The sequence below is a fragment of the Zingiber officinale genome, chromosome 2A (assembly GCF_018446385.1).
Source record: "Zingiber officinale cultivar Zhangliang chromosome 2A, Zo_v1.1, whole genome shotgun sequence".
In the NCBI taxonomy this organism is placed as follows: Eukaryota; Viridiplantae; Streptophyta; class Magnoliopsida; order Zingiberales; family Zingiberaceae; genus Zingiber; species Zingiber officinale.
In genome coordinates this window covers 158,475,394-158,547,482 of record NC_055988.1, presented here as the reverse complement: position 1 = coordinate 158,547,482, position 72,089 = coordinate 158,475,394, and the positions used below count along the sequence as shown (strand labels likewise).

Below are 72,089 nucleotides of genomic sequence, written 5' to 3'. Positions count from 1 at the left end.
GGAGTGAAAGACCAAGACCAAGGCGAACAGAAATAAAGCGGAAGACCGGGACTGAAAAATCAACAAAGGATGATTTTTCGGTCCAAGGTGCCCCGAGTTGTCCAGGGCACCCGGAACCCTTCCGGGCGCCCGGAGCAGGAATTTATTCGGAACGTGATGTGGCACATTCTGGTGTGATGGGGATAAAAGTTTATCCCTTTCCAGGCACCTAGAACCCTTCCAGCCACCCCGACCAGGACTATAAATACAACCCTGGTCCCAATAGTTTAGGAAAATACTTGTAATCAATTCCATTTGAGTTTAGCTTTCTAGTTGTGAGATTTAATTACTGTAAAAGGCTTCTCCACCCAAAGGAGATTTTTACTGAGTTTTTTATCTTTCTTGATTAACAACCTCCTCAGTTATAACCAAGTAACTCTTTCTGAGCCTCTTTTTTTTTTTATCTTTTAATACTTTTTATGCAAGTGTTTATTTTGATAAAGGTATAAGTTGACAAAGGTCATTTCATTTTATTGTGCAGGCTATTCACCCTCCCTCTAGCTAGTCACCAAAGGACCAACAAGTGGTATCGGAGTCCAACAGCTCTAGGAGGACTAACTGCCGAATGAAGCACTCGAGATGGCCGGACCGAGTATCTTCCCACCAAAGTTCGAGGGGGAACTCATAAGCTGAAAGAAAAGGATGGAGGTATTCTTTAAGACAGATTTTGATTTACTCTTAATAATGAAATTTGATTTTGTAGCACCGGAAGGCAAAGAAAAATACTAATGGACTAAGAAGGAGTAAGCCGACTTTGTGACAAACAGCAAAGTAGAGTTCCATTTGCTAAGTGTCTTACCACCACAAGAAGTCAATTGGATCAGAGCCTACGAGTCTACCAAGGAGCTCTGGGAGAAATTCCTAGAAGTACACGAAGGAACCTCGGAGGCAAAACTCACGAGATGGGATCTACTTAGAAACCAGATCAGTAATATCAAACTAGAAGAAGGCGAAATCGTTACACACCTTCCCTAGATCTGAAGAAGCTCATCACTGAACTCACAAATCAGATCAGTAATACCAAGGATCAAGGAGCTCATCACTGAACTCACAAATCTCAGAGAAAAGGTAAGCAACTGAGATTCGCTAAGGTACGCGCTTAACGCATTCCCTAGAAATACTGAATGAGCATCATTAGTAGATGCTTATTATATATCTAAGGATATAGAATTAACTACTTTAGAAGAATTATTTTCAACATTTGAAGTCAATGAAACAAGATGTGCAGATCTGAAGAAGGAGCCAAAGCACAACATTGCCTTGAAAGCAAAGATGGATGAATGAGATTCTGAATCGTCTCTCGATGACAATGAAACAACGCTCATGGTAAGAAAATTTAAAAAAATATTTAAATCTAATAAATTTAATCAAGTGAAAGGTACAAAAAGAAAAAGGAAAGTAAGATATTACCACTACAATGAAGAAGGACATGTTAAAGATAACTACTCAAAATTGAAGAGAAAGGACAAGAACAAGGAAAAATACAAGAAACCAATCTGACCCAAGTATAATCTAAAGGCGACGTGGGATGACACGTCATCCGAATCGAAGATAGAAGCCCTCGCCGGACTTGCGCTAGTAGCAAGTCACTAAGAAGACGAAGAAGAAGACGAAGCAAGCTTATCCGAAATGAGCATCGAGAGCATTGATAAAGGGGGAGCGACATTGGGAAAAAGTAGTACTTCAAATTATGGAATCCACAAGGTAAGTCAGGTATAATCTTTACCTCTGGATAAAATGTTTGAATTTATAAAACTATTATCGAAAAATTATTGTAAATTAGAGAAAGAAAATAAGGATTTAAAATCAACCTTAGCTGGTTCTTGTCAATTAGAAGATTTTAGCAAAGTAAAATTAGAAAATAAAAAATTTAAAAAAAAATAGAAAATTTGAAAAGTCATACATGCTCAAAGTTTATTCCTTCTAATTTTAGAAATTATTTAGGACTTAACTGGTATCTTAAAAATTATAAGGGTCAAATTAGAAAATTATCTAGAAAGTATATTTCTCAAAAATTTTTAATTAACCCAGTAGGAAGGAACCTATATTGGGTGTCAAAAACATGCTTAAGTTGATTATTTTTTTTAGACTTAGGGCTTTCATAGAGCAAATTAAATATCCAATTTCTTTAAAAGACTTTATCTAGAAACTAGTTATTGTTCCAATATCCAAGAAAGCCAAGTGTCTCGCCACAGCCTGGAAGTCGATTATTGAAATAAATATTTAATTGACTAACTGTTAAGTATTTAGTAGTTATAAAAATGTTTTAAATTGTCTGTCAAAATTTCTGATCATTAAAAATTAATTAATAAAAAACATATTTGTTAAAGTTACTTTAGTAAATTTATTTTTCTGTGAAATCTTATCTAAATATTTTTTTTTGAAATTCTTCTGTTAGAAACCTTTTTCAAAATGCAAAATTCTTTAAATTTTACTTAAACTTCCAATTTTACTTAAGAGTTTTTTTTTTATTTCCCTTAGACTTTAAATTTAGATTTTCCAAAATCATTTTAAAGTACCTTATTTAATGTGATCAAAGGGGGAGAAGACAAGATTAAGTCTAGGGGGAGGGTAATTTAATTTTTTGCACATTATAGAGTTACAAATTTATTACCTTGTTATTTCATTTTTATGTTTGTTTATCCTAACTTAACTTGGGTTTGATCATATCAAAAAGGGAGAGATTGCTAGTACCCAAGGTAGTTTTGATGTGATCAACCAAATCAAGTTAGGTTATGTTGATTTTTAACCCTTGTATCTAAGTGTAGGAGCTTAGAAGCACAGGAAGTCGAACAAACGACACAGCTAGCGAGAAGGATGACACGGAAGAGAGTCGACGGGCTCAGTGCATCTGAGGGACGAGGTGCTACGGAAGAGTATGAGGGCGGACGAGAAGAAGGTGCACGACGTTTCCGAGGGACGAGAAGTCAGAGCAGAAGTTTACTCGAGAAGGCTGAAAGTTGCGTTCGGGTGAACCCTATTCCGAATGATTGAGATCACCCAAGAGAATGAAACTGGAGTGGAAGACTCGAACCAAGGCAAGCAGAAATGGAACGGAAGGTCGGGATCGAAAAATCAACAAAGGTTGATTTTTCAGTCCGGGGCGCCCGAGTTGTCTGGGGCACCTGGACCTGTCTGAGGAGTTGGGACCTAGTCTAGGCGCTCGGACTTCGAGCGCCTAGAGCAGAAATTTATTCGGAATGTGACGTGGCACATTCCGGTGCAACGGGAATAAAAGTTTATCCCCTCCTAGGTGCCTTGAACCCTTCCAGGCACCCCGACCAGAACTATAAATACAGCCTTGGTTCCAATAGTTCAGGAAAACACTTGTAATTGATTCCGTTTGAGTTTAACTTTCTAGTTATGTAATTTAATTACTGTAAGAGGCTTCTCCACCCAGAGGAGATTTTTACTGAGATTTTCAATTTCTTTGGATTAACAACCTCTCCGGTTGTAATCAAGTAACTCTTTCTGAGCCTCTTCTTTTTTTTTTGTCTTTTAATACTTGTTATGCAAGTGTTTATTTTGATAAAGCTATAAGTCAAGGAAGGTCTTTATGTTTTATTGTGCAGGCTATTCACCATCCCTCTAGCCGGTCGCCAAGGGACCAATAGGAGCCTCCAGTTTTCTGACGTCGCCGACCGGCTTGACTCCCTTTCAAACTAAGTTGCCGACCTGGACCGATCTCAACATCACTCGTATGTTGTAGCTTTATTTCATCCTTTGCTGGTAAGCCATCATCCAAATGATTGCCTTGTTTCTGACTTCAACAATTAAATCTAGCTCCATGTGACGCCGCTTGAAATTATCCTCGTTGTAGAGTTGCACCCAATCAGTTTCAACTCCCATCTCGACTGACACCACAGCTTCTTCTCTATATACAAAGTGGAATGAGGTTATTCTGGTCGCTTCTGAAGGCATGGTGAGGTAGGCCCACAACATGCTTGGCAACTTTTCCGCCCAGCTACCTCCGATATGATCGAGCCGAGTCTTGAGTCCTCACAAGATTTCTCTATTGGTAACTTCTATCTGGCCATTGCTTTGGGGATAAGCCACCGCAGTGAAGGCCTACATAATGCCATAACTATTGCACAACTCTTTGAGCCTTCATCCTTGAAACTGTCTCCCATTGTTGGAGATGAGTCTATGAGGCACACTAAACCGACAAATGATATTTTGCCACAGAAACTCTATAACCATTTGCTCAGTTATGTTGGTTAGCGGTTTGGCTTCTATCCACTTGGAGAAATAGTCTACCGCTACTAGGAGGAATTTCTTTTGTCAGATCACCATTAGAAATGATCCTATAATGTTCATGCCCCATTAGTCAAACAAACAAGACACCACGGATATCTTCAGCTCCTTCGTCTGCCTATGTGGTATGTTTTGATACTTTTAACAAGATAGGAAGGTTACCACTATTTGCAAAGTGTCCGCTTGTAGAGTGGGCTAGAAATACCCTGACAATAGGATTTTTCTTGCTAACGACCGGATGCCCTGGTGACTTCCGCAAGACCCTTGGTGAACTTCTTGTAAAATGTATTGAATATCCTCTAATCTAACACACTTGAGCAGGGGGCTTGAGTAGGCTCTCTTATACAGGTGGTCCTAATTAATGTAAACCGTCTGACCCTCTTTTTTAGTAACCAATCCTACTCCCGGTCGATCGGCATGTTACCCGATCAGAGAAACACGTTCAAAGGGGTTCTCCAGTCGCCGGCAGCTCCTCTGATCGACCATCCGATGTGAGCTACTAACATCACTTATTCGAGTGGTCCATCTATCACCACTGGAGTTAAGGAACTCGCTAACTTTGCTAGTTTGTCTGCATATTGATTCTCCACTCGGGAGATCTTTTGAACAATAACTTCGTGAAACCTAACCATCAGCTTTTCGAATGCCTCCGCATAAAGCCTTAGCCTTGCATTATTTATTTCAAAAGCCCCTGAGAGTTGTTGCGCCACCAATTGAGAGTTTGAGTGGATAAGGACTCACAAACCTCCCACATGCCTTGCTACCTATAGATCGACTATTGGCACCTTATACTCTGCCTCGTTGTTCGTAGTTCTGTAATCTAGCCGAATGGACAGCTGCATCCGATCCTCGTGTGGTGATATCAAGAGTATGCCCACGCCCCTCCCTTACCGAGCAGATGACCCATCATAATTTTGCTATATTATTTTGATTTATAATGCATGTTTTTATTGGTCTATTCATAGCTTAAACTCATGATTACTCTACATTTTACAAATTGCATTTGATTTTGGATTTAATTACAAATTAGCCAATTATCATGGTATTTGATGCTAATATTTGATTATTATTTTGTAGGCATCAAAAGGGTCACGGACCCGATCAGATCAGGCCACATTTGGGCTCAAATCTAGAGCTAAACGAAGCGATCAAGTTTTGGAGCGATTTGGACCGTTCGTTGAAGATTGGAGAGATATGAGCCATCCGTTGAGAATCTGGTCTATCCGACCTAAGGAGGACCAGATCTCGTCCGTTGATGAAGATCTGAAACTTTTGATCAAGATCTGAAGACATCACAGCTGTTGATCAAGCCTGAGTTAATCTGGACCGTCTGATTTAATTTGAGGAGGATTTAAATACCGTGAGGAACTATAGTACTCTTTAGACTGAGCGTTTTCGCGATTCTTCACAGTGTCTTCTTCTCTTCTTCTCCTCTGAGACGCCGAGATCCCATTCCACAATTCAGATATGAGAGTTGAAGTCCTTCACCGACGGCGATTGCGAGCTGCCGGCGTTCATCTTCCGAGGGAAGAGAGTGATCGAGGGAGGTTTCTCGATTGCGATTTGGGTTCTGCTCATTGCCGCGATCCTGTTTGAGGGAGGTTTCTCGGACAGCGATCTTCGCATCCACTAGAGCTTTGAGGGAGGTTTCTCGGAGTTTCTGATCCTTTTTCAATCTCCATTTCGCAGCGAAACTGGAACGATATGATCAATTGAACTGGTTTGCAATTCACAGAATCTAAGCTTTGTTTTTCTGCCGATGAGGTTTCCAGTTGGGTGTGAGCTTGAGGGGAGGTTTCCAAGAGCTATGAGCACCTTCTGGAAATAGTTGTAAGCTTGTACATTGCAGTAGGGTGTTTGAGGGGAGGTTTCCAAGAGCACCTCTATTTTCACAGCAGAGTGGAGAATTTTGATCCGGATTTGGATAGTGGAATGTTTTTAGGTTTAGTTTCCTTTATCTTTGAATTGTTGATGTTCATGCTTAGATCTAATGATCTGATTTACTTTCGTTGTCATTTTGTTCTGGTTTGAATTCCTTTTGCCATCCAATTTCTGATTTCTTACTTGCAACTCCGATTTCTTTAGATTTCTGTAATCAAAACTCATGTTTAACCACATAATTAGTTTGCAATTAGTTTCTGTTTTGCATTAGAGTTCTGATTAATATAAGTTGTTTAGTTTCAGTTATTTAGTTAGCAAGGCTTTTGTTTGGTTCATTGACAGGTTATGACTGTGACCATGTTTACATTTGGAATGCTTATTTTGATATATTGATTGTTACCTCTTATTCAATATTATTTGGTTTGAGCATTTGAATTTAGTTATTGAAATTGATAATCAATGTGATTGGAATGCTAATTTGGCTTCCACAAGTTTGATTGGTGATTGTATTTGTTGTTACTAAATTGTGAATGAAGGAATTCGAATTGCATTGAAACTAATTTGGTAAGAAAGAATTGGATCATGAATAGAAGTGACTAACTCTTCTTTGATTTTAATAGTGATTTTATTAGATGAAGTCAATTTGTTATGTGAATTAAGTGGAAATGCCTAGTTGACCTTGATGATGAAATAATTCAATTTGAAATAATTCTAGAGTTTGTACACACTCACTAGTTAACATTGGAAAAATACGACTTGAGACTCCTTACTACACGTGTTTCATTTAGTTTAATGAATTTCAATTTTAATTAATTTGGAGTGCCTCGTGACATGCAAAAAGGCCAACACCACCTAACCTTCAGCTTTTTGAATGCCTCCGCATAAAGCCTTAGCCTTGCATTATTTATTTCAAAAGTCCCTGAGAGTTGTTGCGCCACCAATTGAGAGTTTGAGTGGATAAGGACTCACAAACCTCCCACATGCCTTGCTACCTATAGATCTACTATTAGCATCTTATACTCTGCCTCGTTCTTCGTAGTTCTGCAATCTAGCCGAATGGACAACTGCATCCGATCCTCGCGTGGTGATATCAAGAGTATGCCCACGCCCCTCCCTTACCGAGCAGATGACCCATCCACATAAATCTTCCAAGTTTCCTCCGGCTCAGTATTTTGTACTTTTGTCACAAAATCAGCTAAGAATTGCGCCTTGATCACCAACCGGGGTTGATACTGGATATCAAATTCGCTTAACTCTGTGGTTCATTTGATTAGTCATCCAAATGCTTCAGGTCCAGGAGGACTCTCCCTAGAGTGCTATTAGTCAACATAATTATTGGATGCGACAAAAAATAAGGGTGTAACCTTTAAGTGACAAGGACCAGCCCATATGCTAGCTTCTCGAGACAGGTGTAGCGGCACTTAACATCTTTCAATATATGGTTTAAAATACACCGACTATTGTTTAGTGACGTTCTGCTGCACCAACTCTAAGCCAACCGCCCACTCCGTGGACGATAGGTATATCTAGAGCAGTTCACCAGCGATAGGCTTCACTAATACAGGTAAAGAAGTTAGATAAGTCTTAAGCTCCTCTAGGGCCTTATCGCACTCGGCGTCCCATTGGAACTTCATTGCTTGGCGTAGAACCTTGAACAAATGGTGACTCCGATTGCATGACTTGGATATAAATCTTGACAGAGTGGTAATTCATCCAGTAAACCGCTGAGCTTCCTTCAGGTTGTATGGAGGTGACATGTCCTAGAGTGCTTTAACTTTGCTTGGATTTACCTTGATCCCTCGCTCGATTATTATGTAATCAAGAAAACGTCCACTCCTTACTTCGAACAGACACTTGTTTGGATTAAGCTTAATTCCGTACCTTCTTAGCGTTCAACAAGTCTCCTCAATATATATATAGAGATCAACGACTCGAAGGGATTTTATCAGAATGTCATCGATGTATACTTCTATATTTCGATTGATCTGTCTTTGGAATACCTTGTTCATCAGCCTCTGGTAGGTGGCTCCGGTGTTATTTAGTCCGAACGACATCACCTTGTAGCAAAAGGTTCTGTCAGTCGTTATAAAGTTGACCTTCTCTTGATCCTCTTTGGCGAGCAGGCCCTGGTGGTAGCCCTGGTATGCATCTAGCATGCAGATTAGCTCGTAGTCGACCGTGGAGTCCACTATCTGATCAATACATAGCAGCGGATAGTAGTCCTTCGGGCAGGCCTTATTTAAATCTTGGAAGTCAATGCAGACTCACCATTTATTATCCAGCTTGGAGACTAGCATCACATTAGTTGTCAGTTCGGGAATTGGACTTCATGTAGGTGCCTGACCTCTAGCAGTTTTTCTACTTCCACTTGAATGATCTAATTTTGCTCGAAGCTGAAGTCACTTTTCTTCTACTTAACTGGCCTAGCATCCGGTCAGATGTGCAACTCACGTTGTACAATGGCCGGTAAGATGTCCGGAAGATCATGTGTCACCCATGCGAACATGTCATGATTTTACCTTAAACAGGCAACTAGCTCCTCCTTTTTTTTCTGCAGCCAGATCGGCGGCTATGAAAGTAGTAGCCTCCGGTCAAGTTGAATGAACCTAGACTTCTTCTTTCTTGTTATATACCAAAGCAGGTGCTTCCTCTAAGATTGCATTTACCTCTAGCAGCTGGACCTTCCAAGTGGTTTTTGACTCAGTCTTGACCATCTCGATGTAGCATCACCGAGTGGCCAACTGATCACCCTTCACTTCTCCCACCGAGTTCTCGATGAGGAACTTGATCTTCTTGCAAAAGGTAGAGATGATCCTCTGGAATTCATTCAGTGTTGGTCGGCCCAGTATGACGTTGTAGGCGGATGGAGCATCTACCACGATGAAGTTTGTCATCCTTGTCCTCTTGAGCGGCTCTTCTTCGAGAGATATGACCAACCGAGCTTAGTCGATCAATAATACTTCATTGCCAGTGAACCTATATAAGGGAGTTGTCATGGGTCGTAACTCACTTCAGTTGTTTTGCAACTAATTGAATGCCTTTTTGAGGATGATATTTATCGAGCTATGATAACCATGATTTTGCTATATTATTTTGATTCATAATGCATGTTTTTATTGGTCCATTCATAGCTTAAACTCATGATTACTCTACATTTTACAAATTACATTTGATTTTGGATTTAATTGTAAATTAGTCAATTATCATGGTATTTGATGCTAATATTTGATTATTATTTTGTAGGCATCAAAAGGGTCACGGACCCGATCAGATCAGGCCACATTTGGGCTCAAATCTAGAGCTAAACGAAGCGATCAAGTTTTGGAGCGATTTGGACCGTTCGTTGAAGATTGGAGAGATATGAGCCATCCGTTGAGAATCTGGTCTATCCGACCTAAGGAGGAGCAGATCTCGTCCGTTGATGAAGATCTGAAACTTTTGATCAAGATCTGAAGACATCACAGCCGTTGATCAAGCCTGAGTTAATCTGGACCGTCCGATTTAATTTGAGGAGGATTAAATGTTGGTGCAACCTTAGGTCAAGGTTGACCTGGGTGACCCAACTCGAGTTGACCTGACTCGAGTTGTATTTTGATGTTTGACAAGAATAGAGAAGTTGTATTTTGATGTTTGACAAGAATAGAAACTTGGGAAATTGTGGGTGCAACCTTTGGTCAAGGTTGATCTGGTTGACCCGACTTGAATTGACCTGATTCGGGAAAAAGTCCAAGTATGGAGACTTGGCACGGAAAAGTCCAAGCAGGGAGCTTGGCACGGGGAAAAGTCCAAGTATGGAGACTTGGCACGGAAAAGTTCAAGCAGGGAACTTGGCACGGGGAAAAGTCCAAGTATGGAGACTTGGCACGGAAAAGTCCAAGCAGGGAGCTTGGCATGGGGAAAAGTCCAAGTATGGAGACTTGGCACGGAAAAGTCCAAGCAGGGAGCTTGGCACGGGAAAAGTCCAAGTATGGAAGTTTGGCATGGGAGGTTGGAGAGGGCTCGGTAGCTCGTTCTCTAGACTGGATGGAGTCGGAGAGGGCTCGGTAGCTCGTTCTCCGGACTAGGTCAGAGAGGGCTCGGTAGCTCATTCTCTGGACTGGATGGAGTCGGAGAGGGCTCGGTAGCTCGTTCTCTGGACTAGGTCAGAGAGGACTCGGTAGCTCGTTCTCTGGACCGGACGTGGAAGTCGGAGAGGGATCGGTAGCTCGTTCTCCGGACTAGGTCAGAGAGGGCTCGGTAGCTCGTTCTCTGGACCGGACGTGGAAGTCGGAGAGGGCTCGGTAGCTCGTTCTCCGGACTAGGTCAGAGAGGGCTCGGTAGCTCGTTCTCTAGATCAGGAAGGTTTTAGGGTTTAAGGCTGGGAAATTTGATCGGTCTACTGACCGATCCAGTGATACTATGGGTATCTGGATCGGTCTGCTGACCGATCCAGTAACGATATCTCTCTGTGGGTCATCTGATCGGTCCGGTGACCGATCAGTAACAACAGATGGGAGAAGGAATAGGGAGATCGATCTGTGGACCGATCCATCTATGGCCTGATCGGTCCACAGACCGATCAGGGCTAGGACCGATCGGCCTGATCGGTCCCCAGACGGATCGATCAGCTTTGGAGTTGCCTTCGGGAGACAAGCAAGCTTCGGCGAGTGTTTACACGGCATAGAGAGCGAAGGAGAAGAGCACGTGTTTGGCACGTCTTTTTGTCGTTTTCTGAATGGACACCGTGATAGAGGCTTCTTCGCTGGGACTCCAACCGATCAGTTGCTGCTGTTGTTGCCATCCGTGAAGTGGTTGCTTCATCACCAGTCGACGAGAAGGCAAGCAAACTAGTGTTTTTACATTCATATTGTTCTTGGCTTCTTACTTTATCTTTGTACTCCGATCTTGCTGTTGCAAGAGAGATTGTGGCGAGGTTTCTCCACCCAGAAGGAGTTTTTATTAGCCGATTTTCCGGGTCTCATCCACCGACGGATTGATAGGATTCGTCCACCTTACGGACACGCCGAGGAGTAGGAGTATCATCTCCGAACCTCGTTATATCGTCGCGTTTGAGGTTTGATATTCTCCTGTTTCGTTTCTATCTTTTATTTCTGCTGCGCTAACTAAAATTGTAGGAAGAAACGTGAATTTGGGGTCGGCTATTCACACCCCCCCTCTCTAGCCGCGTCCGAAGGTTCTAACAAGTGGTATCAGAGCTAGGTCGCTCTTCGTCGGATTAACACCCGGGGGAGCACGAGCTAGAGAATGGATCAACTTGGAGAAGACGCCACGATTCCACCCTTCTACGATCGCGACGACTTCGCGTATTGGAAGGTAAGAATGAAGTATTTTCTTATGACTAACCTAGTAAATTGGAATTGTATACAAGTAGGTTTTATTCCTCCGGTGGATAAAAAAGGAGAACCTCTCGAGAAGAAGAAGTGGACGAAGGAACAAATCCACCAATCCATAATCAACGACGAGGTAACGAAAATCTTTGAATTTTCATTACCTAATGATATCTTGTGTAAGATAGGTGGATACAACAATGCTAAGGAGTTGTGGAACAACTTGGCTAAGTTCCATGAGGAGAGCTCCAATTCAAGTCATGAAGAGGAGTCAAGTGAGCCAAGTAGCTCACATCATGGAGGTATGGAATTAGAAGTTGAGAGCTACTCAACATCTAAGGAATAAGAGGAGGAGAGTTCTTCTTCAAGACTGGAGCAAGAAGAAGAAGCCTCTACCTCCGGAAGGGATGAAGGAGAGAGCTTATATCCATCCTCAACCCTAGGTAACTCAAGCAACTTAATTTCAAGTAAATTACATATAATGTGCTTTGAGTGTAGGGAATATGGACATTACAAAAGTAAATGTCCAAAGAGGATTAGGAAGACTCCACCGGCACCAAAAGTCAAGGAAGCTGGAGTCCCGATACGCAAGGGCAAGGAGCACGCGGTGTGCTTCCAATGCAAGCAAAGGGGACATTATAGGAGTCAATGTCCAAGGGGGAGGCAACCTCACAAGGACAAGAGACCAAGCACATCTATGGGGGGAGCTAAGGCAAACCCTAAGGTATCCTTTAAGGCACATTCTTGCAATTCTAATAAGACACATGCTAGTTGTTTTATTGCAATTGTCAATAATGATAAGCATGATAACCATAGAAACCGATACATGTGCTTAGGTGTCAAACATGTTAGCCTAGATAAAGACAATGCTAGAAATGCCAACCCTAGAGTTAACTCATCTAAGGTTAAAGAAAACCTAGATAGGAATCTCAAAACAACTAGACATGTGCCTAGGAATACCTCAAAGAAAAATGGAAAATTAAAGCTTGAGGTATTAAAGAAGGAAAATCAAGTCTTGAGGTCAAGACTTGACACTTTAGAAAAGGCTCTTAAGAATTTGGAGAAGTCAACTCTAGGGTCTAAGGGTCAAAAATCAAAGCCCAAGGACATGAGAGGTTTGGGTCACAAACCTAAGTCTCAAGTGGTCAAGCCCGCTTATCATAATGTTCCATTCGATTATGGAACAAGACCTAGGGCTAAGAAGACCATCACCAAGGTCACAAGGGGAGTCACACCTAGAGTTGATCTTGATGAGTCCCAAATGATCAAGGCTTTAAAGCCTAGGAGGGTCATTAGGAGGGTTGCTAGGGAAGTCATCCCTAGTGAATATTTAGTGAACCCAATGAGCTCAAATAGGTATTGGGTTCCTAGGAGTGTGATTCCTTCACGCTAGATGGTTTAGGGTGTGCCAACCTTAATTGGATAGGTAGTTAACCTACTAATGGCAAAAGGTGGCATTTTAGGAATTTTCAAGGTGTAATCAAGCCTTGAAAATGAAATTAAAAATTATTCCTAAGGTGATTAGGATGTGCCAACCACATTTGAGGAGTTTTCTAGGATCAATCTAATTGGCACATAGTGATCTAAAAATCTTTAGTATATGATTTTAGGTCTATTACACTTAGGAATATAGAATTTATGGTAAAATGATCAAAATTATCAAAAATGGCAACTAAGGCTAGAATTAGGTATTTTCTATACCTTTATATGTTATTTGCCATACATTGTTTGTCATATGCCATGTCATGACATCATATTTATTTTATTATCATTTGAAATGTCATGATAATGCTTAGGTTAGTTATATGTCATGCCTTATTTAAGTTTCATACTTGATGACATGACATCATGACATTGGCACATGTTTTCACTTATGATATTATTTTATGTCATGTCATCATCTCTTGCATTTATGATCAATTAATTTGATTAAGGATAGAAACACAATTTGATATGGAGATCAAATTGTTGTTTAGAAAATGCATGAGAACTTAGCTTAAGATGACCTAAACCCATATCTCACATCAAAATTGACTTGGATGTGTTTGATACACCTTAGATGTGTGTGAGATATTAGGATTATGAGTTAGGATCAAGGTGCATAGTTCTTGTACCTAGATGAGCCTAATTCGAATTTGAGGATCATAGGAAAAACTTGTGTACAAGTCATGTACATTTAACCCTAAGATTGTGATCCTAAATTGAATGGTTTAAGATCATTTCAAAATTGATTTGAAAAACCTTGATGAAGTTTTTCTAGTGATAGCATTCATCATTGAGCAAGTTGATACAAAGATGGATTAACCTTGAGCTATTTCAAAGTCTTTCGAACTTTGTATCAAGATTAAAAAATGGGAGTTATTTTCATAGAAAACTATTTTTCCATGATAATATATGTTATGAGGAATGTATCCTCAAAATTTTACAATTTTTGGAATTTTCTGTAATTTTTTAGAGGTTTCTGAATTTCGGGAGAAAAATCAGAAATTCTTATCAGAGAATTGTGGACCAATCAGAGAAGATTACGAGCGTGCCAAAATGCTGATTTTCGACTGTTGTCTGAAATTTCAGCTATGGAAGTTGGTGCTTTAGATTTCTAAAGGGTTGAAACTCTCCAAGACATTGTTGGTGCAATGGTCAATGAGGAGTTGACCTTTAGGGGGAGTTTTACCTATTGGTCAAGGGGGAGTTGACTTTTAGGGGGAGTGGTCAATGAGGAGTTGACCTTTAGGGGGAGTTTTACCTATTGGTCAAGGGGGAGTTGACTTTTAGGGGGAGTTTTTACTCATCAAGATTTCTGAGGATGAGTGATATGGGATTATCACTAAGTTGATTGTTGACTTTAGTATCAAAGGGAAAATTAAGGGTTTCAATGAAAGGTATGGGACTTTCATTAGAAAGAAACTCTTGACCTTGATTCACTCTTTTTGATGTGTGTCAAAAAGGGGGAGAATGTCCAGAGAATGTTCAAGGAAGAACATTGGAGTTTGGGGAGAATGTTCAGAGAATGTTCAAGGGAGAACATTGGAGAACTATTGGAAAACCTAAGTTAGGTTATCGGGTTAACCTAACTTGATTATGATTTTTGTCAAACATCAAAAAGGGGGAGATTGTTGGTGCAACCTTAGGTCAAGGTTGACCTGGGTGACCCAACTCGAGTTGACCAGACTCGAGTTGTATTTTGATGTTTGACAAGAATAGAGAAGTTGTATTTTGATATTTGACAAGAATAGAGAAGTTGTATTTTGATATTTGACAAGAATAGAAACTTGGGAAATTATGGGTGCAACCTTTGGTCAAGGTTGATTTGGTTGAGCCGACTTGAATTGACTTGATTCGGGAAAAAGTCCAAGTATGGAGACTTGGCACGGAAAATTCCAAGCAGGGAGCTTGGCATGGGGAAAAGTCCAAGTATGGAGACTTGACACGGAAAAGTTCAAGCAGGGAGCTTGGCACGGGGAAAAGTCCAAATATGGAGACTTGGCACGGAAAAGTCCAAGCAGGGAGCTTGGCACGGGGAAAAGTCCAAGTATGGAGACTTGGCACGGAAAAGTCTAAGCATGGAGCTTGGCACGGGAAAAGTCCAAGTATGGAAGCTTGGCATGGGAGGTCGGAGAGGGCTCGGTAGCTCGTTCTCTGGACTGGATGGAGTCGGAGAGGGCTCGGTAGCTCGTTCTCCGGACTAGGTCAGATAGGGCTCGGTAGCTTGTTCTCTGGACTGGATGGAGTCGGAGAGGGCTCGGTAGCTCGTTCTCTGGACTAGGTCAGAGAGGGCTCGGTAGCTCGTTCTCTGGACCGGACGTGGAAGTCGGAGAGGGCTCGGTAGCTCGTTCTCCGGACTAGGTCAGAGAGGGCTCGGTAGCTCGTTCTCTGGACCGGACGTGGAAGTCGGAGAGGGCTCGGTAGCTCGTTTTCCGGACTAGGTCAGAGAGGGCTCGGTAGCTCGTTCTCTAGATCAGGAAGGTTTTAGGGTTTAAGGCTGGGAAATTTGATCGGTCTGCTGACCGATCCAGTGATACTATGGGTATCTGGATCGGTCTGCTGACCGATCCAGTGATACACTGATTCTCACTGTGGGTCATCTAATCGGTTTGGTGACCGATCAGTAGCCAAACAGAGTGGGAGAAGGAATAAGAGGGATCGGTCTGTGGACTGATCCACCTATGGCCTGATCGGTCCACAAACCGATCAGGGCTCTGCAACCAACTCTCTGTGAGAGTTGGGATCAGTCTGGGACCGATCAGCCTAAGGCCTAATCGGTCCCCTGACCGATCAGATCCGTCCTGGATCGATCAGGGTGGAGCCTGATCGGTCCAGGTCTAGCCGTTGAGTCACAACGGCTAGATTTCTGTGTCTGTGTCTTCTTCTTCGCAGGTTCATATAAATCAAGAGGTGGAGGACCTCTACAAGTGGACTTCTTCTTGCTCCTGCGATCTGAGCTTTGTTGAGCTCTCCACTGCTGAAGCTTCGTGTGAGCTTCCCTCGACTGGACTCCAACTGATCAGTTGCTGCTGTTGTTGCCATCCGTGAAGTGGTTGCTTCATCACCAGTCGACGAGAAGGCAAGAAAACTAGTGTTTTTACATTCATATTGTTCTTGGCTTCTTACTTTATCTTTGTACTCCGATCTTGCTGTTGCAAGAGAGATTGTGGCGAGGTTTCTCCACCCAGAAGGAGTTTTTATTAGCCGATTTTCCGGGTCTCATCCACCGACGGATTGATAGGATTCGTCCACCTTACGGACACGCCGAGGAGTAGGAGTATCATCTCCGAACCTCGTTATATCGTCGCGTTTGAGGTTTGATATTCTCCTGTTTCGTTTCTATCTTTTATTTCCGCTGCGCTAACTAAAATTGTAGGAAGAAACGTGAATTTGGGGTCGGCTATTCACACCCCCCCTCTCTAGCCGCGTCCGAAGGTCCTAACATTAAATACTGTGAGGAACTACAGTACTCTTTAGACTGAGCGTTTTCGCGATTCTTCACAGTGTCTTCTTCTCTTCTTCTCCTCCGAGACGCCGAGATCCCATTCCACAATTCAGATCTGAGAGTTGAAGTCCTTCACCGACGGCGATTGCGAGTTACCGACGTTCATCTTCCGAGGGCAAAGAGTGATCGAGGGAGGTTTCTCGATTGCAATTTGGGTTCTACTCATTGTCGCGATCCTGTTTGAGGGAGGTTTCTCGGACAGCGATCTTCACATCCACCAGAGCTTTGAGGGAGGTTTCTCGGAGTTTCTGATCCTTTTTCAATCTCCATTTCGCAGCAAAACTGGAACGATCTGATCAATTGAACTGGTTTGCAATTCACAGAATCTAAGCTTTGTTTTTCTGCCGATGAGGTTTCCAGTTGGGTGTGAGCTTGAGGGGAGGTTTCTAAGAGCTATGAGCACCTTCTGGAAATAGTTGTAAGCTTGTACATTGCAGTAGGGTGTTTGAGGGGAGGTTTCCAAGAGCACCTCTATTTTCACAGCAGAGTGGAGAATTTTGATCCGGATTTGGATAGTGGAATGTTTTTAGGTTTAGTTTCCTTTATCTTTGAATTGTTGATGTTCATGCTCAGATCTAATGATCTGATATACTTTCGTTGCCATTTTGTTCTGGTTTGAATTCCTTTTGCCATCCAATTTCTGATTTCTTACTTGCAACTCCGATTTCTTTATATTTCTGTAATCAAAACTCATGTTCAGCCACATAATTAGTTTGCAATTAATTTCTGTTTTGCATTAGAGTTCTGATTAATATAAGTTGCTTAGTTTTAGCTATTTAGTTAGCAAGGCTTTTGTTTGGTTCATTGACAGGTTATGACTGTGACTATGTTTACATTTGGAATGCTTATTTTGATATATTGATTGTTACCTCTTATTCAATATTATTTGGTTTGAGCATTCGAGTATAGTTATTGAAATTGATAATCAATGTGATTGGAATGCTAATTTGGCTTCTACAAGTTTGATTGGTGATTGTATTTGTTGTTATTGAATTGTGAATGAAGGAATCCGAATTTCATTGAAGCTAATTTGGTAAGAAAGAATTGGATCATGAATAGAAGTGACTAACTCTTCTTTGATTTTAATAGTGATTTTATTAGATGAAGTCAATTTGTTATGTGAATTAAGTGGAAATGCCTAGTTGACCTTGATGATGAAATAATTCAATTTGAAGCAATTCTAGAGTTTGTACACACTCACTAGTTAACCTTGGCAAAATACGACTTGAGACTCCTTATTACATGTGTTTCATTTAGTTTAATGAGTTTCAATTTTAATTAATTTGGAGCGCCTCGTGACATGCAAAAAGGTCGACACCAAGCTACCTGTCTATATGAAAGTATAGTGAGTATTGTAGTTAGCGATTACCGCTTTGATGATTAAGGCGTCGTCGTGAGCGACCTCCACTCCCTCTAAATCTCGAGGACCGAAACTAATCTCCGATCCCGCTACTACTGGTCTACTACTTCCGGGCTCAATTGGAATCACTGTCAGCCGACCCCCCTGCGATAATTCCTATGTTGCCCCGAGTGGCGTTGTGGCGGTTCTCCACTTCTCGAGCTGAGGGTCGCAACCGCTCAGCTGATGCTCTCTGGCTTTGCGTTGACTGTCGATGCTCTTCAACTGAGGGCCTTTTCTCTTCACAATGCCCTCCTGATCGCCTATAATGGTGACAGTCAGGGGATGGGGAGCGGTGGTGCAATCTTGGTGAGGTCGCTCAGCGAGGCCTCAGCTTGAGATTGTAATAGTTTCTAGTGTTGTGTGTCGCCACCCGATGGAACGAGCAAAAGAGCGGCGTCCATTGTCTTTTGGTGGATCTTCCTCGCTCAGCCTCCACATGATGGACTATGTGTGTACGAGACTCTTGGTGTTGTTGTGTTGCTCCTGCTCGGAGCCCCTTTGGTGGTGGGTTTGAATGGGTTATTCGACGTTCCGGGGTGGTTGTTGGCTCGAGGATCGGTTCCTTCCTTCGAGCCGCCTAAGCCTCTTCAACATTGATGTACTCGATAGCCCACCCGAGTAGGTGATCGAAGTCTCGTGGGGGCTTCTGGATGAGTGACCGAAAGAACTCGCCTTCTAAAAGCCCTTGCCACTTGATTAAATCTTTTAATGTAGGCTCACAAGGCTTCCTTGGGCCTTAAGCGCGAACAGGTTGACATTCTTCCTTTGGAGACAGCGACTACTCATGAATTGTTGTAGGAACGCCGAGCGGAAGCACTTGAAACTGCAGATCTATCCGATCAACAGTCGCTTGAACCACCTCTGTGCTGATCCGAATCGTGGTGAGGAAAACCCAACATTTGACTCCGTCAGTGTACTAATGTAGCGTGGACATATTGACAAACTTGATGAAGTGATTCTTGGGGTTGGTTGCCCCCGTGTACTCTCCAATTGTTAGTGGTGCGTAATGTTGTGGTAGCCGATCGTCCATGATCTCCTGAGAGAGTTGCCTGTTTATCTGTTCGAAAGAATCGTCGAACCTTGATGCTTACCCTTTCGCTTGTCCCAAGTGGGCACATCCTCCGATGAGGATCCTTAGGCCCTATCCATTTGGCCTTGTTCTTCTAAAGGGGTGTGGAACAATGCTCAGTGATAGGGGATCGACATATTCAGTGCATCTCTAAATGTGCCAATCGACTTATTGCTCAGCCTGCGAGCGGCGGGGGTTTTTCGCTCGGCCTCTATGGTCAGCTTGTTGATCGATCGTGAGTTCATTCACCTGGCGATCGACTATTACCTACTGTTGCTCCAACATCTTAGTTGCTTGTGCTTGTATTAGCATTTCCGACTCCTCTTGTATTAATGTCACGGTGGTAAGTCATCCAACATCCTCTATCTCTGCGTTTCGGATTCAAGTGAGATTCCCATAGATGACGCTAAATATGATCTTATCTAGAAACAACGAAGATGATAAGCTGGGGATGTGGCAGTGTAGTTGACGCGGTGAAGACTCCACGTAGCTCTGTAACATAAAAATGTCAATGCCGGGCCGGGAAAGGGTTCCCGGTGTTGGCCCTCCGATGCTTAAGTCAGTCTCCAACGATCTCAAGAAATGGAGAACTGTAGTTAGAGGATGTAAAAGATGAACTTTCACATACTTCTCCCTGTGGATGGGAACCCCCTTTTATAGTGTTCCTATAGTGTTTGTGCACGCGTCCCAATGCATATGCACATTTTCCTACGTGTCCTAGGAAAAGACATGACGAAAAGTGTCTCTGATACCATTCCTTAAGTAGCCATACAATCCTCTGATGTGACAGCATGAAAGCTTCTGAAGTAAGATTTACTTGCTGGACATGCCCTGTTGTCAGCGGTACAGACTCCTAAAATGATATGATAAGATATTTGGCAGGACCCTGCTCGGCTGATTGGTGTTCGCTCGACCGGGGTTCACCCAATCGGTAGTGTCATTAGGCCCGCTGGCTCGTCCCTTTCAGAACTTCCTAACTATCCTCAATTATCTTCATCTGACCGGGCGTGGTGCTCGATCAGCGAGACTAGCGGTTGTTTATTTTTCTTTGTGATTGGAGGACAATTTACCTAGTCGAGAAAGACCCAGCTTACTTGTCTCTCAAGTTGGTACCATTCGCTCGATAGTCTAGGTTCGCTCAGTAGTACTCGGTTCGCTCGGCTGTAGTCGGTCTGCTTAGCGAACCTGGATACCCTACTTAACTTTGTTTTTCATGTCAGCTAGTCTTCTTTGCTTTGACCTATCTTTGGTAGGACCCCTCATCATTACCGGATCAACAACCATAACTAGAGATGACAATGAGTCGGGACTGGGGCAAGTTTGCCATCCCCATTCCCACCCTTGAATTATAGCTCCGTCCCCATCCCTCGTCCCAGCCCAGGTTTTGTTAAATCGGGGAATCTCTATCCCCAATTCCATGGGGATTAAATCCCATTCCCGCATCTATCCCCACTTCAAATGTCCATTGACTTGGCAAAAAGGATTTTAATTTTCAACCTCTTTCGTATTAATATAATAAATCAATTATAAAATTTATTATTATTATTATTATTATTATTATTGTTGTTGTTGTTGTTGTTGTTCTTGGGATAAATTCAGCAATAGGATAACATCCTTATATCCACTCTCGTTTAACCTGTAGGGATTTGAAAAATATCTAAATTGGAACTCTAAAATACTCTCCGAACTCATTTCCATTTCATATTTTTCCCGTGAAACTCCGAACCATAGAAAAAATTATCATCCCTAACTATAACCATACTCTCCAACTGTAATTTTATACCATATTTAGCTTATTATGTTTTTTTATAAAATTGTATCTCTTATAATTTTATCGGAAAATCTCTAATGGATTTAAATTTATCATATTCATTCAACATAATATTTATGTATTTATAGACACTCTTGATTTTGATCATATTTAAAATTTCTAAATTTGGATCCTATATAACTATCAATAAATTTGTGTCAAAATTACTCAAATTTATTAGATTCAATTAAAATTAAAACTTGTAACTATGCCTTGTAATTTTGATTCCATGCCTTAGTTAATCCGCTTGAGTTTTTTTTTTTTTTTTTTTGTTTAAATCAACATTTTCCTAAACGAGACAAATAATAATTTTATAATATTATAAAATATAATAATAATAATAATTTTTAAAATTTTAGATTTACTTTGGTGGTTTAGATGCGTGTCAGATGAGAGAGTATATAAATAAAAAGGTATTTTTGAAAAAAAATACAGAATTTGATAAATTTAAAAAATAAAGTGCGCTATTTAATATTTGTAAAAGTTGAGCATCCTCCACTAGAAAGCTGAACTAGTAACCAACCCCTAAAATTATTTTTCTTCCACCGCCTCCCTCTCCGCCCCACTGGCATAGTGACATATCCCCTAATCAAAAACAAGGGGATCATAAATGAATCATTTATAATTATAACTACGTTGTGATCTCTTTAATTTAGACCGGGATGAATGATCAGAGGTCACTTAAAGACCGCCTTGTTCGGCGCCAGACTGGTCATTTGTCCACCGCCAACGATTTTTAGATAATTTTTAATTATTCATCCCGATATAAACTATAATCTAAAACGATGAACACAAATAGATATCACAATTAACTGCGGCCTAATTACTACCGTAATTCGACCACAATTACAAACGGGTCCAAGGCCTAAAATCGTCCCATAGCCGGAGCCGAGCGTTCTTTTTAATCCCAGATGCGTTTTCCATGAAATCTGGTTCAGGACCGAACGGAATGCAATCCAAGTACCGCAACGCCGGCGATGGATACCGGTCGGGGGCGTCGTTCGGCCGCCACCAGAGGCGCGGAGGCTTCAACCGCAGCTACCCGAAGCCCCACAACCGTCCCGCCACGAAACTGGAAATCCTAATGGAAGCCGGCCGCCTCGCCGCTGAATACCTGGTCTCCAAGGGAGTGTTCCCCTCCAGTGCTTTCCCACGGGACCTCGTAAGCGACGACACCCCGCATGAATTCACTGGCCCCGCGCGAGAAAACCCCATCCCTTCGTCTTTCAATGACTCCCGAGTTCCGGCAATGGAGAGGCTGGGGGACGCCGGTTCTGGCGCTGGCTATGCAAGGAAAAGGTTCAACGATGGTTACGATCGATTTGGGCCGAGGAAGAACTCTAGGGCGCGTCGAACAACGGGGTCCTACAACAGAGGTGATGGTGGTCCGGACTGGGGTAGGGAACGGGCAGGATACAAACCGTGGTTGGAACGGAGTAGAAGCTATTCTGATATGGTGGAAGAGGAAGACGATGATTTTTTGGGCCCAAGATACAACAAAGACCGCCAGAGCGGGCATGAGGAGGTTGGGAGCAGCAGGGTTGCTGGAGATGAACAGCAATCGAAGAATGAAGTGGTGGGCGAAACAGTATCGGAGTCGGAGGACACTGGATCAAAGGCCAGTTCGTATAATACCAGAAAGGATGCCCCCGCCGAGGGGTGTGCTGATGTGAACAGGGCAGACGATGTGATGACCTCAAATCCCGAAGCTGGAGAAGTTAAGAGCTGCGAGAGTGAAGACGTGGGTAATAAGGGTGTTGCGGAGATTTATTTGACCGTGAATCCTGGTGAAGTTGAGGAATGCGGCTCTGTCATTGATCACGGTGATACTCTGTTGAAACTTGGTGGTTCTCCAAAGGTGCCAAGAAGACTGCGGTCATCACTGGCACATAAAAACACTATTTTTCATGCTTCTCCAAAGGTGGGAAACGGGGTTGAATGTGCTTCTGAACGAGAAACTGAAATGGTTTTAGACAAGCTCCCAATTGATGGTTCCCTGAAACAAACCCGAGCATCATTGACCTATAAAAGTTTCCTTGATTATGATCTCAGGAATGAGGGTGTGAATGTGGTCGAAGTTTCTGGTGGAGAAACTGAAACAATTGCAAACAAATTTCCAACCGATAGCATAGTGAAAGATTCACATATACATCACAATGTCAATCCTGAATGTGAAATGCCAGTCAATTTGTCTGATGATGATATCCAGTCCTCCAAGCAATCAATAGAGTCTCAGTGTGATCTTCAACAGAGTCTGCCTTGTTCAAAAATGTCCCTTACTGTAGTAGGTGTAGGTGAGGAAGATAAGGTTACTGAGCAGACTGGTAAAGAGGAACTTAACAAACAAGTTAGTTCACCTCCACCCAATACATCTCAGCAGAATGAGTTTTCTCAGCTTGATGGTGTTACAGAAACACAGTCTAGCCTGTTCATTAAGATGTCATCACAGGACGTAGAAATAACTAAGCCAGGTTATCAACTGAAACCAATCACTGCCCCTTCGGTTTCAATTGTTGATGCCGAAACCATTTTGAAAATAGATGGAGTAAAGTGTAACCAACCAACTTCTTTTAAGATCTTTGACCTCAACCTAATGGAGGCTCCTGATGAAACTGATGTTCATGAGGACCATATGTTGGGTGCTTCCCATACTTCAGCTCTTCCACAGGCATCTGGAAAACAGCTTTCAGTTGATTTCAGCCTGTCAAGAAATAACAGGGCCAATGATACATACGACTCCAACCAACTTTCAGGTGACAGAAAAGCCATTCAAGTAATTGATTTGGAAGAAGACTCCCCAATGGAAGTTAATGATGTTCTGAAATCTAAGTAAGCATTCATTCAACTGAATATTGGACAGTTTTTTGTATGTCATGGTTGGAAGATGTTGGACCTTGGTGCATTATAGAGAGCTATTTCCCTAAATCAGGATATTAGATATCCTATATATTTAATGTTTTCCTCATTGACTTCTAAGGCTTGTCTATATGAAAGGCCACTTGATTAGTCTAACTTCAATTTAATGTCGTTATAGGAATGAAATAATATATCCAGCGGAGAATATTCTAAACCACACAACACATTCAGATGAACTCCCTGTTGTTCAGGATACTTATGGTCTGGTCATTTCTGATTATCTGGAAGCTGATATGAGATGCAGCCAACAAGACCAAGCTGAACTTAATAACCTTCAAGTTGGAATGGGTCTTCATGGTGCAGAGGTAACATTCATTGAATCCTAGTATTGAGATTCAATTATTTTTTTTCTAGTGAACAATGTCACTGTAACTTACATGGTGCAGAAGTATTAAATGCGATGTTGTTACTAATATAAACCTACTTATTATTTTGGTATTTGCCTTCTTATAGGAGTTTGCTGTGGTTGATGATTCAATATATGGATCACTTGGAGATATAGGTTTGTCAAATATTATTTTGTTGTAGTTATTATGATTTCCATGAAAAGGTTATTTATATCTAGAAAACTTGATTTGACCATTAGTTTATTGTGACTTCTTTTTCGTTTGCTTATCAACTGGCATGTTTTATTCACTACTTTACACAATCGCACACACGCACAGGCACGCACGCACGCACACACGCACGCCCACACACACACGTCATATTGTGATTCAAAACCAATATCTTACGTCCATGATTGTCTATCTTCTTGGAATTGATATCCATTCAATTCTAGTTAGTACACTAGGATATGGTAAAGAATTGGAACATGAAAAGTAATAATGCAGACTGAGGGATTTGATTTTTAGAAAGTAGATTTGCAAGAATTTATTGTGATAAGTTTCCATCTTTAGGAGAATAATCAGTTAAAGAAAATCTCTAATGTGGTAATTTTCTTAGTTAGGACCATAGAGAAGTGTTGGTAGAAGTTTATTTAATTTAGTTTCATTTCCTAGTTTATAATTTGATTTATTTTCTATTGTAATTGAGTCCTTTTAGGTATAAGATTATTTCTTACAATATCTTTACTTTTTTTTTCTAATTTTTTTTGGGTTTGTAGCCGTTAAAAGGAACAACAATTCCGCCATGAGATCAATTATATCTATATTAGAGATTATCTAATCCCCATGTCACCTCAATGTAAAGTATTTTGTGAATTTTAATTTACTTTGGTGCTACTTTGATATCTGGTTCTTGATGTTGGTGTTTGACAGTCTACTTTCTCTTACACGATTTCATTCTAATTATTGTGCATGCATCCCACCACATCCCTCAACCATGGTCTACGTCATTCCACTTAGGCACTATCACGAGCATTACTGCCAATGAGCCTAACAAGCAATTCTAAGTCTCTGCTGCAATCTAGTGACTATTTTGATCCTTTTCTCCCTTTACTCACCTTTCCAGTCCATCGTTTCAGATTTATTCCGCCTTATTCATAATTCAAAGCTAGAGCATTCCTTAGGCAAGTTTGCTATGCATACCTGCAATCCATCCTTCATAATTTATAAATTTGCCACTAGATTTGACACAACAAACAACATTTCCTCATCAGATAGTTCCTTTTCATTGTTTGCATATTCAGACTACCCAACACTGCCTGCTCTTGTGATGCCATCCAGTGTTGGAACTACCCATCTCCTTGTGTGAGCCTCAAAGTTGTGCTCATTGTTTTTGTAGCGTTGGAATCAACTCTAGAGATTCAACATGCCTAAATAAGGCTGGCAGAACTCCTTTTCTTTCTCGTAAACAAAGAAATTCTCTCCCTTTTGGCATCAAAGACCTCTCATTTGTGGGATCGAGGTGAGCGAGAGAGAGGAAAGGGGGGGGGGGGGGGGGGGGGGGGGGGGGGTTGAATCGTGCTTTTAAAAAAATTTTAAATCAATCTTAATTTTGAAATAAGAGATTAGTTGAAGTTGAAATGAAAGGCAAGAATAAAATTTACATAGGCATTTAATGTGATTCAGTAACCCCTAGGTTTCTACTCTACGACCTAGTGATGAGTGAATCAGTCCTCGTCAAAAATCATTATAGTTTCTCCTTTCTAAAAATTTTCAGAGGTAGGAAACCTTTACACAATTTTACTAAGTAATACAATGTAAAAGCTAAATAATTTAACAATGAAAGAAAAAGTTGGCGGCCAATAATAATGACAACTTAAATAAAATACCAAAAGAAGAATGCTAAGTTATCTGAAATTAGATCTCTTTGTTGTCTGTGGAAAGCTTCTGAATGATAGAAATAGGAACTTTTGAAGCTTAGTTTGTGTTGATTGAACGACCAACCATCTACTTGGCTGCCACGCGTACTCAACATCTGGGATCAACTGTTGACTTTGTTATCTGGCCTAATTGTAGTGTTCATGTGGTCAATCAACCCGTACAAATTTTACCGAGTCGAGTTTATCCTTCTACTTCGTCAGCTATTGACTTAACATATGGTCGACCATTATTATTCATTTGGTCGATAATCTAGATAATGTCTGTGGCTGGATCTTATCGATAACCATTTCCCATGTCCATATCAACTATTGACTAAGTTATCCTTGTCGACCATTATTGTTCATTTGATCGAATACTTTGTGGGACTTGACTTCTAGTTAACCACTAGACAACATCTAGTCAACAATAGAATTGAACGGAACCAAATAGTTTTCCTTGCAAGTGATTGATTCCTTCAATTTCTTTAACAAATATTCTATATTTCGAAATAAATGTGAAGAAATACATATATTTGAGTGATAATGAACTATTATTGTTCAAGCATGATAACTGATACACTAGCATCATGAAGAAGGTTGAAGCCAATGCCAAAGCAACCTGTATGCTATAATGCGGACTGACAAAAGAAGAACTCAATAGAGTGGGACCCTTCTGGGATCAACACAAACTAAGCTGGATCAAAGGCCAGTTCCCTTTTACCATCTAATTGATTGAACTCAATAGAGCGGGGCCCCAAACCCGTGCAACCAAGATCACCAGAAATTCGTCACGGAGCAAAGTAGCTTAGAGATGACCGAAACGTTATTCCGGTCGGGTAAGAACGTACTATCGAAACTCATCGTTGTATGGAAGAGCAGCCCAGTCCTTCCGAGCGGAGGAGTACTTAGCCGAGCGGCTATCTCGCTCGGCCGATCAGCGGGAACACTGATGTGTCTTTGGATATACTTTTGGGAGATGGTGCCGCCGACACGAGGCATAGTCAACAAGCAGATCGTACAACGGATAAATCGGAGGACATGCCCACGACCAATTGGAGAACTTGTCCATGACCACGTGTCCAGGACCAATTGGAGAACGTGTCCACAAACAATGAGAGAAGTGCTCATGTCTCGAAAAGCGTGCACATCGCCCTCCAGGGTATTATATAAAGGGGGGGTCCGTATATCGGCACAGGTAGGCAATATTCACGGTTTACGCTTGTGTCACTGTTGTTCCGTCTTCTTCTTCGTGCCGGTGACTGACTTGAGCGTCGGAGGACCAACGCCGGGACCCTTTCCTTGGCTCGACACTGATGTTTATTGTACTTGCAGATCGGAGCGTGGTCTATATCCAGTCAACGCAGCAGCCACATCCCCAGCTTTCCGTTTCCACGATTTTCGGACAGGATTAATAACCATGATCATGGCTTGAGAACCAAATCTGGTGAACTAATATGTTACAATATAGTTGACCAAAGTCAATTGACTGTGTAACCACTGCCCGCAATTTAATTAGAATATGTAAGCCATCTTTTTTAGAAACCTATATATACCTTGTCTGCCACCCTATTCCACTGTCCCTTGTTAGTCTATCTGATGCTCAAGAAAGGAAGGCTTATGCATAAAGGACTAACATTGCCAACAATCAAGTTGTTAAGCTTGGTCCCTTCTCTTTGGATTTCATTTGTCCAACTCTATTTGGGTTAAGTTTGACCATCTTCTAAGAGTAGAAAAAAAATTAAGGGTTATTTGGCCTATGATTTTTTTTTCCCAATTCTTCATTTCAAAGAAATGAAGAATGCGTAAACAATTTTGTTGCTTTATATAAAAACTAGTTTGGTTTAATAATATTGAATTATTCCAAGTGATAGAAATAATGAGAATTTATTTGCTTGATTATTAATTTTTATTGTTATAATAACAACAATAACAATTAAAATTATAATAATAAAACAATTAAAATAATAATAATAATTAAACCATTCAATAATAATACAAAATTAAATAATAATAATAATAATAAATTAAATAATAATAAAAACATTAAATAATAATAATTTATTTGTATAAATTTATCATTTTTAGTTTTCCATTTTAAAAATAGAGATGAGTTCACGATATAAAATATCGTATCAGTTTGCATTGACATAATATACCATCTTCCTCGTTGACTGACATTGGCACAGAGTCGCGACCTCGTGAGGTCTTGGAGGTAGTCGCAACCTTGTGACGACCTTGCAAGGTCACAAAGATAGTTGTAACCTTGCAGTTGCCATTGTGAGGCCGTGTCATTTTTAAATTTTTTTTAGAAAGTTAATTTCAGTTCCTTTCCTTATTACTTTTTCTCTCTTAATTTTTTTCCTCCATCCATTACCTGCATCACTATTATTTCTTTCTTTTCTTCATCCGTCCATGAGAGTAAACATAGAGAAAAAAAAACCGCTTTAGCTCTTTAAGGATGGTTAATTTTTTTCTCGTCTTTATCTATCCACGAGATAAATAGAGAAAAAAAACTCTTAAAGCATATTAACTTTTTTCCTTTAAATAGCAAAAAAATCTCTTTAAGATGGAGGAAACAAATTGCTAACCTTATAAAATATAATATTATGAATTAAATTATTATATATAAAAATTTGATTTTATTTTAAAATGTTCAAAATAAATCGAAATCTACTTGTTGGACTTCAACTTATCCTAAATTGACTTTTACTCCATAAACATTAAATATTTCATGAAATAATATTAAAACTTGAACTTAACATTCAATATCTCAAATATAATTCAATAATAAACATATAATAATCAAATATTAATGAAAATATTTTTAATCAATATATTTATATTTAAAAAGTACCCAAATTGTATCACGGTTTGAAATTTTAAACTTTGGATGAGATTTAGAAAATTACTTTTGTTTGTTCTCTATGTTTCTAGTGCTATGTTGTTTGTCTTCTCCTATTTTAGAAACTCATTAAAGAAATAAAAAATTTCGGTTTATAGGAAAAAATTGAAAACTTAGAACTAGCTTACAATGGCCCAATCAAATAGGGTTGGAGTGGTGCACTTTATCCTTTTGGCTTTTTTAAGACTTAACACAATATTTAGTACTAAAGGAGCGATACACAATATATAGTGGTAACGGTAGAGATTATGAAAGTCTTGCTTGGATCTGATCCAAGTCTAATTTCAAATAGAGGCTTGAGCTACAGGAATTTCAACAATTAATTAACTCATACCGTCTGATTGAATTCACATTCTTTCTTTTTAAAATAGTGTTATTTAATTTGTTAATTTATTCTTCTTACAAAATCCTTGTATATCATTTACCTTATTTATAAAAAAAGTCTATATTATGACTAAATTATCATGATAGCTTAATTTCTTGTTCCTTTATATATCATCCATTATATTTTTGCTTGTATAATAGATTCATTACCTATCATATTACATTTATCGTGTTTTAGTTTGTCAATATGCTTAGATTGTTATGATGAGAGGAAACAATAATATTATTTGATAAAGGAAAATTTAAGAGGAAGAGTTGTAATCCTAGCGGATGGAAATTGAAAATTATATTAAATCAAAACTACTCCAATACATGGATCGTAGTTGTGAGATCGGGAGAGATGCCGATGATGGGGTTGAAGTGTAATTTATCATAATTAACAAATGCAATGGAAATTAAGTCTTTTTTAGTTTTTGAGAAAATACAATAGAAATTAAATATTTTCAAGTTCTTGAAAAATACAACAAAAATAGTTCATATGGTTTTTTGAAAAATATGCACAAAGGAAGTATTGAATTAGACAGATTTGTGCGAGTACAGAAGGTCTAGTGTGAAAAGAAAAGTAGATGTAACTATTTACATAGTTTGGAATCATGGCCTACTCCACGATCTATGCACTCGTATGGTGAGTCACCCCTAGAAGATCCATTATATTTTCTCTTTTTTAAAGGTGGAAAAACCTTTTACAAATCCCAACAACATATAAATACAAAGATGATGAGAATATGAAGCTTAAAGTTAGAGAAACCTTAAGCTTAAAAATTGAAATGAGAAAAATAACTGTAATAGTACAACAAAAAACTATGAAACTTGAAAAGAACGACAATGGAGAGCTAAGAGTCGCATAATTCTTAGATGGAACACTTGTTGTTTCTTTTTTTGGATAAGTAAAAGTGGTATATCATCTATCCAAAATGTACAAAATGAGGTTTTAGGTTCTATTCATATCTGATGTAGTATCAAATCTGAATAGATACCTAAAGACCTATATCTGCGCACTCCTGAATATTCTTTCTACATCTAACTAACCCTCACCAAAAAAATTACGACTTCGGGCCCTCCGCACATAATGTGTCAGCGATGATAAAGCTAAATGATGAACCTTTGTCGCCATCCTGCTCCCTCTATAATACCATCCAAAGACACGGATTGTCCTCCGGTAGGTAGACATCTCTAGATGCATATGCCGCGAACCTCAAATCCTCCGTCATAGGTCTACGATCGGGGGGCACTGGAAGAATAGATGCTCATGTGTCTCTAGCACTTGTCCACAAAACATGCATTGTCGATCCTCCTGATACTCCTGTTGGTTTTTGGTAGGGAGCCTCTGCTGTGCAAGCATCTAGAAAGTGACTGCATGACTTCGTTGAATGTAAGACTTCCACACTGTCCGTGCCTATGGCACTTGGGACTAGGACTTCAGAAGAAATCATAAGCCTAGGTGACTCTGTCATCTTGTGAAAACCACTTTACCAGTCTCCATCTAGTCACCTTAGGTGACCCAGCAGCCTCAAGGATGAGATCTCATATGTGTTGTAAATACTTGATCAACGGGGAATCTGAATGAATTGCTTGCCTGGACCACAAATCAATGAGACTCATGTAGGTATGATGTACTCATTTAATCCATAATACATCCTCCTTTTCTTGAATCCTCCAAAGAACCTTAGCTAGGAGGGCTAGGTTCCACGCCTGTAAGTCTCTGAATGCGCCCTCAGTTTTTGGTCTACACATATCTGCCCAAGACCTTAGAGGGTGCTTGGACGTCCACATGAAAAAACGATATATGCTATAGATATAGTCGATGATATGTAGCGGCATAATAGAAACCTAGAAGCACTCGACTCTATGAAGTACTAAAGTAATAAGCTGCACCTTGCCTGCATAAGACAATGTCCTTCTTGGCGAGGCGTTGATCAATCAGATCAGAGAATCAGTTAGCGGGCTATAATTAGATATCCATAGGCATTGTGTAGCTTGTGGAACCCTTGAAATAATTGAAAGGCATAGTGCTTTCCTGGAAACTTGCGATGGATAGAAGCCTACTTTGTGTCATATCATCAACTCCAGTGAGGTAAATATTGGACTTCAAGCGATTAACTTGAAGTCCAGAAGTAGAACCAAAGTCCTGTAAATATGTGATCAATGTGCCTACTGAAGTTGTATCACCCCGACTGAAAAGAAGGAGATCATTTGCATAAGTTACATGAGTCACTCTGAGGTGCCCGCACTGTGGGTGGAAGCTGAAACTAGGCCGTATCGTACTCTGCTGCAACTGCCTCCTAAAGATCTTAATGCAGATCTCAAACATGTATGGTGATAGAGGCCGACCAACCTTTGAGGTTAATTTACTCAATGCTCTGTCCAGCACTCCAAAGGCAGATTACGGATTTGCATCCAGATTGGGAGTCGTTGAAGTTCCTCTGGTCAAAAGAAAAGGCAGTGGTTTCAGATACAACGGACAACCATACGCAACATAGGGCCCTCCTCTTAGGACACAATCACAATTGGTGAAATTTGAATACAAGCCATATAATCCTATGAACCTGGATGTCATACTGCACCTTCCAACAGTTGGCCATTGCCTTGATTGTTGGCCATCAAGGGAATCACCCAACAAACCGCCAAATCAAGCAAGCACCCATTGCATCCGCAATCGAGTCCACATCTCCCTCTACAAGTGCAACATGGTCAGTATTCGATAGGATAAATTTCAAGGCATTATCCTGTGAGAATAGCCTGTTGGTGGAGAACAAATCAATCCATTTTCGTCTTCCTCCATCTCCCTCTAGTTGCGCCTCCACCAATTGACCATCTGTAGGAGTAGCTTGGTCCTGTTGCTCTAGATTGGAGGGTCGATTTTGCTCTGCACTCGGAGTCCTGTTTGTTTGGGTTGCCAGCTTCTAGCATTGGACTCTGCTGGCTTCTCAGCTTGCGCCTGTGTGCTGCTGCCTTGCCATACTTACGGCGGGTCGCTCAAGCCGAAAAACTACTGCCTAAGCCTGACAGCCTTGGTTTTCACACTGTTACACCTAGTAAGTGAGGTCACATGCACTGATGGTACTAGTCAGCCCCACCAATCCAAAGCCAACTCAGGGAGAAGGGCTGAGGTGGCTCGTCTTCCCCAGCATCCCTCTCATTAGCTTGCCATTGCCTTCCCTCTAGAGAGAAGGGAGAGCTTCTCTCTCTAACCGGAACATTTGTTGTTTCTTGATTATTATTTGAGTTGCTTTTGCTTGTTAGATATTGAGTGAGATTGGTTATTATCAATTAAATTCAAGGGATTAAACACCATGTCATGTCGGTCTTCATGGGAGATTTCATTCTACTTGCGGACTAGAACTGGCACGGTGTTGGGAGACATCTGTAAGGTCACGGAGACAACCACGAGGCCACAAAGATAGTAATGACCTCAAGTGTCCTCCGTGAGATCGTAACGCCTACTGTGAGGTTAATTTTTTTTAACCTCTTTAATAATAATAATAATAATAATATTATTATTATTATTATTATTATTATTATTATTTGAAGGGGAGTCTTGACGTAAAGGTAAAGTTATTACTTTGTGACCTAAAGGTTATGGGTTTGAATCCTAAAAACAGTTTCTTGCAAAAAGCAGGGTAAGACTGTGTACAATAGATCCTTTCTTGGGACCCGCAAGGCGGGAGTTCTATGACCGGGCTACCTTTTTTTAATTAATAATATATTTTTTTTCTATCTATCCATAAAAAAATCTCTTTTAAAGGTGGTTAATTTTTCTCTCTATTTATCTACAAAATAAACAAAAAAACCCTTTTTAGGATAGAGAAAAATAGATTATTTAAATAATAATAATAACATATAATATAATTTTTAATCTTATAAAATATTCTATGAACTAAATTATTATATATAATTTAGTTTAATTTTAAATTGATTTAAAAATTTAAATCTAATTTAAATTAGATTAACCTGACTGTGCATGTTTACTTGGTGGTTTTAACTAATTTTAAATTAGCTTTTACTCAATAAGTATTTAACATTTTATGAGATAATATCAAAATTTGAACTCAACTTACAATATCTCAAAGGTAACTCAATAATAAATATCTATAATAATCAAATATTAATAACTATTTTAAATTAATATATTGATATTTAAAAAAAATTGAAACCGTATCTGCACGACACAATATGGTGCTTAAATCATATCGATCCGATTATAAATAAAAACTTTAACACGACTCGAAATTTTAAACATTGGTTGAATTCACTAATTTTGGAATTTCTCACTGCATCTACTCAACTGCTTCTATGGCATCAATCAATTGTGTAAACTTTACTCGACTCAATCTACATACTAAATAGAATTATTTGCTGTTGTACCAATCAATTGAACTAGATCTATTTGTGACCAATTTCCTTGGTTCAGATTGTGTCATTTGCTAATGACTATGTCATTAATGGATTGCCGACTAATATAGATGCGAGCTTATCCTCGACCAAATTCTTTGATGACTTTGATAGATCATCTTCAGTTAACTGCAAGTCATAACTTTTAACTTTTTCAAATGATATTCTGGTTAACAATTATAATAATATGAATTTGAGTAATAAATTGACTAAATTTATGATTTAGTCGACTCAAATTGGAATAAATATTGTTTTGTCGCAAATCTTAGTTAACTATACAAATAAATTGACTAACCCATTGACTTTGACTTTGAAACACATATATTTTGGTCATAGCATCACTTAAATAAGAAAATTACTCTCACATCTCACATGCTTAGAGATTACCTCTTGCACTTTTTCCATACCAAGTATTTAGTTATCTTTAACCACTTCTCGTCTACCAAGCGATCTTGCCACCAAGTCTTCATTCGCTAGGTATCCAATTTACCTTGACATACTAGAATTTCATTTACTAACACCTATTAGACTTCCAAGTCGGCTAGCAATTGTGCGACTTTCTTTGCCAAATGTGTTGCTACAATTATGCATTAAGTGGTTGAGTCTAACCATATTGCTACATGGCTTTGATTTAATTTATAAAGGTTTAAAGTTAGATTTATATTATTGTATTCATGCCCTTTGTTCCTTTGTTCCTTTGTTAAGTTTGTAGGTGCAAGGTTTCCTGATACTAACATTGCAAGTACAATGGGAGAATCAAATAGGAGTTGATAGAAATCCAAGTGGGTCGAGGACAATCAGACATTAGACAAAGGAAGTTCCATAGGCGCGGGTAGATTTGGAAGTTCAATAAGTGTTGACAGATAAAGTCCATATAGGTTAAGGTGGACACATACCTAGTGGATGAAGGAAGACCTGGAGGCGAGGTCTCTTGGTAGACAAGAAATCCCAGTAGGTCAATGACAACGGGATGCTTGACATGGAAAAAGTCCATGAGGTAATCTCTTAGCATGTAAGTAATAAATATGATATCATTTGAAGAAGTTGAAGGTTATCACTTGGAGTCGATTGAAGATGACAAATTAGTCTAATGGTAAAATAGTAGTCAGTGTTCGGTTAAGGATAAACTCATATCTATATCAATTGACTAATGGTAAAAGGATGATCAATTGATGACACAATCAAATGACAAAATTTAGTCAACTAATGCAAAGCAATTTAAATTCAAGTGAACCGGACGTGATCCAAAAGGATGCATCAATGTATGATTTCGTTTAATCGACTAACAAGTAGATTTAGTTGATTGAAAATGAGCCCAATCATAAGAAAATGTGTACATCTAACAAAATGAGGTGGCGGAGAATAAAAAACTGAGCCCAACAAGACGTAGCTAGGTTTATGTTGAATGAATACTCACTACCTATTACTTTTGTGCCGAGATAATAAATCTCGCATGTTATATTGAAAAGAAAGTTTACTTGCATGGCATTTTAGGAGAAACTCTATGAATTTTGGTTTGAGAAATTTCTACAATAACTTGGATTTTTTTTTTTTTTGGCTTAGGCAGAAGAGGGTCTCTGATACCGATTAATAAGCAAATGATAATTGAAATCTTGTAGTAGATTGATAGATTTTCTTAAAGTAACAAATCTAATAAAAGGTCACCACCAAGTTTAACTTCACTAACAGATACAGAAATTCACCATCATCAGGATGCATAAACTCAGATAGAGACCCAAACTAGACATCATGCAAGGATAAATCTAAGAGATACATAGAATAGAAGAGGAAACTCAAAGATTTTCTGAATTAACCGTCAAGTCTAAACTTTTTTCTTACTGCAAACAGCAAAATAAATACTAGTGTATAAAACATCCCTCCATGTTTTGGGAAGTACGAAATTTATAGATTCACTATTGATAACTAACGTTTTTAATGCTTTCCTTGGTAAAGAAGATAAAGCTGAACAACATAACTTTTCCTTGAAAATACAAAATCTGCTAAAAAAGTTAACTGGTTGATTTATTACTGATAATTAAACTCTTTAATACTTTTGGTCAAGAACATAAGCTGAATTAATTCTCCCTTTGAATTTGCACACTAGACCACCTATTAAAGGAACAGCAATAACTTTTCCTTAACTCTTTAGCATTCATTTGGCTTATGGACTGTAAATAATACAGTAGGGTCAGCGAGATTCACAAAACCTGAATGCAGCACATTAAGCACTCCTTTGTCAATCTCCCTGGGTTAGAAAACCTTATCCTCAAGTGCTCATTTGTTCCATGATAAGTACTTAAATCAGCCACATTACACATTGGAGACACTCCATAACCTTCAGGGGCTCGATCTCAAGCATTTCTTGCCAATTTTCTTGAGCACCTTAAATGGACCATCAGCCTTGGTTTCAATTTACCAAATTACCAAAGTATGATTTCCAATGACCGATAAATAGATTGAATCAAGTTCACACCTTGCAAGTCATACACATCCTGAGTTTTTCCATAGTAATACTGGATTAATGTGCTTTATACCCTGATAAGATATCAATATATTGATCTGTATTCATGGTTGCTGTTTCTTAATTAATTACTGCCTGTGTGGCTGTACTTCTCAATCATCAAATTGGTTATGAATATTAAGTTCAGTAGGTAAATTAGACCATCTCTTGATAGCTTTAAATTATAACTACTGAAAAATTTGTGTCTTTCTGAGCAAAATTTTGTATTCTCAGGATTTATTGATGTGTGGGACCAGCCACCACAGGATTATGAGAAGTTCTTTTGACATTTCAATTGCATCCTAATTCTATTAAAAGGTTGCCCAGTTCCATTGGAAACAGTTAGGCAATTAAAACTTCTCACTGTTGTATTATTAATAGTTGCAAGAATCAATTTGGTCACAGCCGTAAAAGACAATTGATCATATATGATGCTGTCTATTTGGTGAAATCCTTGCCCTATGCCATTTCTTATAATTATTATTATAAGAAATAAGAGGCCGGATTATGATCCTTGTGTGAATCAAGGTATTGACTATTTATGATTTCCAGCATTGGCCATGCATATGAACACGGGCACTGCAGTGGGTTCATCAAATGGGGCATTATGAAATGGAAATTTGGGATTCAATATGAAGTGCCTGAAATATACAAGCGAACAGAATTATTTTATTCATTTGTAACTTCAGAAGTTGAAACTGGTTTTACAAGGCTAAAGTGAGTTATATAATTTTTTTGGTTAATGCATGTTTACCGATTATGAAATAGAAATGATCTCAATTTTCTTTTAGAATTTACTACTGAATGTATTTAAACCGAGTTAATTGCGTAGCTTTGCCTAAATCTGCAACATATACAGAACAGTAAGTTTATTCAACTCTATTTTCGTTTTTAGGCATGATGATTTTTGTTGCCTAGTTTAAACTGCCTTCATTATGCACTTCCATTTTAGAATGATAAAATTCTCAAAGGATGTCAGTTTTCATTTATGCTTAGCGGACATCTTATTCTTTTATTTAACCAAAATATGTCTTTTAGCAAAAAAAAATTATATATACCTCATATGCCTATCTGATTAGGCTTGAACTATTATGCATGTATTGCGCAATAATAGAAGTAAACACTAACATAATTTTTTTAACCTTATTTTGAACTTTAATTTTCATTCCATCACCTATAACCAGAGCCGTTTATTTGGATTGAGTTATTGGATTGATCTACATTGTTAAACAATTTAAGTGGGTTAAATTATAATTTTATCAATCCATTTTAAATGGGTCCAGGCATATAACCCGCCTAAGCTCGTGGTTCGTGAAAGTCAGCTTGTGGACTTAGGTTGGTTCATGGGTTGAGATTTTTTTTTTCTTCCAAAATTTAAAATTAAAGTGTAAAAACTCAATGAGCTTGTGAGTTTGATATACCTAAATTGTAATCCAAATTTAAAAATTTTATTTTAAAATTTGTTTTGATAGGCTTGTGGGCTTACCTGTTTAAATCGTAATCCAAATTTAAAAATTTCAATCTTATATATATATATATATATATATATATATATATATATATATATTTATTTATTTATTTATTTATTTGATGGCCTCATGGGTTCGATTGTTTAACCCGTAATCTGCCTTGAGTTGGGTTGGAAATTTTCTAGTCCATTAAGATGATGGGTTGGCCACCCCGTCTTGCCATATGATCGCCCGTTTGAGAACACTACCTATGAAATGGATTATGAACAATAGCAACCATTATGTATGACATATAAAAGTGTATAGAATAATAAATGAAAATATTAGAGATAAATTCAGAGTTATATTTATTAAGAGAACATTCAGAAAGATACGTTTAAGATGATATGAATATGTACTCGGGTGATCAATAAATACTCCAGTTAGATGATGTGAAACTATAATAAATATGTACATCAAATGAGTATTGGTTAATAATAATAAAATAAGATTTTTTTTAAAAAAAAATATAGATGATAATATAGTAGAGGATAGAGCCTAATGGTTTGAGCTATTAGACGGATAGACTCGTGGTGGGGCACATCGGCCCATGGCAGATTGACCATTTGGTGGGGTGGGTTGACTCCCATCTTGACGAGTTGGGAAATCACTAATCAAATTCAAGGTGAATTGTGGATTAGGCGGGTCAATCCACGAGCCCATCATAAAATTAAAAAAAATGAAATTATATATATAATAAATTAAAATTTATAAATTTGACTTATGAATTAGATGAGCTAAACTCACAATTTAGTACATAGATGTGATGATGCCAAATATCTTTATATTCAAAGTTCAATTGGAGGTTTGAATTTCGCATTCTTAATTGATGGTATGTATTTCCAAGCGTTTGTTTTTGTTTTGTTTTTTTTTTTTTACAATTATTCTTTGTTTGATTTGGGTGTTGGAGGAGTCCGGTCCAATTCAAATTAAAGTCCTGTCTTCAAAGTTCTTGAATTTTCTATTTTAATTTTAAGTTTTAGGAATTTTTTTGTCCTCAACTTGTGGGTCAACCCAAGCTCATCGTGGGCTAACCCATGCGGATCGTGGGCCCAAGTGAGTGGACCCATCTGGATCTGTGTTTAAATCGGTTGATAAAATTTCAGCCTAATCTGTATGAATTGTTTGACAGGATGGACCAATCCAATGGGTCCAACTCAAATTGATAGCTCTACTAATGGTGCATAATGATTCATAATCAATTTCATTTAGTGGGATAAAACTTGATTACTATTGCATTCCATCACCTATGACTCTAGGCATGTTCCCCTGCACATTTTCTATTAGATAGAATGTTGAAAATAGAGGGGAGGGGGTGTGAATAATCTTTCCTCAAATTATACATGAAGATATACAAACAATTGTAGCAAAGGTGAAATCCGCTATCTCAATGGCCCCACACGGTCGATCTCATAGCCATCTATGAGGAGGTACATTCGACCCTTTTATGATTATTGACAATGAGTTTATGTTAGGTTCATTACTGTGTTTAAAATGCGCATGAAATTTTTTAGGACTTGGGCAAATCACATGGAGCCTTGGCACGTTCAAGGAACTTGATGGCTCGATGGTTAAGGTTCATGGATTATTTTGTGTAACGGATTGACGGAGGCGCTATAGTCAGCAAATTGTCTTTTTCCATATGAATTATTTTGTATAGAAATTTATTTTCTTATTTACTAATTTATGATGGGCTAAATTAGAAATAAGAAAAGTTTATAACTTTTCAGATATAAATATTATCTTAATTCATATATATGTAACCCTAATTTTACTTACAGCCCATTATCATAAAATTCTAGGAGGATGCCTATTAATATGAATGATTTCAATAAGATTAAATATCTATCGTTATAGATTTAGATATATTATTGTTCATTATATATTTTGATATGACATAGAGGACTTTGAATTTAGATTTCTATTATATGATTATTATTGGTTATTGAATTTTCTCTTTTTTATATACACAGAGAAATGGTATCGTTGCACATTTTATGTTATATATATCTTACTATCTTACTATTTTATTAAAAATCTTTCCCCTTTACTAACTAATTTTGGTGAAGCCGAAAATGTATTTACGTTAATGTCCTTTTTTCTATTTACACTAAAAATAATTCCAAGGTTTATTAGTAATTCCACAAGCGAAACAATCAGTGATCTAGAGTTCGAGACTGAGCTACAACGTATTATTATGAATTTTTCTCATCATTAATTTTCTCTGATTATTTTATATAAAAGAAATATAGTTCTCTTTAGTCCCATATCTTAAAATTGACAATACTATGATAAAAAAAACTTCTATAAATATTTTAGACCGATGTTAAAAAATATATTTTTCTTAATTTTTTTTACTAAGACAAGTATAATATTAAATTAAAATAATTTTTTACATAGGAAAACCCGTTAAACCCCATTTTAACACGTGTGCACGATCACACTTGTATATATATATATATATATATATATATATATATATATATATATTCACTTTTTAAAACCTAAACTCTACCCGAATACTTTCATAATCACTTATTCAATAAATAAATGTAAATCACAGGTCATACCAGATCATTACACCAGCCACCATTATTTTGCAAGGTTGGTGGTCTGCCCCATCTTCCCAGTGCTAACTCTTTTATATTAATGATGATTTGAGAAGCGCGTACACTAGTACAATATTGCAATCATGTGCATGAGGATGACTCTCCTGCTTCTTCTCACGGTTACGAGTCTCCTTCCCACGATCTTCTCGGCCGATGGAAGCAGCAAAGCGGAGAACGTGACCCATCTCCACTTCTTCTTCCACGACGTCCTCAGCGGCCGCAACGCCACCGCCGTCAGAATAACTAACCCTGTCACGTCACCATCGGGGACGGGGACGGGGACGTTGTTCGGCTTGGTGACGATGATGGACGACCTGCTGACGGAGGGGCCGGATCCTTCTTCGCAGGCCGTGGGCCGGGCTCAGGGCTTCTACGCTTCGGCAGACCTCACCGAGCTAGCCTTCCTCCAACCCATGAACCTCGTCTTCACCGCCGGAAAATATAATGGCAGCGTCCTCACCGTGCAGGGCCGGAACGCTCCTTTCCATGAGATGCGCGAGATGCCGGTTGTCGGCGGGAGCGGCCTCTTTCGATTCGCCCGCGGCTACGCGCAGGCGCATACGCACACATTATCTGCCAACGGGGATGCCATTGTCGAGTACAATGTGTATGTCATGCACTTTTCTCAAAAGTAATAACGTTGAGGTGATGGATTTTCTTTAGTTGACATCGTCTATTTAATTTACGCCGATGTATTTTAAGGATGATTGACCTAATTGTCTATTAAAAAAATTCATCCGTTAATTTATTAAAATTATAATTTAATTTGAGAAATTAAAAATATATCTTAGAACATCTTCAATGGGATATTAAATGGGCATTATAATATCTATTTAATACCCCCTCTCTATTATGAATGGATATTATAATGCACACTCACAAAGAGATGAGAAAGAGTGTTCAAAGGTTTGGACATCTTTAAACACACACTCTCTCTCAATTTTTATTTTATTTTTATTTTTTTTAAATATAAAATTTTAATATTATTTAAAAAAATAGTAAAAGAGATGAGTGAGTGGACGGTGTGATCCATAAATAATGAGTCTTAATGTTAAAAGGGATGTGAATGAAAGAGATATGTTGTTATAATGAGACAGTGAACCTCATACTTTTTGATAAGATGGTGGATATTATAACGAATTAGCGTTGCGGATGTTCTTACTGTTATGCCATTGCCACGGGACATTATTGCTATGTTCAATTGGACTCTATCAATTTTACTTAAGACAGAGTTTAATTTTTTGGGAGTGATAATAAAAAAATTTAGAGATAAATTATTTTTACTGTCACTCTATAAAATTATACATGAGGTTTTCACTTCAATTCTTATAAAATAATTGGATCCTTTTGTTCGAAAATTTTAAAATTCAGAATTAAAATCAAGACATAATACTATTAACAATAATATGAAAGAAATTTTTTATAATTAAAATCAATAAAGTCTTCAACAATATTTTAAAAATTAAATAATTTAACAATTTTATTAATTAAAAAAGATTTATTATTTTCAATATAAAATTTTAATTAGATTTTTGTATTTCAAAAACTAAGAAAATTGGATTTTATATAAAAAATTATTTTTTAAAAAATTAATATAATTTTTTTAAAAATATTAAAAATCTAAATATATTTTTTTTAGAGAATGGTTGAGATAGCTGACAGCCTGGTCGTCCATCATCGTCGTCCATCATCGTCACCATGCCCAAGAATGTCGCCGTCCCGTCCCCGCTGGCGACGTCACCGGGTCAGTGATGCGGACGGCGGTAGCGTTGCGGCCGCTGACGACGTCGTGGAAGAATTAAGAAGTGGAGGTGGGACACGTTCTCCGCTTTGCTGCTGCCATTGGCCGAGAAGATCGTGGGAAGGAGACTCATAACCGAGGTGAGAAGAAGCAGGGGGAGTCATCCTCATGCACATGGTACGCGCTTATCAAATCATCATTAATGTAATGGCGTTAGCTTGTGGAAGATGGGGGTAGCCTACCAAGCTTGCAAAATAATTGTAGCCTGCTACTGAGCTAGGTGCTAGAAAATGATTTACTATTTAAAAATAGAAGTCTAAATTCAATATATTATATCACTTAATTGAATTCCACTTTTAAATTAGTTATTTAAAAATGTATTTAATTAAATATACTAGTCTTAACAATCTCAGCTACTTATATTATAAACATGTTTATCTAGCACTTAACATTTTATTATTTTGAATCAGAATCTCATCCATCCAAACTTCTAATATTTGATCTAGAGCGACTTTGTTATATTAATCGCAACTGAACCTTCACGATAATGGGTAACAAAACCACATAGATCAATTAGGGGTGTGTAGTAGGAAGGTGTGCTAGGTACCTTTTTAAGTTCGTGAATGCTTGCTAGCATTTTTCATCTCATGAAAACTGAGCCGACTTTTGGAGTACTTGAAGAAAGGTAAGCTAGCTTGGTTGACTTGGAGATGAACTGGTATAGTGCAGTAATTTTGTCAACTAACCTCTAAACTTTGTTTACGTTACGAGGAGAAGACATATTGTACAGGGCTTGAATTTTGTCTAGATTGATTTCAATTCCTCATTAAGTAATAACGTACCCGAGGAAACGCCCATTTTTTATGTCAAATAGACACTTGCTTTGTTTAAATTTGAGGTTGTACCTCCGCAACGTACCACATGCCTCCTTGATGTCACCGATCAAGTTCTCTTCCCAAGTCGTCTTGATAAAAATGTCATCCACGTATATTTTGTTGGAACCTCAAGATTGTTTTGGTGTGATCAACAAGTTAAGTTAGGTCCTGTGTTGTTTTAATCTTGTGTCTAAGTGTGTAGGAGTTTAGGAGCACAGGTACTCGAGCGGAAGACGCAGCTAGCGAGAAGGACGACATGCGGTGCGTCCGAGGGACGAGGTGCTGCGGAAGAGTACCCTAGTGGACGAGAAGGAAGCGTGCGGTGGTTCCGAGGGACGAAAGCCGGAGCGGAAGATTGCTCGGGGAGCAAGAGACGCAGCTAGCGAGAAGGTCGGCACGGGGTGCGACCGAGGGACGAAGATTGCGGATCAGTACGCTGGTGGACGAGAAAGAAACACGCAGCGATTCCAAGGGACGAGACACCGGAGCGGAAGATTGCTCGAGAAGACCGGAAGTTGGGTTCGGGTGAGCCCTTTTCCAGATGGCAGAGATCACCCAAGCGAGCGGATCCGGAGGAGAAGAACCGAACCGAGGCGAGATTGAACCAGAGAAGAGGTCCCGGACGAAAAAGTCAACATTTGTTGACTTTGGGCTCCGGGGCGCCTGGAGCAGTCCGGGGCGCCCGGACCAGCCTTTTGACCAGGATCGAGTTTTGACTTGATCTGATCATTGGGAGATAGAGTTTATCCCCCCCAAGGCGCCTGGAACCCTTCAGGGCGCTCCGACTAAAGCTATAAATATAGCCTTTGTCCAGAAGCTTTTCAACGAACTCAGAATTGTAAATCCAACGCTTGTGTGCTTTAGAGTTTTAGTTGAGCTTCTTTCTTTTTGTGCGTCAATGTTGTAAGAGGCTTCTCCGCCTGAAGGAGATGATATTGGGCTTAATTTTCCTTGGATTAACAACAACATCGGTTGTAACCAAGTAAACCGCTTGTCTCTTACTTTATGTTTTTAATTTACTGTTCTGTTTTATTTATGCAAGTGTTAGCTTAAAGAGTTCGAGAAGGGTTGTTTGTTTTATTTTCTACAGGACTATTCAACCCCCCTTCTAGTCGGCCCAACAGTCCTACATATCTCAATATTTCTCCTGATTTGCTGTTTAAACACTAGGTCCATCAACCATCGATAAGTTGTACCTTTTCTTGATGATGATGTTAGAGGGATTTGATGATAACTTTGATACGCGTCCAACATGTAGACGAGCCCACTGACTGGTCTATTTAGGAGAAAGGATAGTAGTCTTTTGGGTAGGCTTTGTTAATGTCCCAGAAATCCACACAAACTCGTCATTTTCTTGCGGGTTTGGACACCAATAGTATATTCGCTAGTCAAGTTGGGAATTGAACTTCTTAGATGTATCTGGCTTCCAAAAGTTTGGTAATCTTAGAACGGATTACCTTGTCTTGATCGGGCCCAAAATATCGCTTATTCTTCCTGATTGGAAGAGATTTTGGTACAATATTGAGTTGGTCTCTATTACAATAGGAGATATGCCATTGACTTCGTGGGTCAACCAAGAAAAAATATCTTTGTTGCGGAAAAGACAAGGGGTCGTTTTCATCTTCAAGTTGGGCAGGAGGTTGGCTACAATCCGAGTGGGTTGATCGGGCACCATATGTGTGTCGGTGCACCAACAGGTCTGGATACATGTATATCTTGAAGAGTTTGGACTTTCACTCTTTGAGTTCTTTAGACCTTTCGTGAGTTAGCTTGAATCATTTCCTCATAGCATCCTCTGGTGGTGATTTGATCTCCTCTGACTTTCCTAACTTGATCGCCTATGAGGAATTTTACCTTTGAAGACTATGGCTTGAAACGTACTCAGTGCTGGCCTCCCCAAATTGACATTGTAGGAGGAAGAGGCATTGACTATTGTGAAGACAATAGTCCGAGTCCTTATTAAAGGCTCTTCTCCCAAGGACAATGGGAGATTGATTTATCCGAGTCACTATATTTCGTGCCCTATGAACCCAAATAAGGCGGTGGACATCAACTGAAGCTCATCCTTGTCAATCTGCATACTATCAAAGCCTTCTCTGAATAGAACGTTAATCAAGCTTCCAATGTCAATGAACACTTGGGCCACTTCATAATTGGCTATAGTTACTCGTATAACTATTGCATTGTCATGAGGACTGACCATCGCTTTTAAATCTCTAGCCCCGAAGCTGTTTAAGGGACTTGCTCCTTGTACCCTTCCTGTGTTGGCCTTGTAGCTCTCGAGCTTTCGCCCATGAGCCTTCCTTGCTCAATTTGAATCCCCATATGTCGGGCCTCTTGAAATCGTATTGATGGTACCTCGATTTTTTTTAGGGGTCTCCTACTGAGTTCTCGAGGGAAGTCGGAATGACTCACAAGACAACCTCGATAGATGGGTTGTTCGTTGATGTTCATGTCAACCTTTGGAGTAATCACACTGAACATATTTAGCCGGAGAATGCCGAGGTGACACAGGTTGTGATCTTTTCTAGGGTTGATGTTGTTGGACCACTGGATGGATCTCTTTGACAAACTAATGACATTTATTGGTGGAATGCATGTGTATATGGTGGAAAACACAAAAATGAGCGGATCTCTCGATGGGTTGGCAGCTTTGTTCAATAGATGAGGTTGGGACATCCTCTATAATTCTCACAACTCTTTCTCTTCGACAAGCCAGAGTATAATTCAGAATCGGGTGAGGTACTTTGTTTGGTGGAGGCGGTTGGAGAACTTTCTTATCTCGTCGACTGGATCCGGGCATTGGTGCATTGCCATCTCTTCTTTTGGCGATTTGTGCCTTAATAATTATGTGTTGTACCACGATTTCAAAGTCCATTAACTACCGAACACCTTTACACTAATATAGTATAGCGATAATTCGGGTCATCTCCCAACGAGTGTAACGACAGGATGATATAGCTCTTAGGATTGATTTATTACTTGGTTTTTAGATATAAACAAGGTTTTGGATTGCTACGACTAAGAAATTAAAAGAAATTTAATTAATGGAAACTAACCTAACCTAGCATAAACTACGATTGCAAAGGAATTAAAGAAAACACAAAACAAGTATTCAATTAAACTAAACATGCAATGAAACCCAGAGAATTTAATAAAACAAAATATGGTCTAATCTAATTGCATCCAAATGAGGAATGTAAACATAACTAACATTCAAATAAACTAAAACATGACAAGAATAAGTATTGCAAGAAATTTAAGAAACTTAAACACAACAACTAAACATAAATGATTGGAAAATTTCATCAAGCATGAATTAATTCAAACCTAATATATGCAATTTAAAACATGGGAGGATAACATCATTACAATCATCAATCAATGAGGACAAACAATAATCAACAAGTATAAACCAATAGATCGACCAACACATCCACAAAGTTGTTGCTGCCCATAATCGTTGGATGGAGAGATGTGGCCAGATTTGATGACTAGGAGTTGTCCGGAATCATCGAATGGAGGCTATGGTCTCCTCTCTTGAGAGCTTCAACCGATTGGTGAAAACTTGCAAGAGAAAGAGCTGTGGATGAAGTGGAGAGGCTGCCGGCAACGAAAATGGATGTACACGGAGCCGCAAGATTTTGAAGCTTCGTGAGAAGAGCTCCCTCCTAATTGATTGGAGGAAGATGACGGCGAAGGCAAATCCGCTTGGTGGAGGTGTGACTACGGAAATGGAATTGAGAGGATAACAATGATTTATGCAAATGAGAGGATAACAATGTTAGATATAATAGCCAAAATGCTAGTTATCATGCCTCTTCCACGTTGATGCATGTACTTTTCGGCTCATCCCAGAAGATTGTCATAATTTGTAGGAGCCTTTTTCAACATAGATCTGAAGAAATATCTTTCTAATAGTCCTTGGGAGAAGGCACTTGTTAGGACTTCTGAAGTAGCGGAGGGGACACTGAGAGTTGTTGAACCCCAAGTGGTTTGAACCATGACTATTTTGATGTGTTGCCAAACTAGTCTAAGTCTTATTTGTGTCACTAACTTATGTGTCTAAATATGTAGGGACTTGGGAGGACATACAGGTATTCGATGGATCAAGGAGTATTAGAGATGACATACCTTAGCAAATGACGCAATGAGTGAGAAGGATGCCACGGGAAGGAAGCCGGCAGGCTAAATACATCCAAGGGACGAAGAGTTGCAGAAGAATACTTTGACATCCAAGAGACGACATGTCACACCTTGAGGGTATATTTATTCACAAAACTGGACAATACTCCCTAATGATAATATAGGATAATATGTATGCATGTACATATGAATATACTCAACTAAACAAGATAGAAGTTATACTATTCTAACAAAACTCAAAGATTCAATTTAGAAAGGAAATCATAAACAGAGATCGCAAAAAATAAACTAAGCAACTCAAAAAGAGAATTCAAATAAGTGGGATTGGAAATTGAACCTCTAAGTGATAGGACATATTATCTACCTACTAACTTGAAAATAAAAGGAAAAGTAAAGGGTAACGAGTATAATGACTCAGTGGGTATAAGAAAGATAGTGCATTAGCTAATTGTAAGGAGATCAAAGGAAGCAGTCTCAAATAATAATACATATTATAAAAGTAAGAACAACAGTGAAATCATCTGTTAACAAAAGCATAAATAACAATATACATAACCTTCCACTAATCTGCTTAACTAGGTATAACCAATAAATCAGGAGTGCATACAGTACATTCAAAAATCATTTGCATAAAATAAGACCTAAAAAACAATGACAAGCATTGACTGCCAGAAAAATGTTCTATCATGGACGGGTCTCGTGGGCAGTAAGGGTAAGTAAATAGTTATTATCTGTGAGAGAAACACTTAACCATAGACTGGTCCCATGGGTAGAAAAGATATATTGATAGTTATTTTGTTATGGACTGTGAGAGAAATACTGTACCATGAATGGGTCCCATGGGTAGTCTAGATGTATAAGTAGTCACTATCTGCGGGAGAAATATTCTACCACAGACGGGTCCTATGGCTATACAGGGTATGTAGATAGCTATCTAGCTACTGATTGTAGATGAAATATGCTACCACGAACCGATTTTGTGGGCAATCAATGTTGGTACAAGAAGCATCCGACGATCGAACCGGTGTTTTGATTATGTCAAAGGGTTCAAGTTAAGTTGGTTTGTTATCTAATATGTGTGAATGAGGTTGCAGGAAAGTCCTAACTGCAGTTAGGCAGGTGGAAAATCCTAGGGGATGGTAACCCTTGGTGGTGGAAAACTCTAAGGGGCGGTAACCTTAGGTCCTAGGAGATGGTAACCCTAGGTGGAGGAAAACCCTAAGGGGTGGTAACCTTAGGTCTTAGGGGGTGGTAACCCTAGGTGGAGGAAATCCTAAGGGGGGTAACCTTAAGTCCTGGGGGAGGTAACCCTAGGTGGCGGAAAAACCCTAGGGGCTGGTAACCCTAGGTCCTAGGGGTGGTAATCCTAGGCAGAAAGTCTAGTAGGTTTGGAGGACCGGACTAGCATCAGGTATGCTCTCCTCAATGGAGTAGGTGAGGACGCGTTCCCCGCGGAGGGAACAGTAGGCGTCGGTTCGACCTAGGATTTTCGATCAGAAATCCGAAGTCAAAACCGGACAGTCCAGAGACTGTCAAAATAATTCTGTTACTATGTTAATTATGTGTTAATCTTATTTTGCAGGATATATTGTTGTCTTGTGGACTAACCTATCTTGCAGGGACAAAAGAGCACTTTTGGCCTCGGACGAACAGTACCTGAGGCACCCTCATGAAGCTTGGAGGCGCCTCGGGTGCAAGGAGAAGATGTGCGCACGACAATGCTGGAGGCACCCTCATGGAAGCTTGAGGCACCTCGGATAGCCTTGAAGGCGCCTTCAAGAGGTATGGAGGCGCCTTCAAGTGGATCAGCGACGACTTCTTCAGCGCTCATTCGCGCGGCTGACTCGGCAATGATGGAGGCGCCCTCAAGAGGCTTTAAGGCGCCTTCAACAGCCTTTATATGGGGTTCTTGACTAGCAACTTCAATTAGCAATTCCCAAGTGATCATTTAACTGTTTGCTGTTCAAGAGACGACCCAGAAGTGCTGTAGCAAGTCCCTGACAACCCGGAGCTTCAATTTTTGTAATTTTGTTGTCGGTATTGTTTAAATTTCTGTTGTACTTATTTCATACTTGTACTCTTTGTGATATTATAGTTGTTGCCCACCGAAAGCGATCGACGATCGCGGGTCTTGGAGTAGGAGTCGCTCAAGGCTCCGAACCAAGTAACTACTTGGATCTTTCTGTGTGTTTTCTTATTTCCGCTGCATTACTCGTCGAATTTTCGAATGTGAAACAAGTAAAAGCCACGAGCGCTATTCACCCCCCTCTAACGCTTCTCGATCCAACAATCAAGATGTATATGTATACAAAATAATAATTGTTGGAGCAATCCCAATGGTCCGTGTGACCATGTGTTTTGGTGTTTGGGCAAAGGGTTTAAGTTAGATTCACCCTTATATTTGATATGTGTATGTGAGTGTGCATGTTTGCAGGATACACATATGACTCAGTTTGATGGCTTCGGGTCCAGTAAAGAATGGAGCATCCGAGGGACCGTGGATAAGGCAACAAGGGCTGAGGGAAGTGACTTCGAGGTATACGCGAAGGATGACATTGGGGACGAGCCGCGGGCTTGGATGCATCCGAGGGACGAGAGCCAAAGAAAGTAGCCTTGAAGGCAAGAGGTCAAAGATGCAAAGAAGTGTCAAGTGAGTCGTAAGGGTCAGGGTCTGAGTGTTGAGAGATTGTACTCAGGTACCAGTCGACTGGTGATTCATCAGTCGACTGGGAGTGAACAGAATGTTTCTTTTCACTCGGTCAGTGTATATCAGTCGACTGGTATCGAGCCGCTAGGTTGTAACGGTCGAATATCCACAGAGAGCAGTCGACTGGTAGGTGGGGTTTTCCAAATCATGGCATATATAACCAAGGCTTTGGAGGTTGGTTAAGGCTAACGAAATAGAGGTGGTTAACCCCTATTAATAGTCTACATTGAGCTGTGATTGGTGTGCTGTGTATTGATCAAGATTGTGCGAGGTTTACTCCACCGAGAAGGAGTTCGTGCTAGCAGGAGTTCTAGGGCTTGATCCATCGAACGATCACAGGGATCGTCCACCTTACAGACAACCGTGGAGTAAGAGTAAATTATCTCCAAACCACGTAAATAGAGGTGTTAGCGGTTTGCTTGTCTTTAACTTTCTTAGTCTTTAGCTTGTTTGTTTTGTATTATTCCACTGTGCAAACTAACCATTGTAGGAAGCAATCAAATTGGGGGCGTCGTCTATTCAACCCCCCTTCTAACTGGCCATACAAGATCTCCAACAAGTGATATCAGAGCTGAGGACGCTCTCCAATCTCTATTGGACTAATAGCCAAGGAAGCAAAAGATGACCGACTTGGTAGAACCTCCAAAGTTTGAAGGAGGAAGCCTAGGGGACATCGCATTTTGGATGATGAAGATGGAGGTCTTCTTCAACACAGATTGCGACACCATGATTGTGATCAAGGACCCGTTCGAAGTCCCAAGAGACAAGAAGGGAAAAAGACTCTGACTGCGATATTGGACGGAAGAGCAACGATCACGATCAAAGGTAAATTCAAAGGTATGTAATATCTATTTTAATTGATATTTTGCCTAATGATGTTGTGAGTTGTGTAGGTGAGTATGAGAATGCCCACGAGTTGTGGAGCAAGGTGAAGATGATTCTACGAGAAGAACCTAAACATACGCAAGAAGAAGAAGAACCAAGGAGATGAGTTTAATTACTCAAGTTGAGGAGGAGCAAACGGAAGTTGAGCCATGCTTAACATTCGAGGAGGAGAAGGAAGATGAGGCATCATCTGCATTCTCAAGGATTGAAGAAGAATCCAAGACAAGTGAAGAAAAAGAAGAGGTCTTGGAAGTCAACCTTACAAGCGTCTCCACCAAAGTCAAGTCAAAGGACCACATCATTTGCTTCGGTTGTAATGAGAAGGGATGCTGCAAGAGTAGATGTCCAATGGGTAAGAAAGAGGTAACTCCTAAACCCATTCAAGTCAATTTGAATACTAATAAGGGTTGTAGGAATGAAGAAGCCCAAAGAAGGAAAATGTGCATTGTGTGCTTCACATGTGGGGAAAAGGGTCACTACCACACCAAATGCCCTAAGAAGAGAGAGATCAAGAAGCTAGCGCAATTGAATAAATGGGAGAAAGAGAAGAAGAGGAGCTCAAGTCTAGGAGGAGCTTCAAGGGTAAGGGAGGTATATCCTAATTTGAATTGTAATTCAAATCTTTATTCTCCCATACATGCTAGAATAAATAATGATAATCATTATGTAGCAATAAAAAATTTTGACTTTAGGTATCATGATAGAAATAGGGTAAATGTTAGAGATAACCCTAAGGTACCTATACATGATAAACCTAGACATGTCAAATTATCATTACCTAAGGAGAAGAAGGTAATGAAGAACTTAGGCATCAATCCCAAGAAGGGGAGACACATGCCTAAGAAGGGTAGATCTAGGAGTGTCTATTGGTTGCTACTGGGAATATCGTACCAGTTCCCTTGTATAAAAATTTTGTACAAGTCCTGAACTATTCCTAACAACCTATTGTGTTCTTTAGAAATTAAATTTGGAATCACAAACGAAACTTAACATTATTGATTCTAAATTCAACTTATCTGTTCTTAGTGGTTTATACTTGGATCACAAACGATGCTTAACATTATTGATCCAAATCTACCCATGTTACAAATTCAATTAAATATTGATTTCAGAGATTGACTTCCAGGTTAAACACAGTGAGGCACTAGGCCTTTTTGGGTATGGGAGCATTCACCACTTCCTAGACAAAGCCTTTTAACGAAATTTAATATTTAATTTCCTTATAGTAACTCTAGGTTTAACCAAAAAGAATAATCGAATCACAAATTTGAAAAACAAAAGAAACACAAAATCGAAAACATAAATTCGATAACCTAGATTCATTAGTCACTTATGTTTGGTATTTCAAGATCTAAATAAAAGGATGAACTAGTTATGATACGGAAATTAATAACTATTTATACCTTTTATAGCTTATAGATCTCACGATCTTCTGTCGTATTCCTCTTCTTATCTCGGACGTCGTGTAAGCGACGATCTACCGAGACGAGAATCCACCCAAGCTTCCTTCTTCTCCAAGCAAGTTTCGGCCACCACAAGAACTCCAAGAGAAGATGAGGTTCGGCCACCACCACCAAGCTGCAAGGGATGCTAGAAACAAAGCATCCTTTCTCTCATTCTTCTCCAAGCAAGATCCGGCCACCACAAGAACTCCAAGAGAATATGAGGTTCGACCACAAGAAGAAGAGAGGGGAAGGAAGAGGGTTGGCCACACCAAGGAAGAAAAGATAGAGGAATAGAAGATAGATTGTTATAAGGTGAGGCACCTCTACCATCTCTTTTATATTCCTTGGTCTTGGCAAATAAGGAAAGTTTAAATAAAACCTTCCTTATCCTCTTTGCCAATGAAAGGAAAATTTTATTAAAATTTCCTTTCTTGTTTCTATTTGGCCGGCCACCTCAACATCCTCCATATAAGGAAAGTTTTAAAACTTTCTAATTTGTTTCCAGAAATTTTTAAAATAAAAATTTCTCTTTAAAAAATTCCCTTCATGGTTGGTTAGAAAAGGAAACTTTTATAAATTAAAATCTCTCTATTAAAACATGTGGATGATTTACAAAAAGGAAAGTTTTCTCTAAAATTAAAATATTCCTTTTAACTACAAATAAGAAAAGATATCAAATCTTTCTCTTAATCTTTTGTAGAAAACTATAAAAGGAAAGATTTATAATTTTAAAACTCTCTTTTAAAATCATGAGGATGATTACAAAAAAGGAAAATTTTATCAAAAATTAAAATCTTCCTTTTAACTATAAATAATGAAAGATATCAAACCTTTCTCTTAATCTTTTGTAAAAATCTATAAACGGAAATATTTAAATTTTAAACTCTCTTTTAAAATCATGGCTTCCACATAAGAAAGATCTTAAAAAAATAAAATCTTTTTATTTTATTGTGGCCGGCCACACCAAGCTTGGGTTCAAGCTAGGGCCGACCACCTCTTTAAACCATCTTACCTTAGTTTGGCCGTCCCTAGCTTGGGCTCCAAGCTAGGCTTGGTCGACCACCTTAAGGTGGGTAAGAAGGTGGGTATGGGTGGGTATAACACTTTATAAATAAGAGGCTACGACAGGGACCGAAAGGAGGAATTGGTTTTGATCTCTTGATGAACTTGAGCTTCCCGTGTTCGCCCCGAACATCCAACTCGAGTTCATCAATAATATCTCATTCCACTAAAGAGTTATTATTGAACTACTGCACCAATCCCATATTACTATATGAGCTCCTTCTTATTATGAGTGTGTTAGTCTCCCTGTGTTTAAGATATAGAATGTTCACTAATTAAATGAGTTACTGACAACTCACTTAATTAATATCTAACTCTAAGAGTAGTACCACTCAACCTTATCGTCATGTCGGACTAAGTCCACCTGACCATCTCTTTAAACCATCTCACCTTAGTTTGGCCGGCCCTAGCTTGGGCTCCAAGCTAGGCTTGGTCGACCACCTTAAGGTGGGTAAGAAGGTGGGTATGGGTGGGTATAACACTTTATAAATAAGAGGCTACGACAGGGACCGAGAGGAGTAATTGGTTTTGATCTCTTGATGAACTTGAGCTTCCCGTGTTCGCCCCGAACATCCAACTCGAGTTCATCAATAATATCTCATTCCACTAAAGAGTTATTATTGAACTACTGCACCAATCCCATATTACTATATGAGCTCCTTCTTATTATGAGTGTGTTAGTCTCCCTGTGTTTAAGATATAGAATGTTCACTAATTAATGAGTTACTGACAACTCACTTAATTAATATCTAACTCCAAGAGTAGTACCACTCAACCTTATCGTCATGTCGGACTAAGTCCACCTGCAAGGTTTACATGACAATCCTTATGAGCTCCTCTTGGAGACATTATCAACCTAGATTACTTGGACACAGTTTCATTCTATAATTAACAACACATCATATAAATAATACCATTTCCCAACTTATCGGGCCTATTGATTTATCGAACTAAATCACACTCTTTGATAAATTAAAGAAATGAATATTAAGTATATGTGCTTGTTATTATATCATGATTAAGAGCACACACTTCCATAATAACAAAGGTTTTGTTTTTTTATACAGTCAGTATAAAAGAACTTTCCTTAAATGGTCATGCTCAATACACTCAGAGTGTACTAGTGTAATTTTATAATTAAGATAAACTAATTTCAAATTACACTACGACTATTCAATGGTTTGTTCCTTTCCATCTTAGTCATAAGCTACTATTTATAATTTATAAGGAATTGATAACATGATCTTCTGTATGTGACACCACACACCATGTTATCTACAATATAAATTAATTGAACAACTACACTTAGTATATAAATGTAGACATTTGACCAATGTGATTCTTTATTTCAAAATAAATGTTTACAAAAAGCTAGGCTTTTAGTATACACTCTAACAGTGTCCAATGTGGATAAGCCAATTCTAGCATTAGGAACTTAGAAAGAGAAAATCAAGCTTTGAAGGTAAAGCTTGATCAATTGGAGAAAACCCTAGATAAATTCAATATTGGATCTAGAGAGTTAAATGGTATTGGGTAGCCAAAGACCCAACAATGATAGATCAGATTTGGGATACCGATCTAATGTCTCCAAAATTAAGGAAAAGTCTTATGGTAAGGTTGAATATGACTATAGTAAGGAGAAGCCAATAAATGGCAAGGGAAAGCCATTTAATGATAAGAAAAAATTAATCAAGGACAAGGTGTCCAAGGTTAAAAAGGTTAGGTTTGTAGGCCAAGTGTCACCGGAGGTGCACTGATGTGGCATAACAATTGTGGATAAGCCATCTAAGGAGGTGACCAAGGTTAAGAGCTCTAGGGGAAGCTCTAAGAGTCAAGTTGGGACCCATGGCCAATGGATCTCAAATGGATATTACTTGGGAGTCTAGAGGAGTCATGAAATGTGACAAAAGATTTGTAGACGGATTTGAGTCTCAACCTTAGGGAATTGACACAATTGGGTTGTGTTTCATGCAAGGAAAATGACATTGGGGTCATATCACATGATAATTGGTTTTGGAAGTATAGATGTCATATAAACCAATGCTAGGGATGCATTGTGGTTTGGTATGACCAAATACATCAAGAGGAAGTCAAAACTAAGACTTTAGGTCAAGATTCAATTGAACCATTTAGTTAGTTTTGAATTTTATATCAATCTTGGGATTGGTGATAGATATATTTTTAAATATATTTTTCCCAAGTATACATGGGTAAAACAGACCTCTCCACAAAATTTAGAAATTTTTAGATGTCTGTAAAATTTTTGGTGCATTTCTAAAATTGGGTCAAAAATGTTGAAATGGGCTGAAATCAGGGTGCCAGTCGACTGGTAACAGTGTATTTCGAATACAAAATGATTCTGTGTGTTGAAATCAATAGGAGCAGTTGACTGATGATTTTGGCAGTCGACTGAGTAATCTGAAATTATTTTCAGCATTGGATTTGACCAAGTCAGCTCGTATATGTGTATAAGATCCATGGGGAATGAATACACGAATTTAGGGTCAATTTGGATGACTAGGTTCAATAATTGGGATATTGTTGTAGTTTTTTAATGTTAGGAAAAGGGGGAGAAGTAAGGTTTAGTTGGAAAAACCTTAAATGCCTTTGCATAATATTCCTAACTCAATGGGGAGCATAGGTGTAGGGGGAGTCTTGGGATAGGTTTTTAAATAGCCCTGTGGTAAAATTCCTACCTCAATGGAGAGCATAGGTGTAGGGGAAGCCTTGGGATAGGTTCTAATGCATGTTTACATGTTTTATTCGGCGGTGTAAGTCCAAGTGTGTAGCCTTGACAAAGTAAGTCCATTCGGCGGTGTAAGTCCAAGTGTGTATCCTTAGCAACATAAGTTCATTATTTTTAGCATGTTTATTTGCTATTATATTTTCCCTAACTTAAACGTATTGCCAAATATCAAAAAGGGGAAAAATTGTTGGAGCAATCTCAATGGTCTGTGCGACCATGTGTTTTGGTATTTAGGCAAGGAGTTTAAGTTAGGTTCACCCTTATATTTGATATGTGTATGTGAGTGTACAGGTTGCTGGATACACATATGACTCAGCTTGATGACTACGAGTCCGGTGAAGGATGGTGCATCCGAGGGACCGTGGACAAGGTAGCAAGGATAAGAGCCGAGGGAAGCAACTTCGAGGCATGCGCGAAAGATGACATTGGGGACGAGCTACGAGCTTGGATGCATCCGAGGGATGAGAGCTAAAGGAAGTAAGCTTGAAGGTAAGAGGTCAAAGATGCAAACAAGTGTCAAGTGAGTCGTAAGGGTGAGGGTCCGAATGCTGAGAGATTGTACTCGGGTACTAGTCGACTGGTAGTTTCATCAGTATACTGGTTCAGTCGATTGGGCAGTCGACTGGATATGAACAGAATGCTTCTGTTCGCTCGATCAGTGTGGATCAGTCGATTGGTACTTTCACCAGTCGACTAGTATCGAACCGTTGGGTTGTAATGGTCGAATATCCACAGAGGGCAGTCGACTGATGGTTTTAGCAGTTGACTGGTAGGCGGGATTTTCTAAATCATGGCCTATATAACCAAGGCTTTGGAGCTTAGTTAAGGCTGATGAAATAGAGATGGTTAATCCCTATCAGTAGTCTACCTTGAGCTGTGATTAGTGTGCGGTGTATTGATCAAGGTTGTGCGAGGTTTACTCCACCGAGAAGGAGTTCATACTAGCCGGAGTTCCAGGGCTTGATCCATCGAAGGATCACAGGGATCGTCCACCTACAGACATCCGTGGAGTAGGAGCAAGTTATCTTCAACCACGTAAACAGAGGTGTTAGCGGTTTGCTTGTCTTTAACTTTCTTAGTCTTTAGCTTGTTTGTTTTGTATTATTCCTCTGCGCAAACTAACCATTGTAGGAAACAATCTAATTGGGGGTGTCGTCTATTCAACCCCCTTCTAGCCGTTCATACAAGATCCCCAACAATAATAACCAAGTAAGTAGTAATAATCCATCCAAGAATAATGTTTTACAAACTACACTACGATTTGATCTCACTAATGTATAGGCACAAGCTTAAATAACAAATAAGGGCCAAGTAGGATACTTGATATTTTTCACAACAGTATGGTCTTATACTAACATATAGGCATGAGTCTAAATAATAACATGAGTCTAGTAGGATACTCGATATCCAACACTAAGATATGCTATCACTAATATACATATATGAATATAAATATCGAACTAGTAACCTAGTTCAATATTTTACACCCATACTACAATATAGTATCACTAGAATAAAAATACAAGTATAAATTATAATAAATAGCATGGATAGAAATAAAAATGTATAGATATCAAATAGACTAAAATAAGATTAAGCTAGTAAGTATCAAATTCAAGAAGCAAATAAAGTGGAGTCATGATAAGCAAGTAAATGTTACCTAATCTACATAAATAAAAATAAAATCATGCACTAAGATCAAAAATCTAAAGACGTCAAAGAAAGAACCACTCATATTTATTGTAGATCATTCTATTCGTCTTCAAATTAAAGGGTTTGCCTTGAGCTCAAATTCTATAAGTACAGGATACGAGGCAAAACTAAGTACTATAATATTCTAAGCAGGTAAATCATTTATTTCTCCCCTTTAGTAATCGCCTAAGTTTCTTAATCATATTACCCAACTTGTTTACACATAATTCAATTTATTCAACTAATCTATTAGTTAACCATTAATTAATCAATCAGTTAAGTAATACTAATTAAATGGTTTACTAAGAGAAGATTAAGATGTTGGTGCAATTTGCACTAATGATCTAACTCAAGTTTTGATAAATGACAAGTTGTTTAAAGTTAGAGTATTTTATGGTCTAATTACTTTACCAAGTGTGCAGGAGTTGACGGGTCTGAAGAATCCAGCTAGGTCCACGGGACCCGATAGCTAGTGGGAAGTCCAGATAGGTCCGCGAGACTCGATATCTAGTGGGAAGTCTGGTTGGGTCCGTGGGACCTGACAATCGGCTGAAGTTCAGTTGGGTTTGTGGGACCTAGCAACTGGCGGGAAGACCTGGTGGGTCAAAGGCAAGTTAAGTGATTACGATTGGTAAGTAAGAAGTAAGCAACTAGAGAAAGATCCAGTGAGGATGTGTTTGTTGGTTGCTACTCGGAAAACCTAGAGATTCCACTGTACAAAAATTTTGTACAAAGGTCTGAACCTTTTCCTAGCTACCATGTGTTCTTTTAAATTAAATTTTGGATCGCCTGCGGAACTTAACACTTTTGATCCAAAACTTAATCTATATGTTCTTTTAGGTTTAGACTTGGATCTCCTGCGGAACTCAACACGTTCGACCCAAATCACCTTAAGTTATTAATTCCATTAAACATTAATTTCCATAATTGGTTCCCAGTACTGACGTGGCGAGGCACATGGCCTTCTTGGATATGGGAGCAACCACCACCGACTAGACAAAACCTTTTATGGAAAGCTAATATTTAATTTCCTAAAATAACTTTAGGTTAACCGAAAAGAACAATCAAATCACAAGGAAAAGAAAAACAAAAGAACACTATATCGAAAATAAATTCGAAACACTAGAATCGTAAGCCTCTTGTATTTGGTATTATTTCCAAAAATAACTAGTATGATGCGGAAAGGAAAAATACTAGTTATACCTTTTAGAAAGACCTCTTGATCTTCTACCATATTCCTCTTCTAACCTCGGACGTTGTGTGGGCAACGATCTTCCGAGATGAGAACCACCAAGCACCTTCTTCTTCCTTCTAGGTTTCGGCCACCAAAATTCTCCAAGAGAAGTAGAGGTCCGGCCACCACCACCAAGCTCCAAGGGATGCAAGAAATAAAACCTCCTTTCTCTCTTTCTTCTCCTAGCTAGAACCGGCCACCATCAAGAGCTCCAAGAGGGATTGCCGCCGGCCATAAGAAGAAGAGAAAAGAAAGAAGCTAGGGCCGGCCACCAAGGAGGAAAAGAGAGGAAGAATAGAATAGAGTTATTCACAATGAAGCCTTCTCTACCCCCTCTTTTATAATCCTTGGTCTTGGCAAATAAGGAAATTTAATTAAAAACTTCCTTAATTATTTTGCCATGAAAAAGAAAATTTTATTTAATTAAAAATAATTTTCTTTTTACAAATACAATGGCCGGCCACACCATTCCACAAATCAAGGAAAGTTCTAATTAAAACAAAAATTAAAACTTCCTAATTTGTTTCTAGAAATTTATAAAAATTTCTCCAATAATTTTATCCCTTCATGATTGGTTAATAAAAAGGAAATTTTATAAATTAAAATATTTCTTTTAAACATGTGGATAAAAAGAAAGTTATCTCTAAAAAATTAAAATCTCTTTTAATCTACAAATAAGGAAAGATATCAAATCTTTTCTTAATCTTTTGTAGAAACTTATAAAAGAGAATATTTAATTTTAAACTCTCTTTTAAATCATGAACATGATTAAAATTGAAAGTTTTCTTAAAAATTTAAAATCCTCCTTTAATCAACAAATAAGGAAAGATTTCAAATTTTAAACTCTCTTTTAAACATGTAGATGATTTACAAATAAGGAAAGTTTTTACCAAAAATTAAAATCATCCTTTTAATCTACAAATAAGGAAAGAGATTAATCTCTTCTCTTAATCTTTTGTAGAAAGTTATAAAAGGAAATTTTTAAATTTTAAACTCTCTTTTAAAATCATGATATCCACATAAGAAATAATTTTAATAAAAATCCTTTTTAATATTCTAGTGGCCGGCCTCCTAAGCTTGGGACCCAAGCTTTGGCCGGCCACCTACATGGCTCATCCATTTGATCTTGGCCGGCCCTAGCTTGGGTTCCAAGCTAGCTTGGCCGGCCCCATTGGATGGGTAAGAAGGTGGGTATGCGGTGGGTATAAATCTCTATATACTAGAGGCTACGATAGGGACCGAGAGGAGGAATTGGTTTTGGTCTCCCGATGTTCGCCCCGAACACACAACTTAATTTCATCAATAATAATTCATTCCACTAAAGAACTATTATTGAACTACCGCACCAATCCCAAATTACATTTTTGGGCTCCTTCTTATTATGAGTGTGTTAGTCTCCCTGTGTTTAAGATATCGAATGTCCACTAATTAAGTGAGTTACTGACAACTCATTTAATTAATATCTTAGTCCAAGAGTAGTACCACTCAACCTTATTATCATGTCGGACTAAGTCCACCTGCAGGGTTTAACATGACAATCCTTATGAGCTCCTCTTGAGGACATTATCAACCTAGTATCTCTAGGACACAGTTTTCTTCTATAATCAACAACACACACTATAAGTGATACCATTTCCCAACTTATCGGGCTTATTGATTTATCGAACTAAATCTCACCCATTGATAAATTAAAGAAATAAATATTAAATATATGTGCTTGTTATTATATTAGGATTAAGAGCACACACTTCCATAATAACCGAGGTCTATGTTTCTTTATAAAGTCAGTATAAAAGAAACGACCTCAAATGGTCCTACTCAATACACTCTAAGTGTACTAGTGTAATTATATAGTTAAGATAAACTAATACCTAATTACACTACGACCTTCCAATGGTTTGTTCCTTTCCATTATGGTCGTGAGCAACTGTTTATAATTTATAAGGTACTGATAACATGATCCTCTGTGTGTGACACCACACACCATGTTATCTACAATATAAATTAATTGAACAACTACATTTATCATAAATGTAGATATTTGACCAATGTGATTCTTATTTTTAGATAAATGTTTATACCAAAAGCTAGGCTTTTAGTATACACTCTAACAATCTCCCACTTATACTAAAAGACTAGTTAGTTGCTGCCATACATCGATTCCCAACCCTTCAACATGTCCATCAAAGCTCTCGCCTTAAGGACCTCGGTGAAAGGATCTATAGGTCATCACCGATGCAATCTAGGCGGCAACAACTTCTCCTCGTTTATACGATTTCTCGTATTGGGTGGTACTTGCGCTCTATTGTGTTTACTTGCCTTATAGACTTATGGTTTCTTCGAGTTTGCTACTGCACCAACATTATTACAATAAATTATATTAATCTTTGGACAAACCAGAAATCATATCTAAGTCTATCTTGAGGTTATTGAGTCATTCAGCTTTTATGGCTGCCTCAGAGGCTTGCCATATACTAAACTTCTATGGTGGAGTCCAGAAAAACACCTATGCTTATCACTCTTCCATAGTTATGACTTTACCTCCTAAAGTAAACACAAAACCCCGAGGTTGACTTATTATTGTCCCTATCCGATTGGAAATCAAAATCCATGTAACCCACAAGGACCAAATTAACTGCCTTGTAAGCTAGCATATAATCTCTAGTACCTCTAAGGTACTTCAATATATGCTTTACTGCAGTCCACTGTCCTTGTCTAGAGTTACTTTGATATCTGCTAACTATGCCCTTGGCAAAACAGATTCGATCTCATAGCATACATTAGGCTTCATACATAAAGAACCGCCTTTATTTCCTTTATCTCCTTTGATGTCTACAGAGACATCTTTAGATAAAGTTACTCTATCCTGAAAAGGTAAGAAACCTTTCTTGGAGTTTTGTATGCTTAAAACGAGCAAGGATTTTTTCGATGTATGAAGCTTGGGATAAGTAAAATATTCTTTTCTTGCGATCCCTTATTACTTTGATCTCAAGAATATTTACATTCCTTCATATCGAATTGTTTGGACAACTATACCCTTACTTCTGACAACACTTTGATATTATTTCCAACTACCAAAAATGTTATCTACGTATAGTACAAGAAATACCACCACGTTTCTATCACGCCTTTTGTATACACAAGACTTATCCGGTTACTAAATAAATCCATAGACTTTAATAAACCGGATGTTCTAAGACCTTGAAGCTTTGCCTCAGTCCATAGACTGATTGAGCTTGCACACAAGATGCTCTTAGCCCTTTGCAATGAACCCTTCTGGTTACTTTATATGGATGCTTTCTTCAAGACTTCCATTAAGGAATGCTGTCTTGACATCCACTTGCCAAATAGATAAAAGAATCCGGATAGACTTAAGCATGACTACCAGTGAAAAAGTTTCCTTTTTCATCAAGTCTTGCCTTGAAAGTTTCTACCTTCCTGTCTATCCTTCTTTTCCTATTATAGACCTTTTACACCCAAAGGCTTTTACACCACTTGGTGGTTTTACAAGCTTCCAGATTTTATTAGAATACATATATTCTAATTCTATTATTCATTACTCTTTGCCAAGATGCTGCATATTGATCTTGGAGTGCTTCGTCACATGTCCGGAGATCGGGTTCATGTCCTTCAGGATCGAGTCCAAAACTCTCCCAAAACATGAATCTTTTAAGGTTGCTTAACAACCCTCCCACTACGACAAGGCATTTTTTTAATTGTGTATCATTTGTGATACGTGTTGCAGTTTTCCTTGTGGTATCTCATCTTGTACAGTTGGTACTAGATTAGACATGTCTTTTATTATTTCCTTAAGAACAAATTTACTTATGAGCACGTGGTTCATTATATAGTCCTTTTCTAAAAAACAGTCATTGATGCTAACAATGACCTTCTGATTTTTAAGACTATAAACCTACTTTTGTTTATCTAGGATAACTTACAAACAAGTGAACTCCTATCCTTATCATTATCTCTCATATGTGCTGGATTACCCGAATTCGAATATGCTTCAAAATAGGCTTACGCCTATTCAGCAACTCTATATGAGTAGAGAGTTATGACTTTGGAAGGTACTACGTTCACTTCCGTTTCCAGAGCATATCCTTAAAACAAATTTGGTAAATTTCTGAATAACTCATCACTTATCTAATTATTCCATAAGAGTCTTATACCTTCTTTCTACTACACCATTCTGTTGGGGTGTACCAGATGCAGTTAGTTGGGATTGAAATCCAACTTCTGATAAGTGACTCCTAAATTCTCCCAAGAGGTACTTGCCACTACGATCTTACCATAGTGACTTTTACTTTAACATTTCTCTGCATCAGCCTTGTACTCTTTGAACTAATCAAAGTACTTAGTCTTGCGACACATTAAGTAAATTTATTTGTATCTTGAATAGTTGTCTATAAAATAGACAAAATATTCAATACTACCTCTTGTCTGGATAGTCATAGGATCACACAAATCAAAATGAACCAATTTCAACATATATTTGACTCCATACCCCTTAAAAGCTTCTTGGTTATTTTCTTTCTAAGTAAGACTTGCAGGTTGGAAAGATTTCCACTACCAATGAACCCAAAAGTTCATCAGCTACCAATGAATCCTACTCAAGTATAACCTAGCTTTTAGATGCCAAAGATATAATTGGTTCTTTTCTGAAGGTTGCTTTCTCTTAAAATTAGAAGATGTGTTACTAATTTCCATTTGTTGCATCGTGAGAATTATTGGATTATAAATTGTCAACCATCATACCAGAATAGATAATTTCCATATTTTTCTTGATAACATCTTTGTTATCAAAATAGACACAATATCTATAATAGTTTAGAAACTGAAATAAGGTTCTTTCTAAACTTGGTACGTAAAGACAATTACTTAAAATCCATATTTTATTCTTATCAAAGGATAAACATCTCCCACTGCAACAACTACCACTTTTACAGTAGTGCTCATGTGGACGGTGATTTACCTTTCATTTAGTTGTCGGGTTTCCTGGAACCCTGAATTACAGACATGATTAATGGCATCTTGTATCTACACTCCAGGTTCTGGTAGATAACACCACTAGACATGTTTCAACTAATGAATTAAATACACCTAAATTGTTCTTAGTTCTAAGAAGACAGTCTACCTTAATGTCCAAGTCCTATTTCCAATCATTACAATTGGGACTACTAAGTCTTTTCTATAGTATGACTACTAGGGATTGACAAACATCCTAAGAATCACAAAAATATTTGGTCAAGATCAACTCCTTAAAGTCTCCATGAATTTTGTATATACAAAATCGAAGAGAAGATTTTATTCATTAATTTTATTATCTCGTCAACTTTACTTTATGACAAATAAAATTAATAGTTGATCTGTCTTTGATCAAATATTTGGTCAAAACTCTTTGAATTTAAAATAACATTGATTCCTCAAACAATATTATTTAAATTCACCAACACCTCAAACACCGTGAATTTTGCATGCCACGTTAGTGTGGACGTATACAAAATTTAAACATTTGTAAGAGGAGGGTTTTACCCATTAATTATCTTGTCAATAAATCTTTATGACAAATAAAATTACCTCAAACACCGTGAATTTTGTATGCCACGTTAGTGTGGACGTATACAAAATCAAACATTTGTAAGAGGGGTTTTTAATTTTATTATCTTGTCAACCTATTTATTTGACAAATTAATAGTTGGTTTTCTTCGGTCACACAAATAATAGCAGTGACTCCGATGGGGAGGATACTATTAGACGTGCCTAAGTGTATACCATTACTTGACACTAAGTCCATTAATAAGATTATGCCCCTTCCGTTGGGGAAGATCACACGCTCTTAATTAACTTCCTATAGTCATCCAAAATTGGAAGTCTGTTCTAGTGATCCACAAACAAGCTCATCCGTTATGGAGGAAGGCACTCAGAGCCAACGCGCAAGCTTGTTTGCATCACTTACAAACCAGTAATGGAGACCATGGGATTTACTTAAAAATCCCTCTCCCACTTAGTTATTTATAAATGAGGAATTTTAACTATGCTAGCCTATGTAAACTAACATGCACACACAACATAATATAAAAGCAATAAATAGAAAATATAATTTTCAACTATTATGGCTTTTATCTCTAGTTGTCCTCCGTGTGTTGTCATCCCAAGCTGCTGCCATATTTGGCCACCGCCACCGGGTCTAGCTGTCGCATCCATCTTGCTCCTTGTTCCGCTGCGCCTCTGGTCCTCAAAAAGTTCCACGCCTTGCAAGATTCGATTCGTGACATATATAGAATTTTTACATTTTTCGATCCTATATTCCTCGAAGGAATGTACATGTATCTAGATCAAAAAATAAAATCCTAATAAAACTAAATACAACTCCTGCTGTATTTTATAATACAATCATGCACACACAATAAAATGCCCTTGACATGTCCAAGGGTCCAATCACACACATAATAGCTATAAGTCATAATAGTTGGATCCTGCATCCACAAAGTTAGCACATCCTACTATTATCCTTCCTAAATTATGTATGACATGTGCATAATTAAACTAATACCAAATACACAGAGGCAAATCCCTAGCTCTGATACCAATTGTTGGTTGCTACTCAGAAAACCTAGAGATTCCACTGTACAAAAATTTTGTACAAAGGTCTAAACCTTTTCCTAGCTACCATGTGTTCTTTTAAATTAAATTTTGGATCGCCTGCGGAACTTAACACTTTTGATCCAAAACTTAATCTATATGTTCTTTTAGGTTTAGACTTGGATCTCCTGCGGAACTTAACACGTTCGACCCAAATCACCTTAAGTTATTAATTCCATTAAACATTAATTTCCATAATTGGTTCCCAGTACTGACGTGGCGAGGCACATGGCCTTCTTGGATATGGGAGCAACCACCACCGACTAGACAAAACCTTTTATGGAAAGCTAATATTTAATTTCCTAAAATAACTTTAGGTTAACCGAAAAGAACAATCAAATCACAAGGAAAAGAAAAACAAAAGAACACTATATCGAAAACAAATTCGAAACACTAGAATCGTAAGCCTCTTGTATTTGGTATTATTTCCAAAAATAACTAGTATGATGCGGAAAGGAAAAATACTAGTTATACCTTTTAGAAAGACCTCTTGATCTTCTACCGTATTCCTATTCTAACCTCGGACGTTGTGTGGGCAACGATCTTCCGAGATGAGAACCACCAAGCACCTTCTTCTTCCTTCTAGGTTTCGGCCACCAAAATTCTCCAAGAGAAGTAGAGGTCCGGCCACCACCACCAAGCTCCAAGGGATGCAAGAAATAAAACCTCCTTTCTCTCTTTCTTCTCCTAGCTAGAACCGGCCACCATCAAGAGCTCCAAGAGGGATTGCCGCCGGCCATAAGAAGAAGAGAAAAGAAAGAAGCTAGGGCCGGCCACCAAGGAGGAAAAGAGAGGAAGAATAGAATAGAGTTATTCACAATGAAGCATTCTCTACTCCCTCTTTTATAATCCTTGGTCTTGGCAAATAAGGAAATTTAATTAAAAACTTCCTTAATTATTTTGCCATGAAAAAGAAAATTTTATTTAATTAAAAATAATTTTCTTTTTACAAATGCAATGGCCGGCCACACCATTCCACAAATCAAGGAAAGTTCTAATTAAAACAAAAATTAAAACTTCCTAATTTGTTTCTAGAAATTTATAAAAATTTCTCCAATAATTTTATCCCTTCATGATTGGTTAATAAAAAGGAAATTTTATAAATTAAAATATTTCTTTTAAACATGTGGATAAAAAGAAAGTTATCTCTAAAAAATTAAAATCTCTTTTAATCTACAAATAAGGAAAGATATCAAATCTTTTCTTAATCTTTTGTAGAAACTTATAAAAGAGAATATTTAATTTTAAACTCTCTTTTAAATCATGAACATGATTAAAATTGAAAGTTTTCTTAAAAATTTAAAATCCTCCTTTAATCAACAAATAAGGAAAGATTTCAAATTTTAAACTCTCTTTTAAACATGTAGATGATTTACAAATAAGGAAAGTTTTTACCAAAAATTAAAACCATCCTTTTAATCTACAAATAAGGAAAGAGATTAATCTCTTCTCTTAATCTTTTGTAGAAAGTTATAAAAGGAAATTTTTAAATTTTAAACTCTCTTTTAAAATCATGATATCCACATAAGAAATAATTTTAATAAAAATCCTTTTTAATATTCTAGTAGCCGGCCTCCTAAGCTTGGGACCCAAGCTTTGGCCGGCCACCTACATGGCTCATCCATTTGGTCTTGGCCGGCCCTAGCTTGGGTTCCAAGCTAGCTTGGCCGGCCCCATTGGATGGGTAAGAAGGTGGGTATGCGGTGGGTATAAATCTCTATATACTAGAGGCTACGATAGGGACCGAGAGGAGGAATTGGTTTTGGTCTCCCGATGAAATTAAGCATCCCGTGTTCGCCCCGAACACACAACTTAATTTCATCAATAATAATTCATTCCACTAAAGAACTATTATTGAACTACCACACCAATCCCAAATTACATTTTTGGGCTCCTTCTTATTATGAGTGTGTTAGTCTCCCTGTGTTTAAGATATCGAATGTCCACTAATTAAGTGAGTTACTGACAACTCATTTAATTAATATCTTAGTCCAAGAGTAGTACCACTCAACCTTATTATCATGTCGGACTAAGTCCACCTGCAGGGTTTAACATGACAATCCTTATGAGCTCCTCTTGAGGACATTATCAACCTAGTATCTCTAGGACACAGTTTTCTTCTATAATCAACAACACACACTATAAGTGATACCATTTCCCAACTTATCGGGCTTATTGATTTATCGAACTAAATCTCACCCATTGATAAATTAAAGAAATAAATATTAAATATATGTGCTTGTTATTATATTATGATTAAGAGCACACACTTCCATAATAACCGAGGTCTATGTTTCTTTATAAAGTCAGTATAAAAGAAACGACCTCAAATGGTCCTACTCAATACACTCTAAGTGTACTAGTGTAATTATATAGTTAAGATAAACTAATACCTAATTACACTACGACCTTCCAATGGTTTGTTCCTTTCCATTATGGTCGTGAGCAACTGTTTATAATTTATAAGGTACTGATAACATGATCCTCTGTGTGTGACACCACACACCATGTTATCTACAATATAAATTAATTGAACAACTACATTTATCATAAATGTAGATATTTGACCAATGTGATTCTTATTTTTAGATAAATGTTTATACCAAAAGCTAGGCTTTTAGTATACACTCTAACAGTGTTCCCCGTTGAGAGAATTGTAGGCATCGGTCCAACTTAGGTCTATTTGGGAAACATAAGTTGAGACCTTGACTAGATCCTGGTCTCCATGAGATGAGACTAAAATCCTCGACCCACCAGGTCTTCCTGCCCCTCGGTCCACCCGACTTACTAGGACTTCCTGCCTGGTGTCTGGTCCTCTTGATCCGAACATAGGAGCCCCCACTTTCTTTATTTGAGATCAATATTGTACCCACATGGCTCAATCAGACCATAGTTCTTGTGCACAGTCGGCGATTAAACCTTCTGACGATTCAAGCTCTGATACCACTTGTACTTAAAATGTCTCTTGGTTATTTTTCCTTCCAAGCAAGATTCGCAGGTTGGAAAGTTTTTCACCACCAATGAACCCAAAAGTCCATCGGCTATTAGCCTTTGAATCCTACTCAAGTTAATATGATCAAGCCTTAGATGCCAAAGATATGTTTGGTTCATTTCCGAAGGTTGTTTTCTCTTATTAGAATTAGAAGATGTGTTATTAATTTCCATTTGTTGCATCGTGAGAGTTATTGGATTTAGAGTATATAAATTGCCAACCAACGTACTAGAACAGATAAATACCCTATTTTTCTTGATAACAACTTTGTCATCAAAAGAAACAGAATATCCATCCTTAAATAGTTTAGAAACTGAAATCAAGTTCTTTGTAAAACTTGGTACGTAAAGACAATTTCTCAAAATCAATGTTTTATTCTTATCAAAAGATAAATAAACATCTCCCACTGCAATAGCCGCCACTTTCGTAGCATTACCTATGTAGACGGTGATTTCCCCTTCATGTAGTCGTCGAGTTTCTTGGAACCCCTGCAATGAATTGCAGACATGATCAGTGACTCCCGTATCTACACACCAAGCACCGATAGATAACACTACTAAACATGTTTCGACAACTAATGAATGAGATACATTTTCATTCTTCTCGTTTCTGCGAGGATAGTCCAAGTTTTATTTCTAATCAATATAATTGGGACTAGTAAGTTTATTTTCTTTTAAAATAACAGTGAGAGGATTGAAAGTCATTTTGAAATCCTGAGAATCACAAAATAAGATACTTGGTCAAAACTTTAGAATTTAAAATAATATTGATCCCTCAAACAATATAATTTAAATTCACCAACAACTCAAAATACCGTGAATTTAGTATGTCACGATAGTGTGGACGTATACTAATTCAAACATTTGTAAGAGAAGGTTTTACTCATTAATTTTATTATCTTGTCAACCTAACTTTATGACAAATAAAATTAATAGTTGGTTTATCTTCTGTCACACAAATAATAGCAGTGACTCCGATGGGGAGGATACTATTAAATGCGCTTAAGTGTATATCATTACTTGATACTTAATTCATTAATTAGAATTATGCCCCTTCAGATGGAGAAGATCACATAAACCTAAATAATTTCCTATAATTAGCCATAGAGGAAGTTTGATCTAGTGATCCGCAAACAAACTCATCTGATGTGGAGGAAGGCACTCAAAGCCAATGCGCAAGTTTGAATGCATCACTTACAAACCAGTAATAGAGACCGTGGAATTTAAATAAATAATTCCTCTCCCACTTAGTTATTTAAAATCAAGGAATTTAATCACGCACGCACATCACAGCACACATCTCAGCACATAAAACAACATATAAAGGCAATAAATATGAAAATAAAATTTCTAACTATTATGACCTCATCCAACGCTGTCCTCTAATATGTTGCCAATGGATCAAGTCGTCGCGTATGCCGCCAATGGATCAAGTCGTCGCATCTATCTCGCTTCCTTCTCTGCTGCGCCTCTGGTCCTCAAATAGCACTATGCCTCGCAAGGATACGACCCGCGACAAAAATAATATTTTACATTTATCGATCCTATATTTCACAAGAGAATGTACATGTAATCTAGATCGAACATAATGTAAAATCCTAAAACTAATACAGCTCCTGCTATATTTAATAATTACAATCATGAACACACATAAAATGCCCTCAACATGGCCGAGGGTCCAAATCACACACAAGTACACAAAATCCATAATAGTTGGATCTAGGATGCATGCAATCATAGAGTTAATCTATCTAGCACATCCTACTATTATCCGGCCTAAACTTATGTATGAGCAGTGCATAATTTAACCGAAAACCAAATACATAGAGGCAGAAAACTATCTCTGATACCACTTGCTGGGTGGTACTTGGAATACCGTTCTATTTCCCCTGTACAAAAAAATTTGTACAAGCATAGAACTTTTCCTAGCAACCCATGTGCTCTTCAGAAGTTAAACTTGGATTGGAAATGAAACTTAACATTTTTACTCCAAGTTCGTTCTTCAAAGTTAAACCTGGATTGGAAATGAAACTTAACATTTTTACTCCAAGTTCAACCCTTGTGTTCTTTTGAAGTTAAACCATATTACAGAAGTTGATTAAATATTTATTTCAAGGATCGTCTTCCAGGTCGTAGGCGAGGCACTAGGCCTTCTTAGTTATGAGATCATCCACCACTTCCTAGACAAAGCCTTTCAAAGAAATTGAATATTTAAATTTCTCACAGTAACCTTAGGTTTAACTACAAAGACCTCAATCAAAGCACAAAATCGAAACATAAATCAAAGCACAAAAATGAAAACACGAAATCTCTAGCCTCTTGTGTTGGTATTTCAGGATCCATACAAAGAAAACAAAAACTAGTTGCGCTGTGGAATAAACAACTAGTTGTACCTTTTTTTGTAGACAAAGACCTCTTGATCTTCTGCCGTATTCCTCTCCTCTTCTTGGACGTCGTGTGGGAGACAATCTACCAAGACAAAAACACTCGAACCCTTTTTGTTTCCAAGCCACCTACCACCAAAGGATGCAAAGAAAAGAACGTCTCCTTCTTCTTCTTCTTCTCCAAACCGCCAGCCACCAAGGTGCTTTGTCTCTTCGTTTTCTTTTCCTCCAAGCTCCGGCCACCAAGAGAAGATGGGGCACCAGCCCTAGAGGGAAGAAAAGGGAAGAAGAAAAGAAGTGGGGCGTCGGTCTTAGAGGAAAGAAAAGAAAGAATGGGGCGCTGACCTTAAGGGAAAGGAGAGGGATTTTAGTTGTGGAGAGAAACTTATCAATTCTTAATTGAATTGTTGATTGTTGTGGCATAACCTCCTCTCCTTTTATAACCCTTTGCCTCAGATAAAAAAGGAGAAAAAGTAATATATTTTTGTTTAGAAAAAATCTCTAGAAAAGAATTAATATAATTCTTTTTAGAAAAATTTCTTAAGAAATAATTAGTATAATTCTTTTTAGAAAATTTTTAAGAAAGAATCAAAATAATTCTTTTTAGAAAAATCTCTATGAAAGAATTAACATAATTCTTTTTAAAAAAAATTCTTAAGAAAGAATTAATATAATTCTTTTTAGAAAATTTCTAAGAAAGAATCAACATAATTCTAATTCTGTTGAGAAAAAATCTTCCCATTTTCTTTTTCTTTTTCTTTTCTTTTCCTTTTGGTTTGGCCAACCCCTTGCTTGGGCACCAAGCAAGGCTTGGCCGACCCCTTTCTTGGGTAGGAAGCAAGACTTGGCCGGCCCCTTTCTTGAGTAGGAAGCAAGGCTTGGTCGGCCCCTTGCTTGGGCACCAAGCAAGGATGTGGCCGGCCCCTTTCTTGAGTAGGAAGCAAAACTAAAACAAGTGAATGCGAGGCTTTATAGAGGCCACAACAGAGACCGAGAGGAGAAATTGGTTTTGGCCTCCTGATGGACTTGATCTTCCTGTGTTCGACCCCAACACCCAACTCAAGTTCATCAATAATAACTCATACTACTAAAGAGTTATTATTGAACTACCGCACTAATCCTATATTACAATATGGGCTCCTTATCATGAGTGCGTTAGTCTTCCTATGTTTAAGATATCGTATGTTCGTTAATTAAATGAGTTACTGACAACTCACTTAATTAACATCTAGCTTCAAGAGTAGTACCACTCAACCTTATTATCATGTCAGACTAAGTCCATCTGCAGGGTTTACATGATAATTCTTATGA

General features: G+C 38.3%; 2 protein-coding genes across 2 annotated transcripts; both read left to right on the top strand.

Annotated features, from left to right (window-relative positions):
- The first annotated feature begins 21,650 nt into the window (after window positions 1–21,650).
- On the top strand, window positions 21,651–36,905 carry LOC122042896 (uncharacterized protein At4g26450-like). The gene is made up of 4 exons (XM_042603284.1): window positions 21,651–23,598; window positions 23,804–23,990; window positions 24,139–24,187; window positions 36,343–36,905. Exons 1-4 carry the CDS (start codon window positions 21,692–21,694, stop codon window positions 36,393–36,395), a joined length of 2,196 nt encoding a protein of 731 aa, XP_042459218.1. The 5' UTR covers window positions 21,651–21,691; the 3' UTR covers window positions 36,396–36,905.
- A 3,387-nt stretch (window positions 36,906–40,292) lies between these two features.
- On the top strand, window positions 40,293–40,887 carry LOC122042897 (dirigent protein 22-like). The gene has a single exon (XM_042603285.1). It carries the CDS (start codon window positions 40,309–40,311, stop codon window positions 40,858–40,860), a length of 552 nt encoding a protein of 183 aa, XP_042459219.1. The 5' UTR covers window positions 40,293–40,308; the 3' UTR covers window positions 40,861–40,887.
- Window positions 40,888–72,089: the final 31,202 nt, after the last annotated feature.

Bases quoted from the DNA above. Each gene is read 5' to 3' on its own strand.
- LOC122042897 (XM_042603285.1), top strand. From the start codon at position 40,309: ATGTGCATGAGGATGACTCTCCTGCTTCTTCTCACGGTTACGAGTCTC.
- LOC122042896 (XM_042603284.1), top strand. From the start codon at position 21,692: ATGAAATCTGGTTCAGGACCGAACGGAATGCAATCCAAGTACCGCAAC. The intron at 23,991-24,138 runs GTAACATTCATT...GCCTTCTTATAG, and splicing joins TGGGTCTTCATGGTGCAGAG to GAGTTTGCTGTGGTTGATGA. The intron at 24,188-36,342 runs GTTTGTCAAATA...TTGTATTCTCAG, and splicing joins TGGATCACTTGGAGATATAG to GATTTATTGATGTGTGGGAC.